Consider the following 57,231-nt stretch of genomic DNA (forward strand, 5'->3'; position numbering starts at 1 on the left):
AACTACATGTCTCAGCCTACACAAAGGCACAAGCCCCCAGGAGGGGAACAGGTGAGGTGAAAGCTGAATGCGGCGGAGTGTGTTTAATTACCACACCTGTCTTTTAACAAAATACCCACTCGCTCAAGCGAAACGCCCAGAAATGCGCACACACACACACANGACGGGGTGGAAGTGTCCAGAACACACAGGCAGTACTTGGCTGCTGATGCTAGTTTAGTTAGCGCTCACACTTCTGTTCTATTATTTCTGTAGGCAGTGACCGATGTGGACAAAATCCTGGTGTGATATCTGTACATAAAACCACAATGTGAACGCAGCGTTGTGTCAGAAACATTTCCAGAGACGATGGCATAAAGCATGCAAGAGGACAGTGAAAATGAAAAAAAATAAAGAGATGAACACTGCAGAGACACTCCCACATACGAACAAGGCCTCATGTGAGAGGTTAGAAAAAGAGAGACACACATTCTGTAGAGAGAGATGTCAGACATATGGCCAGCAAACATCACACACAATACAGCAAACACTGAAAGGTGGAGTGTGTGTGTCTGTAAATCTGGATGTGAGTGCTGTTCTGAGTAGGAATGTCTTTAAAATCCTCGCCGATCTGAACTGAATCTGACCCTCGACCTTCCTCTGTTTGTTTGTTTGCGTGTGAATGTGTATGCATATATGAAAACAACAACATCACTAAAGACTCTTATCACCATGACGACTACAACACCAGTTAGTGAGCAAAAAAAAAAAAGAAAAAAAAGCCAGAGCTGGAAAACGAAGAAGAAGAAAAAAAATGAACAGCGACAGATGGACGGACCAGAATAGATGCATCAACACTGTGAAAATTAACAAAAAATACATGTCGGAAGTCGAGCAGCCAAAACAGAATCTGAAAAAAACAGAACGAGTAACAGAGACGACGGCGAGGGCTGGGAAGGCAAGAGAGCCAGAGGAGGGACGAGAAGGGCTCGTCCTGCAGAGACAGATACATGGCGAGCAAGAGGAAGAGGAGGCATGAGGCTAGAAATGAAGACAGATTGGAAATAAAAAAATGAAAAAACAAAAAAAAAGGCCAATATAGGTGGACAGAGAGAGAAAGAGGTTGAAGACAGAGAGAGAGAGAGAGACAGAAGGAGTACTACCAGATTAGATCTCGCGGTATAGTAGAGCTCCTCAACACAGTCCAGATAGGGCTCAGAATCACACTGGTCAGCAAGACAGAGCGAGAGAGACCTTAGTTAATACATTAACCTGGACTGATGGAGGGAACAGGGAGGAATGGAGACATGGAGGCGAGAGAGAGAACGAGAGAGACAGAGGAGGACGATGGGTGAAAAATGGATTAAAGCCAAAAATAGGTTTTTAGAAGATCATGGATCAGCAAGACAGAGGCGGAGGGTACGGGGGTATTAATCTCGAGAGAAGAGGGGATGGATGGGAGCAGATGGGGGTTAAAAATCAGCAAAAAAACTCAAGAGGAGAGGCATTAACAAATTGCATTAATATATCATATAAAAATACAAAATGAATAGCTCATGTGTGATGGCAGCTGGATTCTCAGTGGTGTTTCTTTGAATTAAAACCACTTATTACCTTAATTAGTGTCATTATGGTTGATTTTTGGCCAGACTAGGAAATAAATACCTCAAAAAGGCCATCGTATGCAGCTGCTCGTCTTTTTAAAGTTGCGTTATTAATATAAAATGTGGTTTATTGATTTGAAAATGCTACAAATAGCAGCACAGTCCCGTATGGATCAACCTCTGAGAGCTAAAAGCCAAAGAGAACACATGCTGTTACGTCTTTAAGAAGAGAAATCGAAGGACGTCGGGATGATTGCTGATGGACGCTACAAAGACCTACACTGGTGATTATGTTTGATGATCTAAATGGATAAAGAGACGGAGGGCAGAAGAAGGATTTCATTTGATCTTGGGGTGAATTTCAATTTAAAGAGAGGGGGTGTGTTAAAAGGGAAAGTGCAGAGGAAGGCAAAAAAGTGAGGGAGGACTAACAACACATTGTGATGGTGCCTGAACCCTGCGCCATCCCCATCCGTCCACTAGCAACTTTCATCTGACAATAGCACAATCAGCTTTAGTGTCTAACATAAAAAGTCAGTGTACCAAGCAAGCATGGCTCAACCAAGACGCATTTTAAAAGCTAGAGTTGAGTTTTTGAAGAAAACCGAACAACAAAGCTAAAATCTGGCCAACATAATCAAACAATGTTCGCGCTAGCAAGAAGTAGGGATCCATTGTCTGCAGTTCTAAATCTATCTAATCTGTCGAAGATCGTAGCGAGTGCATCCAGGGGGATACGTGATCACTGATGCTTATATACAAGGAGACACTATGGCTATACAGCTAATGTGTCACGGCTGCCTTTTGGCTGTCAGGCAGTGACTATGGCATATACAGGTATGATGCTGTTATGTTTTCATGCAAATGCATCCATACAGCCTCCGTTTATTGTTCAAAAGGCCCAGGTCTGGGTCACGAGGCAAGAGGCAAAATCGCTCAGGTGTAACTCTACACCAGGGATCTCCAACTCCGGTCCTCGTGAGCTACTGTCCTGCAGGTTTTGGATGTTTCCATAATGCAATAGATCATTAATGGATCATTAAGAGACTTGTGTAGAACTTGACAACAAGCTGCTGGAGATCCATTAATGTGAGTCAGGTGTGTTCCAGAAGGGAAACATCTAAAACGTGCAGGACAGTAGCTCAAGAGGACCAGAGTTGGAGATCCCTGCTCTATAGAGACACACTAAAGGAAATATAGGCAAGTCTTGCCACTCAGAAGCTAACTTGGCAACACCATCAGGCAGGTATTTTTGGGCTAATGAGACAAGACATCTATCTAAATGAAGGAGTCGAGAGCCATAAGTGAAGTTTTAATGGTCACCATGACATAAAGAGTATGTACAGATACAACTCTCAAAAATCACAAAAAAACGCTTCAAAAGTTTGGCGACTTTGGCCCAAAATAAGGTTTAAAAAGCATGTTCTTCCGGAAGTTATACCTCTACTACACATGCGCACGGTTTCATGACTGTATGAGTCAATGCAAAGACACGATAAAGCAGACGACGGGGTTTCTGGGGCGACGGATGGAACATCTGTAACTGCCATCTTTGGCATTATGGAATTCTCCCATAAATTCCTATTCAGGATTCTTTAAGTCTCTCCAATATTTCGACTCTGGCCTCAGACCTTCAGCATTTACAGAAGGACAAGGAAGTACTCTAGACCATTTGGGACACATAATCTCACCAGCATGCATTTAGGTGGTACCAGAGTCTCCTCCAGTAGGATATGGCCAGAATTCCTACACTGATTTAACCTCACCTCTGATCTAAAAAACCAAGTGGAAAAGCAATCAGACGGTTTCTATAAAACCTGCATTTACAATATTCTTTCTGTCACTGGTGTTCTTCTATTATTGAACCAAGTCTGCCTAATTTTGAGCAAACTAGTCACACAAGATGCTTCCTAACGTTCGACGACTGACAGGGATGGGGATCGAAATACTCTAAAAGCTACTAAATATTCAAACACTTCAAAGTGAACTGTGTGGATGGGCTTCATGTTCGGTTCGACACAGATTGAAAAGGACTGATTGGGTAAGGATCAGCCATGCTGGTATTGGTGAAATGACAATCACACAAATCTCATTCGCACACATGTAAACAAACGCGACGTCTAATGACTCACCGGTTCATGATGGGGTTCTGTCTCCTTCCTCAGTGGAGGATCAAACTTCACCTGACCAACTGAGAGGGATAAAGAAAGAGACAGACAGACAGGAAAACAGGGAACATATGAGTTGGGGAGATATATATATATATATATAGAGTCAGACTTTCCAAACCTGAATGTATTTGTCTGTGTTGTGGGGACTCACAGTTAATCTCAGACAGTGTCTTTCCTTCTCTGGTGCTCCTGCTGGTGGAGCGGATGCGATGGGGAACAGAGACCGGAGACTATCAGGAAAGAGAAGGAGACGCACACAGTCAAAAAAAAAAGCTGTTCAAAGATTACACACAGCGTCGTGGTCGACACAGGACCCGAGAAGATTACAATAGGTTTAAAAAAAACCATAATCCCTCTGCTATTTCCTGTGGGTGGGATTTGATGACACAGCAAAACAGGCAGCCGCGCACTGCAACGACACGACCAAAACATAACAACAGAGCCGGAGGAAAACACAAAACCTTCCCTGGCAACGACGTCGACGCTTCGATCTGCGTGTCGCCTCACCGAGACCCCTGTAAGCTCCTGATACTCCTGGTGGAGTCTGTGAGTGTTTTCCAGTACCTCAGACACATGTTTTGTTTAATTATAGGTGACATTTATGGTAAAACCCACAACCTCAAAACACAATCCACTGACCTGCTCCCAAGTCAACCGCTAAACATGATGCTGGCTCTTTGTCATCCAGCTTATTTACTGTTTCATGCTACTTTGCAAATTAAACCGCGGCAGTTTGTACAGTGATGCTTTATTTCCAAAGATTTAAAACTGACTTCATGCCTCAAGCATTCGATCTTAAGATCATAGAAAAGTTTAAAAAAACACAGCAACCTCAAACCATGCTCGTAAAGCGCTGGAAAAGACAAACCAAATGCGTCCATCAAAGCCACATTCGTAGCTTAGACCTACTGATAAATCTGTCAATGCAAAAAAAAACACCTCCAATGCCATTCTTGTAACACACATCCTGAAGTTAGTAACTGCAAAGGCAAAGGTAGATGAAGATGGCTTCCGTGAGTGCAAATGTACGCAGCATTTCCAAACCACCAAACGGAGAAACAATCCCCAGAACTATATTAAACCGTCTGGACTGCTTGATGGGATTACACGTGTCATTGATTTCCAATAGCTTCCTGAACTGCAGAATCGAGGTTTTCATTTTCAAAGTCAAAACCGCCGCTTGTGTGAATAAGAAACGAGCTATAATGGCGACACTGTGGGTTCGCAAATGCATTAGACCTGGATGTGGTTTGGGATGCGATATTCTCGGGCGCGTGACATTGTGATGCCCTGGAAGCCATCTTTATAAACCCAGACGTTCATTTCTTTATCGTCCCAGCTGGCTGCCGCAGAACTGGAATGAATTGAGATGAGATTAGGTGATATTACTCACTGATCTGCTTCGGTTTGGCTATTGTGGCTGCCAAATAATCTCGCTGATGTTGTCATGGAAGCAAGCGATATCGCTTTTGTGTGTCGCTGAAGCTGTGATGTACATTTAAACTACATAGAAACCATAAAAACAATTGTCAAATCAATAAATTCAACAAGTATCTTCTTTATTATGCCCAAACTTTAAGCATCTCGTCTAGTTCGCGGGCATAAAGTCCTATAAAATTGTGGTATAAATCAAAACCTATACTGTGTTGTGAAGACGTTCAACTAGTTTAAGAGCAATATATTCGTTTCTGTCCCTCTTCTGTAAGTTTTCATCCACTTTATGACTTCTAACCTTTAAGGACACGTCACTGAAGTGGTACAAAACTGGTTGATTCTGTCATTTTTAACAGAGAAAACTGAGGATATAAAATCAGCTGAGGTGCAAAACAAAAGCACGAACGTTACACATGCTCACTGGCATGTCAAACTAATTATGCAACAGCCCTGGTAATCCGTCAACTGCCTGAATGTCACATGCCGATGCCAACTTCCATGACAACGCCAGCAGACGCTGAATTGAAAGGAAATCTATTCATTCAGTTCTGTCGTCCTCCTCCGAGCGAAAAAACAACTGGCACAACGGTTTGTGTTAGAATGACATCACTGCAGACACACTGCAGCCGACGCTGGTACCTTCCTACGGGCCGCAAAACGGGGTGCGCGTCGAGCGCCGGGGCTTATGGGTAGGAAATGACCCCTGTACTTAAACTGAGGAGGAGGAGGAGATAGAGAACGGAGGGAGGGAGACAAGAGGACAAGAGAAAACAAGGAAAGGAGACAGAAAGAGAGGAGAAAGGCGGAGAGAGAAAGGAGAAGTGCTACAAGGAGGAAAAGAAGAGGAAACCGAACCTCAAGAAAAGTGAAATGAGAAACAAATAGGAGAAGGGAGGCGACAGAGGAAACGGAGGGAGGAGAAAGAAGGAGAAGGGGAAAGACAAAGAGCAGAAAGATGAGTCACATGTGCCGAGGAAAGGAAGGACCGAGTGGAATGGTGGTTAGATAGAGAAGGGATTTAACGGAAGAGGAGACAGAGAGACGCGATTTAGGGGGGGAAGAAAAGATCCTGCGAAACACCTCCTGAGAAGGTCAGTGGTTACCTCAGGCTCGGGGTCGTCGTCGTCGAAGTCGTTGTAGGTGCTGTGGTCGGGGTTGTTGGCTTTGTCCAGCAGCTCGATGGCCAGCGTCCTGCTCAGAGGCTGCGACACAAACGGGTGCTGGAAGACAGAAAAGAGAGAAAGAGGGAGTCGATTAGAGTGTTAAAAAAACACATTAATAACCTGAACTTTTAACGGTTGTAATGGTGAAGTGGGGAAAGCATCAGAGGTATGTTGAGCCTTAAGTCAGAGTTGTTAATGTCATGCTCTCTGTAAACCTGCTAGGTCACCATGGTAACACATGCTGCACAGCTAACCTGGTCCAAAGATGGTTATGTTCAGAATTTTATAATTAATTTGGCTCTAAGAAGTGTCTCCCTTTAAACAAGACATTTCCTAAGAATTTTCTCTCAGCGGTATAGATTCTCAGCTGAGGGAATGTGTTATATCCGCAAACCTGGTGAGCAGTACATTAGTGATCGACACCGAACAAAGCCGTACAATTACAGTTTCACACACTGTATGCATAAAGGTGTTTTTACGTTTGGTCTTAATTAGCTGCCAAGTCCATTTAGCACTGCTGGTAATAGAACACAGACTGGAAAACTGATCAGTCTGTTGGTATTTATCACAGAGAATAATCAGTCAGTAACAATATTTTAATTTGATTTGGCCAATAATTAAAGTGATGTTATTCATTATGGGACTGTGTCTGACCTAAATACATTTCATGTTTACATATATAAATTTTAAGAGCTCTAAAGTGCAGCTGCCATGTTAGAAATAGACGTTTGCACTGACTGATAAGATAAATATATCAACACAAGATTGAATGCTTTCTACCAGCATTGCATGATTTGCAAGAGCAGCACTTTTAACTGCTATTTTTTATAAATTTTACAGCTTTCCATGATGACGACCTGTTCCTCTGACCAAAGCAGGCGGCTCACGATTGGTACATTTTGTGCAGCAGAGGAGTCACGTGACGTGTCATGTGAACGCACAAAGTCTGAAGCAGGAAGAAAGCAGATAACCAGCGTTGTGAAACCCATTATCTTTGACTGAGATTAATTGATGACTAATTGTTTCAGCACTAGTGCCAATAACAGGTAGTGATTAAGTATGTCTACATTTATAGCCTGTCTTCCATTGTTTCGCTGCAGCTAATGTATAATAACTTTTTCCCACCTGAAGCACACACTTATATCTGCCCCAGTCACCTGATAGCTTTACTATTTTTATGAGACGTCTCATGGAATGAAAGAAAAAAAAAAAAAGGAGTCATTCAGATAAGATGCAGCAGCTCATCAGAGTGGAATATAAAAGGGAATCCACTTATTAGACAAGAACTGTAAGATGTGCGAGACAAGGTTACAGAGCGATGTGCCACCAGATGTACGGAGGGAATCTAATCTGGCTTGTATCCATTACATAACAAAATACTTGAGATGTGTAACTTTATCCAACTTGTTTATTTCAAAGAATTGTAAATATGTTGTTTACTAGCTCACCTGCAGCAGCTTCTCAGCGGTGGGCCTCTTCTTTGGGTTCTTGGTCAGGGCTAGTTTGACAAAATGGTGGAAGTTATTTGTCCTGTTTGTCCAGCAGAGAGAGAAGAAGACACAGAGAGCAAGACAAAAAGGTTAATATTGTGGGTCTGTAACAAGAGAGCATTGATCAAAGTGGGAAATCGTGAACGAGGTGGCGTCCTACCACTTGAGTTTATCTTTCAATTTAGGAGGCTGGAAATTACTCTTGGTCATTAGGAAGAGAGCCCTGCGAGGAAAAAAAAAACACAGAAAACGAATAAACTTCAAGTCTTAACGGTTATAAATGTTTTGTTTTATACAGTTTATATTGAAATTTCCTCACACCAAAGCACTGCTGCAGTCTAATCAGCACGTATCATCTCTGAAAAAGCTGTATTTAAATGAGGAAACTGCCGTTTTTCTTACTTGCACACATAAATATTAACATTATTGATCGATCAAACGGTGGATCGATTGAACGGATACCTTTGAGACATCGACCATTAGTGCCATACGGGCGTCTCTGCTCCCATCACCATGCATGTCACTGATTCGATTTTCATTCTAACGTCGTTTCACATCGACTGCGCGTCTACTCTGCTGTCATTGCACCATCCCCAACCGTGTACTCTGGCATCTAACAACACCTGAAGCACTCCCCTACCTCATCGGGTGCAGGTCAAACATGGGCGGCTGCAGCTCAGCCAGCTCTATTGCAGTTATGCCCACAGCCCAGATATCGCACAGCTGGTTGTAGCCGCCTTTCCTCTCCACAGCTGCTACCTCTGGAGCCATCCTATGGAGAAAGAAAGCGACAGATGGTGAAAGAAAGAAAGAGAGGAGACAGAAGGAGGGCATGGAGGAAAACAAGGGAAGGATGATAGTAAAATGTGTGCCCTTTTTTTAAATACTCGGTACTAAAGTAGGTTAATTAAACAGCTACGCACAAGAACAGAATTTAAACTGTCTGCAGTATTTCCCAGCAGCAGCGCAGAGGGTTCCCACCGTGACCCTGATATGCAACTCTGACTTCTCTGTGACCCACAAATACTATTCATTCCTGGTTTTAGTTAGGTTGTGCCATGAGGTGAATCGTCTGGTTCTCCTATGTCTCAAGTGAAAACTTTCTGGAATATTTCACTTGCATGACACATCAGACATCAGCAAATTTACTGGATTCCCACATTTTCCCTCTAGAAGGATTTTATACCTTTGCTCAATCTGCATGCGTATCCATACGCAGCATCAAGAGAGCTGACGGAGAAAAACAAACAACTCACCAGTAAGGAGTTCCAATAAATGACTTCCTCTTGGCGAGGGTTGCTGTGATCTGGGCTGATACACCAAAGTCAGCTGAGGAGAGAAAACAGAAGGAGAACAGAAGAGAGAGAGAGCGAGAGCAGCAAAGAAAGAAACCAAGTCAGCAAATGAGGCCATTCAGATGCAGTCTTCTGAAGCAGAAGCTAATTGCGGAGGCTTTGCGTGTTCCTCTCACCTAGTTTGACATAGCCGTTGTCTGTCAGGAGGATGTTGGCTCCCTGCCGGAGACAAAAAAACATGCCGCGCATCAGCATCCGACACAAGAAATTACACTTCAGGTCGAGTCAAATTAACTTGAGAAGCGAATTCGGAGACGCGGGTTTATTGCAAAGCGGGTTCTCGCTGATCAATCTAAGCCGCCGTTGAGAATCGATGATCATTTTCAGCGTCATAAACACCAGCAGCTGTGTCTCCACGACAACACGGGGATCAATTTTCATTTTCGACATCACTGAACATACAGGCTTGTACTTTGGGTTGATTAAATCGCTGCTTTATCCACAGAATGCAAATGCACGATTACAATATTTCATTGATTTTCACATTTCACACTTAATAATTAGTGTGTTTTAACCTCAGACTGTTCGGCATCGATTAAGGAACTTTTTGAGGTTGTTGAGGATTAGACTAGGCTGTAAAGAGGTTCATAATATTTTGTCTACAACCAACAGCAAGCAGCATACACCACATTGAACGATGCTTTATTAATTTATAAGCTTCCCCGACATGCATGTTCTGCACACTGCTGTCTGCACTTACCTTAATGTCTCTGTGCATTTTGCCTTTGTTGTGTAGGTAGTATAAACCCTGTGAACAGAATCACACAGCAAACAGAAAACAATTGTTATCAGAAGTAAAATTCAAGTTTTTACTGTAAACGTTTCCTCATTAAACGAAAATCTAACTTCAGGGAGACAGGCTCGACTCGACTGACTCCCATGTACAGAGTCAACATTTTACAGCGCTTCCTCTTTGGAACGCAGCCCATCTTATTGAGACTGTCATCGATATGCTGCAGTTTCAAGGTGGAAACGCTCAGCCGTGGCCTCGACTGCTTATTTCACTCATTAAACGTCTTCCAGAACATAAAAACATACACCATATGGACATGCTGAAAGGGTAAAAATGTGATTACCACCAGAGGGGATCTTTAAAACCCTGAGTCAATTAACCGTTTGTGATTTTGGTATAATCAGTTCCAGTTGATCAAAGAATCAATCTCCCAAATATGCCTCTTTGTTTCATCAACAATATGCCAATACTGTCAATAAACACACTGCATACGTTACCTGCAGGGTCTCCCGTGACATGTAGGCGATCTGTGACTCCGACAAAGGCCCGGTTACTGGAGGAGTGACACGAGGAACAAAGACAGAAACACAAAGACGGAAAAGAGACGGACATCAAAGGGGGGAAAACAAAAAGAACCGATCAGTTAAGATCACAGTGCGGCCGAGCGTCTGTGTGCGTTTGGGTGCACGTCGTTCTTACCGTGATAGATGTCCTGCAGAGACCCTCCTCCACAGTACTCCATACTGATCCATAACTTATCTCTCCTGCACACACAACAACACAGTGCATCTTAATGCACGAGCTTTCATCTGTCTTTTATCGTCTCAGTGCCGCCAGATTATGCATTTTTCTCTCTCAGACACATACAGTATAAAGCAATAAACAATTCTTATTAATTGAAGTAAGCAGTCCAAAAAGTAGCTGAAATTTTACATATGAAAATCCTTTATTAACACAGGAATAATCAAAGCCAACCAATACTGACTTCCTTCCATTAGCATAGATTTTTTATTTTCTTCTCTTTTAAACGACCGATTTTATCGTTTTGGATCCACTGCAGCACTTTTCCTTCAATAAAATTACATGCTTTATTATCAACAGCTTGCACGTTAATAGCAAACATCAGCAAATATCGCACATCTGACACACACACACACACGCTCTCTCTCTTACCGGAGATAACTGCCAAAATAGGCGACGATATTGGAGTGTTTACAGTCCTTCATCATTATGATCTCCTGCTGGACCACGGCAAAGTCCTCACCTAGAGCCAACACATGCACACACCCACATTAATAAGAAGCTGATCGTTTTGTGTCCGTGCTGATGCTGTTGTTGTGCCAAACAAAGCGAGAGGAGAATTGGGTTTGTTCATCGTTTCGTGTACGTGTCAGTGTGTGCGTGTTTTGTGGGCGAAAGGCTAAGAGCGGCGTAATTGAAACAAGCAGCACAAACAGATGGAAAGCAGCAGCGGAGTGGGCCGCGCTTAAGTTTGAGTTCATCGCTTTAAGACCTAAACTGTTCGGCAATTAACAGCGTCATGACACGTTCCCACACTTGGTCTGTAACTTGTCAAGTAAGTTTCCTTTCTTAATAAAAGCAACGGCGGATGGAAACCAGCAAAAAAGGAATGAAAGGAAGAAAACGGGAAAGAGGTGAGAGTCGGTGAATGGAACAGAGTCCAATGAAGGACAAAAGCAATCATGTGTAGAAGACTTCTGGTAGGAAAAAGGGGAAGATTAGAGGATAACAGACAAAGTGGAATAAAAAAGGGAGATAAGGGAATAAAAGGAGTGATGAGCGAACTCACCCGGTTCCAGTTTGATGACTTTGATAGCAGCCAGCTCTCCTGTGTTTACGTTACGAGCCTAAAGGAGCGAAAGAAGGACAGTAAGTCATCGGAGGCTTTGAAACACACGGCGAACATTCAGCAATGTTGTTTATGTGACATCAAGACAGAGCAGAGAGAAACTACGCTTGTTCTCATCCAGATACAAAACACAAGCCTGCAAAAAGTCAGGAGAAGCCTATCATTCAGTAACACTGCCTCGCAGATGTAGAAATGGCTTTTACAAACATTTTATTGAAGCTGTAACGATTAATCAATTAATTGCAAACTATTAAATGACTCACCAACTTTTTTGACAATCAATTCATCAATATGAGCAACTTTTTCAAGAAAATAATTCCAAATTCTCTGAATCCAGCTTCTTAAACTTGACTTTTTTTGCTCCTCTATGACGAGAAAGTGAAAATATTCGGGTTGTGTACAAAATAAGACATTTGAGGTTATTATCTCGGGCTTTGACAAACACTGATGGACATTTTTTTTATCATTTTATAGACGTAAAAACTAATCGAATGAATGAGAAATTAACTAACGGATTATTACTAGCTGTAGTCCTTATTAAAACATGACACCTCACTCATTTCACTGGTGCAGAGGCCTCCATCAAAAGAAGAAGAGGAGGGAGAACAAACACGGGGAGGTCCGGCAGAAAAAGGTGAACCTGACTCAGCACTGCAATGCAACACCATAGCGGCAACACGGTGACTTCATAGGTCAGACACATGCGAGCATAAAACACATTCCTGCATTCCTTCTTAAGTATTCACAATTAAGGAAGACGTGATTGCAGAGGTAAGTTGCAAAAATCTGCGTTGCCAACTGATTATGTCGGCTTCTAATAAGCCTCAAAAATCTATTATTCGAGCTAATCTGGGTCATGTTTCGTCCTCCCACGGATACCTGAGGCAACACCCTCATCAACCCAACCCATCGCAATAAAGGTCACACCGCTATGATGGCGACACGACGGTTACACGCAGGGATGACGGCAGAGTTAAAGACATTTCAAAACGGCTGAATCCAGAAAACAATTATGCAATTCTTCATCACGTGCTGCAAGGATAATTTGCATTTTTGAGAATATCAGGCACTGATGCAACTTAAATATCCAACACACTGCTTGCACACATGACTTCACATCACCATAAAATCCAAACCGAGACGAGGAAGTGGTGGGTGACTGAGGAATGTATGGACTTCATCAGGAGATTGAGACAGTTTTTGCTTTATTCCTGAAAAGTTTCTCAGACAGCAGTTGGGGGGGATTTGTGGGATACAGAGGCTGATTTTCTATAAATAGCAAACCGTGTTTACATTTAGCTGCAGTGCTGGTGGGGCGGGGAGAGGAATTATATATGAAACATACATGAATAAAAGATGGCCTTTCAGAGGAGACATGAATTGCTTGCTTCACTCAGGCCAAGAATGTGCAAGCGTGACCGCCTGTGACATTGCAGAAGTACGAGCGAGTGCGAGGCCGAGCGAGACAGAGAAGTTCGCCGACTTTCAACATGAGAGACAAAAAGGACGTCCATACCGTGAACAGACAGAAAGTATTTCCTGATTCTACGGTTTCATTATTTCCAGTCTTGATAAAAAAGAAAGAAAGATGTAAACACCCACATCCACCCTGATTCTGGCTGCCGCCTCACAGGCGTATTTATCCAACACTGGAGGGGAAAAACCCGACATTTTACATTCCGGTTTGGTCACTTTGCTGGGAAGCGGTGGTCACAGATTGGAGGGTAAACTTTCTGTTTCATAAGCTTCCGGTGTTGGAGTCATTCCCAATTTGATATGGGCACTCCAGGAACTACATCCCTTTATAAAGAGTGTCAAAATGACAATATTTCACGTCAAATTTCATATTTTCTGTCTCTTTCATGTGCTGGAAAGACTGCCTAGTCAGCATGAGCAGTGACAGCCCCTATGGCTTTAAGAAAAAAAGTGTACATTGGAGCGCTGCCCACACAAGTGCACTGCAGACACACAACAACGATGAGGAGACAAAATAAAACTCAAGGATAACCACAGAAAAAAAACAACCTCCCTGTCGCATATGAAAAAGTGAATTTTTCATTTTGTCTAACCAGAGGACAAACGGCAGCTTCCTCAGCCGAAGTGCAAAATCAAGTGAGGAAGAAGAAGAAGAGGCAGAGGAGTCGACGGAGGCGAACCCACACCAAAACAAAGTGGTGGGAGGGCGGGAAGGACAAAGAGATGCAAAGAGAAAAGAAGGAGACAGAAGCAGAGTGGAGGCCAGAGACAGAGCGTCTTCAGTCAGCAGACAGACCAGAGATGACTCATATCGCTCAGCGCCGCCGTTAGTGGCAACAACACTCGGTCTGACGGGCTGAAGCCACCGGCTCAAGGTTTGATAATCGCTCCCAAAACGAAGGCAGAGAAAAGTCCTCGACCACAATCGTTAGGCAGATGGTCCGTGCTAATTGGAAACAAATCTACTCCAACCGGTGTGAAAACGCTTGGTCCGGTTCTTACATGACGCATGGACGATCTATTTCTCAGCGTAATAATGAAACTGCAGCAACTCAGAAGTGCAAACAATCCCTCCCTGGCATTCCAGAAAAATCCACTCAGCGATGGCTCAGACTGAATGAATTATCTGGTAAATCCCAATTAAAACAATGAAGCTGTTTCATATTTAAAGGTCGGAAAAATCCACTTATTTTTAATTTAATCCAGGTGAGCTCTCCAAACCTAACAGCTAAAATGTCAACCAAAAGCTGATGATGCCGAGTACGCGCTGACGAATAGAACTTACTTTACTCTTAAGTTTCAGTATCAACACTAAAATAATATGTTTTTGGATTGTGTTTTTTTTCCAGTTAAAAAAAAGGAAGCCACAGTTGTGCAGAAACTTAAAACTGATAAAAACAAATATGACTTAAATAAAAAGAAAACTGTTCTGATATTCCTGTTGTGACAGATAACAATCATAATGGCATTGATAATAACATTTGTATAAGAATAGTTCATCTTGACACCATAACTTCCCCGCTTCTGAAATAAAGAACACATTTAATGTATATTCAGTAGTGACTTAACAGGTTAGTTTTTAATATGTAGACTAACATCAGACTTTTTCTACTTTGCTATGAAGAGGAAATCAGCCAGAGGTGCAAACAGGAAGAAACTGTACGTCACTAATTGTTCAATTGTTAATAAAATGTGTCACCAATGCTGCTGAATTTCAAAGATTTAAAAGAACTGAACACGCAATAATCTTTATCCCTCATGTTTAGCGGCTTACATATGGAGCTGCAACGATGAAGGAACTGGTTGTCGACTATGAAATCAATTGCAAAACTATCTTTATAATAAATAAACTGACTTGAGTGTTTAAGAAAACTTCCCAGCTTCTTATGTTGAACTGTTTTCTTGACTTTTCTACCAAAGAAGGTGAATATATTTTGGGTTATGGACGAAACAAGACATTTGAGGACTTCATCTCCAACAACTAATCGATTAATTGGGAAAAACAAAACTGCCAGATGACTTGACAATGAAAACAGTCATTAGCTTATGTAACAGAGTTTTAAGCTCTGAGGTTGAATACTTTTTGCCAACTTCTTCTCCCCCAAAGCATGCATGTACACAGGTTTGTCTCTGGTTTTGTATTAAAGATCTACATATTTTGTAAGACGGTTGCTAATTATTTGGACTTTTGGTTGAACTGGGAGTTTCCGACCAATCCCAGAGCTCCAGCTGTGAGTCATAAGAAAAACTAGCTTTTAGTTCAGGAACCAAGAGGTGCCCCAAATTCATGCAAGTTGCAAATAGCACAGAGAAGTGGAATAATGTGGAGAAACCTGGCTGGCGTCCATCATTAGAGGCTCTATTAGGACGTGTACGTGTGCTTGTGTGTGTCATAAACTCAGCATATGGCCGGCTCAGTGGAGGATCAGTGGGGCATTTCATTTCACTCTCCTCTCCCTCGCAATTAATGTGCCTTCACTTTAGCTCCGACAGAACACGCTTGTACCATTCACAGTTAATCCTGTGTGATGGTAGTCTTGAGGGGTTAACTCCTGAGGAGGCGACGCCGATGGTTTAACTTACACGAGGTCAGGGGTCGTATCGGGGCAGCGGTGGTCCTCTGAGCTGCACAGAGTCACCTCGGGTCCCAGGTTCATGTTCAAGGCTTCACAAACCTGCTCTCTGCCTATTTACAAGTGAATGGAATCAGCTGGGGAATATAGTTTAGATACCAAATGAGCTGACAAATAGTCTTATATGCAATTTCAGTAAATGTGAAGTAAAAGTGGCAAACATTCCTGCCACCTCTTCTCCTCTCACGTGTCAGATGTTATTTACAAAAAGCTGCTGGCTGAAACTTCTCACACTCACTTATCATCTTATCGTCGATCTAAATCACATTTTCTAACTCTTATTCCAACACACACAAGCTCACCATTATTCCTAACACCTAGCACACCTCCATGTAGGAGCAGTCCAGCATAACCAGCTGCTGAAGCCTGGCCTGGGGCGGTAACACATGAGCCATTTACTCCCCCCAACAAGATCTCCCCAAGAGATCTGAGGTGTCTTTCCGAATCGACAACATGCTTCTCTGACCTTTACGACAATCAATGCATTAAGTCTGACTTCAGAACTTCTGCTTTCCTTCCGCTCAATACATGACATGACATAACGGCAGCAACATGCGTTTCCCAATTTACATATTATTTCTTGAAACGATCTGAACTCAAACTTTTTGTCAACTAACTTCGAAAGTCTTTGCATCCCCAAAACTTATTCCAAAAATACATTAACTCCAAGCTCAAAACAAAACCCTTTCTGTCACTTTTGAAGCATTTTGAAACAGGATTTTTCCACAAGACTTTACCAACCTGTACATTGCATAACCCAGTGAAGCCTCGTCGCTTTTCAAAGCAAATGAAGGTAACCTTTCTAATGCTGTCATCTGATAATTAGCTACAAGTTGAGGGGACAACCATTGCTAGATATGAGCATATTTAATTAGCATGAGAACTGCGCTCATAAACAGACAGTTTTGGAAGTCAAACTGGTGAAGGTGCGACTCTCCGTTTGTTTTTCCAGGCGGCTCGGTCTTAACTACATGTCTCAGCCTACACAAAGGCACAAGCCCCCAGGAGGGGAACAGGTGAGGTGAAAGCTGAATGCGGCGGAGTGTGTTTAATTACCACACCTGTCTTTTAACAAAATACCCACTCGCTCAAGCGAAACGCCCAGAAATGCGCACACACACACACACACACACACACAAACAGAAAGATCCAGAGCCTCTCAGGACTGCTTCAAATTAGAAACTTTTCCTTTCAAGCATTCAAAGCCTTCCTCCATATTAATCCACCCAGAGGAGTCATTTAATCCAGCATCTAAAATCGAATTCCCTTCCTCCTACAGTGAGTGATGGACTCGGCCAACAACAATATAACGGCGTTTGCTTCCAATGCGACTCTGAAAGGAAAACAGTGGAATTAAATAACGCTGCAAATGAGTTAACCGACTGAAATTAGCGAGGCACAACATTTAACTGAATCGCTCTGCTGGTTTTGAATTGCTTGAGAACATTCTTGAAACTGGAGTAGTGTTTTCAAATTAAAAAAATTAACACTTGATGTTTGATTGGACGTATATGGCCGATGCTCCTTTTGCAAAAGTGGCGTTAGGATTTCGTGTCGGCCCGTGAAGCCCCATACCACACACTTCACACACTGCTGCTACACCGACCCGCCCAAACTGTATGCATGAATATGAACGTATAGACAGTCCGTGCATGTAGCTGCAGCTTTAGAGGAGTCAGGAAAACTACAATCCTCTTACATTACAAGCAACATATTAATCCAGATAAACAGACAAACTTTCCTGCCACCCTTGCTTGTTCTCGCAACGATTCTTAAGACGTATTTGGCTGGAATCAAACAAATGTTGAGCCCGAGGCAGGTTCGAGCACCCCCAGCTCCATCACATGAGCACGCAATCTCAAAATAGGATTTGACACTTCTGCTACAACGGTGCCAAGATTTACTGAACCAGTTCAGCAGCAGAGTTGTGCTCCGGCAGAGGTACGATCGCCAAGGTGCTCGGAAACACTGGGGCTGCTGCAGTCAAGCAAAGAAAATCTCAACTAATCGATCGGTCACGGGGGGAGAAACAAATCTGCATGTTATCTGAAGATTAACTAAAATGTGCGCTGAGAGCACTCTACCTGCTAGCCTTGGTAGGCAAACTGACGTATATGTCAACACAAAAGCATAATAAATCATTTCAACCTAATTATTTGAAAGATTTCCAAACTAAATCAATTCCTGATCCCAGCATAACAACTGTTGAGGAATATAAGACGGACAAGTTCAGACAGGTCTACTGTTTTTTAGATGATCTGTCATGTGGGTTGTGATGTAATATACAAACTGCTGCTGGCAAAGTTGTTTTGTTTTTTTTAATGTGTTTTCACAAAGATCCAGCTTCACTCATTTAGTTTGTTCCCAAGTCGGAGTAATGTTCAATAAATGTTCTAGAAGTCAGACAACCGAGAAAACGCAGGATGTTTTCCAAACGCTTTTATACCTGTTAATGTCACATTGCTCAACCAAAGTTATGATCAGATAACAGCATATAAATCAATCAGTTGAGCAGTCAGTCTGGAGACTACAGCCCTACTCCAAACAACATTCAAGTTAAGATCATTTGCTTTGGTACCAGACGACACAGATATATCCCCAGCCAAAAAGATGTATTTGTATATGCATTATCTTCTTCTTCTTTAGTCTTTATTTCGAACGAACGAACGATTAAAATAGATGAAACAAATGGAAAAGAAAAAGAAAATATAAAAAGCCAATTTCAATATAATACACATTTGACTCGTTCGAAAAGGGATAGGAAGAAGCCTCGGCTTGTCAAGTCCTACCCCCATTCTTCACCATTAACAAATGCAAAATCCAAAACAATAAACTTAAACAGGCAATACAAAAAAACAAAAAACCCTACTCCAATCAAGCTATCTATCATAACTGTAAAGGGTGCTTCAGGATGGCTCTGAAAAAAGACTCAAAAACTTCAGTCCAGTGCATACAACAACATATAACAGCCAACCACAATGAATTAATAACTATGTAATTAAAGTGTAATAACACGGTGCTTTGTGTTACTGACTACTAACACATGAAGAAGTCCTCATTAACAAGTGACTGTACCTGTCTGTAAACATGCTTTTAATACTAACTTAATTGCTGCTGGATTAAAACAACAATGACTCCAGATTTCACTGGTGACTGACAGCAGCAGCTCCTCCACTTCAAAACCTGCTGAGTGGAGGTTTTCGGGTTTGTTTGTGGGTGGGGGGGACGGCCCGCAGACGTCCTCACCTGTCACACCACTGTTTTCCTTTGTGTTGAACCGCCCCGCAGAGAGGCGTCACACCGGCCACCGTCTTGCACCGTAGACCGCGCAAAACAATGGCTTATCCTCGGCAGACGTTTTATTAGTCATTAAGCGTTTAATACAAGGAGCAGAAGAAGCTGCTGGGTTTTGTGTTGACCTTTATCAACGCGGTTTAGCCACACTATTAATAACTGGGCACACCCTGACTCAAGATACTGCCAACCTCACTGGCCCGGGCATTTGTTTACATAGTTAAAAGGCTTCGCGCAGGAGATTGATATGCCAATTCTGATAATGCACGACTTCATATTAGACTCTTATAGCTTCTATAAGACTGAAGATATCACTTCTGCACTTCCTTATTAAAGTGTAATGACTCAACTTATGCATTAAAATTAAAACCAAAAGTACATCTACACTCAACATCTCCAATCACAAACTCATTTCCTTATTTATAGCCCTTAAAACGTAGTATTCTTTAGCAGCATTAACACAGAAACCCAGCCTAACACGATGCTGCCTGAATGCACAGTCACTGTGCTATTTTTACTGGTACATCTGGTTTTGTCCCCTGCCACCACACTGTGTCATTAACTACTGTGTAACTATGCGAGTTATCAATACGCCACTGCACCAGTGGCACACAGACAAATTCCTGCACAGCACACGGATCGCACTTGGAGAGCAGAAACCCCAAGTGCCAAGATGGGGACTAAATATCCGATCTGCCGCCAGAGAGGATTTCTGGAGCCTTTGCTTTGCTTTGGAGCTTTTTGTGTACACGCAGACTAAGGTTTTGTATATCCACCTCAGTGAGCAAACAACTGGAGGAACAGTGACAAAAACAGGATGGTTGTGGGCCAGCAGCTTTAATTGTGACTCTACGGCCATCTGCGTGTGTGTGTGTGTGTGTCTATGCATGCGATGATACAATCACCTTATTTTGTGTGTGTGTGTTGCACTGCAGCTCTTTGCTCCACCGTCTTCCTTGTGAAACAATAGGACAAACACACAACCGCATACACGGAGGAAGTGAGGATTCCTGCATTCCTGGACCACGGCTGCCCAGCTGTGCCACACACACACCGAGGTCTGGCCAAAAGGAAATCATTACCGTCCCCACGTTTGTGACTGCTAAGGACATTAGCCGTTATGTACATTAGGAGGGAGTGAATAGACATCCACTTAGCGTTGCTTCGACTGTGGACGCCACGCTTACTTTTATGGCGGGACATGCGGCATCAAAGTCAAACCCAGGATAATCCACGCTTGTTCAATCTGGAATAGGTTACGCATTTAAAGAAAGCTTGAAAAGGCACATTGTTTTACCATGTTAGTTCGATTAATGTTGCACAAAACTGGGATATTCAGCTCCTAAACTGACCAAAAAAACAGTTTAAAATATGGATGGTGAACAGGCACAGGAGCATTGCTTTGCCCCTGACTTGAAGTCCAAAAATACCCAGACGGCTGGCATGTTTCTAAAGCACACGCTGCTCCTGAAATTGATTAACTGATCTCTATCCCCAACGAAGGCCGACGCCTCCCTCTGCTTCGTCAATCTGAAGCCACAAGCTCCGTCACCGCAAGAAAACAAGCGAATCTACAGCAACGCAAGTCATCTTGTTTACTGGAAAATACTCGTACAGTGAAGGCATCTGGAGCATGTTTCTGTGGGTTTAGGGCAACATATTTATCTGGTGCTTGCATTTATTGAATCTGTTTCGAAGCAGTCGCAAATGACAAAGTGGGGCCGTGAAAGAAAAGCGTTGTCGCTTCTCCACTCTGCCCGCATGAGGTGGCAAATCAATACAAATGGTATCTTTAACATCAGAGGGAGAAAACCAGGCTCATCGATGTCAAATATGGGTTCTGTTTAGCTCGTCTTTGGTTTTAAAGCACCACAGAGCGGTCCGACTGGTAAACACAAGCATGCCGTGTGCAGCCTATTGGCATCATGTTACTGGGATTCTGTAGGTGGAAACTGAATTAAACTGTTGCTTTCCAGACGCATTTCAAGGCACAGAAGGTGAGAAAACAGGATGATGTTGGGTTTAAAAAAAATCACTAACGCTGTCCCCTCTAATACAGAGGAAGCAGGGTGGCTTTCCTCCAGTATCGACACGTGGATAATGATTTGTGTTCGGGACAGTAAATCACGTGTCAAGTTGCCGTTATTTACACCGCGCTGTGCAAAGGAGGAGTCAACGTGCTCCGCTGGTATAGACAAGTATTTCAGGAATCTTATCTTGTCTTAATACTCGTGGTAAATATGTAGATGACATTAATAATCAATGACATTAATAATCAAAAGGAATAACTTCATTATTCACACTGATAAGCTGCCCAGCCCTCAGTGTTGCATTGTCCTTCTTAACTAAACAGCCTCGGGGTTATCTGTAATAATGCAACCTGCCTCACCTTGCCTTTAGGGGCGACTCAAGAATTTCATTAGTCTGAGTTGAAATGGAGAGTTGTTTTACTCCCAGGACTGTTATCGGGGTCCTGAGGGAAATATCGGAATCCTCGGCATGAATTTTGGCATGAAACGACCCAGTTTATTGACATTACCTATCAGCATGTAGCACTGGCAGCTTAAAAAGTACCAGTTCCTCCCAGAGATACCCCTACAAGAACACTCTTTTCAGGATCAAACTTGTGATCTTGCGGTCAGACGGCCGGTTTCACCGTCAGCCAATCCCACCCCCTCTCCTCCTCCTCCTTGGGTTTCTAATAGACACAGACAGGGAGGCATGGCTACAAACAGAGGAGAAAACAAGCTAGCAGAGTTCATGCTTTGTTTCCTGCTCAAACATTCCTATCCAAGCCACACTTTTTCACACAGTGGTAGAACCAAATATAGGCATCGATGAGGTTTACCAAGAGCCACGGTGCTTAGAAGCACATCCTTTAATCCAGAGGTTTCAGGTCTGAGCGCTGTCCTGCAGCAAACCCCTGCTGTTAATGTGAACTGGAGCATCAGCCACGCTGTAATTTCACAGATTTTACACTAAATCAGCCTTATCCATGGATAAATACGATATCAGCAACTAATTACAAATGTGTTTTATCTCTCTTTTCATGTTTATGTTGAAATGCAGAATGTTTTTCTCAATTACAAACGTTTTTAAACGGTACACTCGTGCACGTTAATCAGCTGTTCACTGTTTGTGACAGGTTTGGCAATCGAGTCGGCTCCGAGCGCCCGGCCTGCCGAACACATTCTGTCAGACCTATCTGTCTGCAACAAGGCAAGATACTGAACTTAAATTAGAAACAAGATAAGCTGCAGCCGGGAGGGATGCAATATGGAAAACACACAACCAAAAAAAGAAAGAAATAACGACATATACCGGGTTACTTTTGACATGAACGGCAGCTACGAGTCCAAAAAGACTGAAAATGCTTCACATCTCTGCTCTTTAGGATTCCTGTAATTGCCACAAAGAGCCTGGAGGTTAACCAAACATCATCTAGCCTTATTAAAGTGTTTAATGAATCTCCAGTGGGCCAGAAGCCTCTCCCTTACACAGCAGCTAAATTAAATTCCACAACAGAGCAGCTGCTACACAAACAGCTACAGAACTACCAGCGTGGATGCTTAACTAAATACTGTAGGGGGCTGTTGGGCAATTCAACCAGGTATGTCTCTGAAGTCATCAAGAATGAAAAATACTCTAATTTTACTGTGCATTTGTATTTTTTTGTTTGTCTGTGGTGCTCAGCTGTAGATTTACAGCCACCTCATCCTGCATGGTGCCATTTGTTTTTATGTTCTGCAGCAATACTTCACACTTTTCTGCCATACTATAAATTTTGCATGGCTGCGTTCCTGCATTGCATTTTACGAAATCGTGCCATATGATTATAATTGCAGTTGTTCAGCGTTGCATATAATCAACATTATGACACCCGATGCGTCTGTAATGGGCTGCCATTCAGGAACTGCCTCCCAGTCCGGATCCCAGGCTGTCTGCTCCCAGCGCTGGGCCTTGGCAAAGTGTGGGATCAAAGAGAGCGGCTCTAACGCGACCTATATCACATACAGGCATAGAAATGTGCACCCCGGTTCTTTAATAGCTGTGGCTAGTCATCAGAGGTGTTAAAAGGTGAAGACTAGCAGCACAATGCGCTGATATTCACGTTGTTGTTGTAGCTCGCTTTAGCCCGAGTGCTTCTCCAGGCAGGCAGCTGTCAGTCTCTGTCTGGGCTAAACGGAGGCACTTTTTATTCAAATCCGACTAATAATTCCGCCATAATACGATTAATTGCGATACTAGTGGGCTGTCTGTGTTTCCCGTACAGGTAGCAAAGCCCTGCTTGTTGACATTTTGTCGCTGTGTTTCCCCCACGAAGCAGCTAAACGCCTGGTTAGCTTGGCGATGCTATCCGGTTGAACCGCGTTCGTTGTCGGACAGCTAGCCGCCAGGCGTCTATTATCGGACACGTCTCAGGCAACCTCAAACGGTAAACCGCAGCTTTTTTAGCATAATGTTCAGACGAGGAACGCGGCTCACTGCGTGTAAACAATCACGTCCCCCTGGGATTCGCATGTTATTTGTAAGACAACAAAGTAAATGGGATTTCTACTCGACAAAATCAAATTTAACGTAAGCGCCCCGACAAAACGGTTTACAGTCACTGTTGACGATTATGATTATTTACGGTTTCTCATCAAACGGGCACTGAAGCAATTAAAAGCCATTTCCATAAGGCAAACCCGGATGTCCACAGTGTCGGTAAATAGTCGAGGAGAAAGGCCAAAACAATAACAGTCACAAGCCATCAGTGTAGTGCAGTCGCGGCGGTGTGTCCGATAATGGAACCACACACATGAGCAGCAGATTAAATACTGCACCAGTAAACATCAAAACGGAGCCCTGCAGCAAACTGTATATCAGAAATGTTTTGATGACCACTACATGTTATGTAATACTGTTACGACACCACTGAAAGAACGAAAAAACTCAATAAATTAGTTTGTGGCGTCTAACGACTCCGTGTCCGAAAATGGAACCATGTCGCTGCTTCCCTCACTGCAGTTTTACCTTGTACACATCCCCATATGTGCCGCTTCCTATCCTCTGGATCAGCTCGAAATCCTCCTGCGGATTCCGCCGGGACAGGTCGACACTGGAGTTCATCATTTCCACGGCCGATTACGGCGCCGGTAGCGCACGTTTGACGAACCCCGACGACGTTAGAAAACAGATATTTTAAGAAAAACATACGGCGTCAGAAAATCCCAGCCCGAATCCACTGTAGCTCCAACATGGCTTCCACTGCGCAATGAGCATGCGCAATGGACATCATGGCGTACCCTCTCCATGGTGTCTGACGAGGGAGATGGAGCTGTTGGATTTAGGAGCTGTATTTAAGAATGGATTCAACAGATACGTGTTCTAATTTAAGCTGAAAAATAAAAACAGTTGTCATTTTGTTTATGCGTGCAATTAAAAGTAAAAACACAAGAGAAAATCACAGCTAATTATAACCCAAACATAAATGTCACTATTGGATCTATACAGTGAAAATGAAGCCATGTTTTCTAATCTGCACGGGCAGTGAAAAGCAGAAAGTTTGCAGCTATGGAATACTAAGCTCTGCGTGGCCTTGTCTAGCCCCTCACTGTAAAACTGGGCTAAGTAGGGCTGAACAGTAGCAGATGGCATCATTGTGAGTCAATGGGGTCCCTGTTGCGGGCAGAACAAAGGTCCCACCACTGAAAACTTTTTATTTGCGTCAACAAAAGATCAAATCCAATAATTTATCAATCCCAATCACGAGTGTTTTCTGTGCAGTCGAAGCTTTTCTTCCCACAGACTATCGTTCAGATTAAAATGACATCAGGAGGTTTTTGTTTTTTATTTTAATCTCTAACCCTAAACCAACGTATATATTGTATATTAATGTTCATATTTCATTCCAGAAACACTGATTTCTGCCTCATTGCACTGTCATCCACCTTTCTCATGTATATAAAGCATCACCCCCTTGTATGTATTAGTAATAACTGTATTCCTGCACAATTTGTACACAATTTTTGGTTTACTTTAAACAAGCATCAACAACTAAACTTTATTTCCTTTTTATTTTAAACTTGAAGCCATTGTTTGACTGCATGTGTGTTTTTTCTGTGCAAGTACGCTGCGAGCAAAGACGAAAACAGAGCTGTATGTGTACACATACTTGGCCAATAAAGCCGATTCTGATATTGTTTCCTACTCTGTGCCATAAACCTCTAGTGGTCCAAAGTCTGCTGCAAACATATTAGTGAGCGACGCAGCTGCACTGGGTCACATGTTCCTTCATTAGCACGAGCATCATCATCTCAATGTTATTATCAGATCAGCAAATGTGTATTAAATTAGAAGATGAAAAAGTCTCCAAGAAAAGCACGATTTACCCCAGTTTGAGTAATATTTGCGAAAAACTGGAACTGCTTTACAAAACTACTGAGAGGTTTTACTAAATGAAAGCCTACATTTGTGAGCTGTTTTTTAAGATTTGCTTCTTCATGGAAACCGGACAGTTTGGGAATTGAATGTCACACACAGAGCAAGAAGGTTGAAAAGTCCCTGCAAGCATATTTTCTCATCGTTTTTGTTGTTAATAAAGTGTGTATGATCAAACTCATCCTGTCTGAAACACATCTGTCCCAAAAATCACACCTAAAGTGAAAGAAACAAGAGATTTAAAGTCCCTATTCAGGAGTTGATCTTTAACCAACAAACTGGAGCACTGTTTGAAGAGCAGAGGACTCTGGAATGCTAAAAATTCAATCCACACTTCCAAAGCATTCGGCAGTTATTTAGAAATATATATTTATTTACATACTCTTCGATTTAAGAAATGTCTGCAAACCTAAACATGTTACAGACTCGTCACATTTTCCACAATAAGCAACACAAACAAACTAATTACTCTGAACTGTAGCTTCTAGTATCACTGATCAGGAGCCTGTTTTGACATATTTATGGATGAGTCCATCTATTGCTCCTAAACTGACTCTGAAAGTTGCTTCATGCTTCAGGGAGGACAACGAGGGCAGCAGACTGTGGTGAGGTGAGGATTTGACCTCCGGGTGGATTTGGAAAGTCTGCTGCTTTGTGGGAGATACAGAAGGAGACGGGCTGCGTTCCATCCCAGCTGGAGGCTTTGCTTCCTGGTTAGACGTCGGTCCAGTCAGAAGTTTTTTCAGGAGACAGGACAACTGAGGACTCAGGAGGAGAACCAGGATACCACCGATACAGAGGACTCTAAACACACAGTCATTCATTAGATTAATGGGCGTTATAACTCTTTCTTTCTGTGATTTCCATGAAGATTAATGCATTAAGATGTTAGTTATATTAAGGACAAAAAATAATGTCTACATTTGTACAGCTGAGAATCTTTCCTGACACATAAATCCTGCACAGGACATGAACACACACAAAAACCACATGTTCTGATTCACCGAACAGTCCTAAAAGAAACAAGTGAAACAGAGGAACAGACCTCTCCATCTCACTGAGGATGAGTGGCAGACTGGCAGCCATGTTTGTTTTGGTGCCAAACTTCCTGCCAAATGGCAGGTCACAGATCACAGCGTCTACACTGGCGTCGGGCAGAGGCAGCGCTGCACACACAGAGGAGGACAAACAAGCCAACAGGTAATTTAATACATGACAGCAGGATTCACACTCACCGCCCACTCAGCGGTTCCCATCCAAAACACACAGCCCTGGATCCACAGTTAAAGTCAGGAGTTCAGGTTTTAAAAGCTACACCGTACGCAGTATGGATTAAGTGAAAGGCACCACAGCATGAGAGTTATTCATCTATTTCTCTAGAATATCAGTGACTTAATATGTAACAGTGTCACAAATTAAAGTTTCAAATAAAGCTTTAAAAGCTTTTGTCTTTTAATCTGACCTACATTTGTCAGTTTTCCAAAAAGCAGACAGTTTTCCTCTTCAAAAGAAGAAACAACAATCTATTTTCTAAGCTGCTGCATTTCATAAAGGCTCACATGATGCTGGAACTTCTCCAGTATCCAATATGCTGTTATTTTCCAGCTCATCTTGGCTGAATGCCGACGCAGATAGAGATATATGTACATATTTTTCCACCTAATTGCTGAAAACATAGAATCTCTCCTCTGATGGGATCAACATATTATTATGCCAGCTCGTATTGTCAGGTGCAGACATAACATACACAGCATTTCAAATATGAAAACTACTTCAATTACATGTAAAACATACTATATTTATTCATGTATAGTTTTTAAACAAAACTGTGAACTTTCATGCTGCCTGTCCATGTGTTCCATCTGGGCTGATTTTTCATTTTAAAACCTTTAAATGTTGATATCAGTGATGAGGCCAATACCATTGTGCATCACTAATGTCATGTCAAAAGTCTAAATCGTGCCATTTTTTAAGTACATGTGTGTACAAACTGCTATACGCTTGACACTTAGAGCAGGTTTACATCATACTTTACATGTATTTGACTAACTGATCATGAATGCAGGGACATCTTTGGGTTCTACTATAAAAATGCTTGTACTGTTTGTAAAGCGGCACCACTGTGTGTCTCTTTGGGTATGAAAATCAGCTCAGAGCCAACCATGTGAGATGTTTCATGGCAACCTGAAAATGTACTGTTCCAAAGGTCATTTTGAGCAGGTTTCCTACCCATAGATGAAGCTTTCAGCAGGTGTATCCTGTTTCCCATTTCTGCAAACGCTATGTTCTCATTGGCCCTCTGCAGCTGTCCATCATCGACGTCCGTCCCCAGGAAGCAGGCAGCCTGAACATCCCATTGACAGCGTTTGATCGCATTCTAACAGCAGCAGCTTCACACTATTTATGACTGAAAACTCCAAACTTGTGTATTAATCTTTATGATGTGTGCATTTCTATAAGTAAAAAAATTACATATTCAAAAATTATTTATCAAATGTAAAGTAATCAGTAAAAAAAACAAATGAAATCATCTAAAACTAGCATTAATTAGAACCCATGACTGCATATCTCAACTATGTTCGTTGCATAACATAAAAAACACAGACAGCAGTCATGTGTACCAGGACTGAACCGTTTATCAGATGCTTTACATGCTTTGTCCAGTTCCAAACGTATTAATACTTAAAAAGATGACTTTCCAGACATTTCTCCGCATGACAGATTTACACGAGCGCCGCATTGATTTCTGTCCTGACCTCGTGTTCTCGTGCCGCTTCTATTAAGACGGTTCCCACCCCACACATGGGGTCGATCACACGGAAGCCTGGCTGGGAAACAGAGGATAACATACAGGACATGATCAGCCGTGACTGAAGGGCGACATTACATCACAGTTTGACCGGTTGGCATGCAAACGCTTTCCATACAGGCTGCATGGTAACAGACAACAAATACGCTTTAGTGTAGCTGCTGAATGGTCACATTTAAATCTAACTCTGCCTCTTTAAGGGGATAAAACAAACAAAACTAATATCTTTGTGCGACAAAGACAAAGAAGAGGGAGGGCTGCATTATTTGATGATGCCGTCTGATTTGCATAAATAAACAAAAGCATGCACACAACAGTGTCGTTTCCTCGCAGGTCTGAGAAGTCATAACTGTAGAAACCATACATGAAGAGTGAAGCGACAGCCATCCAGCAGCTGTGTGTGCTCGTACCTGAATGTGAGCCAGTGAGGTCATAGCCCAGGCTATGGTAGACCTCAGTCCTGTGGTTTTAATGTAGCTCCTCTTAGCCAGAGGTAACCTGAAGGGAACAGAGAGAAGCCACAACTCACGTGGGCCTTACAAATTATTTAAAGCTGCAATATGAAGTAGCTCTGTAACCCACCACCGTATATAGATCCAGTGGTTATGAGAACTGGATATTCAACAGTTTTAGCATTATTTGGGGTGCATAAATTTGCTAAAGCATGATGAAAGGCATCAAGCACATCAGCGTTGCAAGTTGTATCACTAAAGTGACAAAACTGTTCTGACAACTGAATCCGAGCAGTTCTTGTAAATATAAAAAGTCAAAAATGTTTTATTCCCTCTTCCTAAATCAAAATATTTTCTGGTTTCTTTATTCCTTCATGACGACAAACTGAACATCATTGGGATGTTAACAAGACAATTAAGGATGTCATCTTGGGATTTGGGAAACACTGATCAATATTTTTACATTTTCCTGTCATCTTATAGAAAAAACAACTAATTAATCAATCAAGAAAATAATCACCAGAATCATCAGCAGTGAAATTAATCATTAGTGGCAGCCCAGTGTGTTACAGAATTAATAATAGGTATTAAATGTAAAGAAAACGACCACTAACCTGGTCAGTGGAATCCCCAGCAGGCAGTGGTCATCACTCAAATAGACATTAACCTGCAGAAAAGAGCAACATCATGAATGAAATGACAGGAAAGAAAGCAGTCAGTCAACAACATTATCCAGAGAAGGAGCATTTACTTCCCCCTCGTACCTGTAGAGACACACAGTTAATTACCTGATAATAAATAAAGCTTTACCTCCAGCTGGGGATTCTTCAGGTCAACCTTCCAGCCCAGGAGTCTGCTCAGACCTGCTCCAATCACGGTGCTCACCTCCTGTATCAGACACAAAATGCAAACAAACAATAATCCTGTGAACATTACACACATATGCCTACTTCTGTAAATGACATCTCAGCTTAATACAGATCTCTGTTTCTGTCTGTTTGGGTGTGCAGTTCAGGAAGAATAAAAAATACGTCCATCTGACAGTGAAACTTAAAGATGAACCACTAATGGATCGGCAGTAAGTGATGTGTGAACTTTTAAACCCTAAAATAAACTGAGAAAATGTTGTATAGTATAAGAGCCCGTTTGAGATGGACAGAGATGGGAAGCCTCACAATTTGCAGCTTTAACAAGATTTTCTATCTTTACACAAACTGTACGTCTTTGTAACACATACAGTGCAGACAACAGCCAGAAACAATACACAAACTTTACTCTGCTTTGTCATGTGTAATGTTCTCTACCTGTGCGCTGAAGCACCGGGACAGAGATCCGGTACATTTGCAGCTAATCCTAAAAGAAACCGGGACACAAGAAGGCAGCTCTGGTTTGTTCCTGCTGGCGCTCAGTGGCTTCTCATCTCTGTCTTCTGTGGTCTTCACTTCAAATGAAGACAAACATGAGAACACAGAAGAACAGCATCAATTAAAATATACTTCTCTTAGAACTTGACATTACACAAGTTGTACTGAAAAACTTTAAAAATGATCCATCTTCATACCATTCTGCACACTTTCTGTTGGTTTGTCATCCACCATCCTGCTGCTACTTTCCTCATCCTGCTCCAGTCCTGCTGTTTGCTGATCACAAACCGATTCTCTGCCACTGACGTCTGTTTCATGTTTACCGTTTTTTCTACAGCTGCTAAACTCCGTATCCATCCCTGTCTCTGCTTCCTCCTCTCTCCTCCTCTGTCTCTCAGATGACTTCCCTTTCTCTACTTTATTCTCAACACTAGCTGCAACCTTCCTCTCCTTCACCTCCTCCTCTTCTTCTTCTTCATGGTCCCTCTTTCTCTTCTTTTCCAGTGTCTGTGTTCCATTTTGTTCACCACTTCTCGGCCTCCCATTTACATTCTCCTCTTCCCTCTGCTCCTCTGGACTTTTTCTACACTCTACGAGGCAGTTCTGCCCTTTCTCTCCCTGTTCCTCACTCCCTCTCCCCTCCTCAGGTTTTGGTGTTTTTACAGTAGTCCTGCTGCCCGCCAGCTCCCCCTGCAGGCGGCTCCATGTCATTACAGCACTGCTCCACTGATGTCTGTCACCCAGCAGTCTGGACTGCAGCACAGAGGCTGCCTTTGCTGTGAAAACACAATCAATGCAAAAGTTGCAGTTAAACACCACAGGGCGTGGGTACTACACTTCAGGTGAAAGACAGGCATACATACCTGGGCTGGTGTGTGCAGATATCTTCAAGGGTGAGTCGTCTTTCAACAGAAGGAAGAGTCTCTCTGCAGCCTTCAGGTCACTGACTTTGTCGATCCTTGCAGAGGAGCTGAACAACACTTTACCAGGCATCTGACACACCTGGGAACAAAAATTATGTCTCATTTTTAAGGACTCTTTAGCAGCTGTATTATCCACAAGTTACATAAAACAAACTCAAACCCTCAGTTGACCAATACTGGATTGTTAAAGTAGAAGCTGATCAGCCTTTAGACTAATATATAAATTAGGTGCTATCATATTGGCACAGACTTGATGGTTTACTACAATGTTTTATGTGGATGTGACTCACTTTGACTAAGACGAAGACCGCTTCCATTAACAGACAAAACTCTTTGCAATATCAGTTTTTCTACATCTAGTCTGTGCAGTAGCAACATTTATCCTCTTATGTAAGAATCTGCACCATATAATTGTTTTTCATTATATAGACACGTGCAATAGTGTTTTTTTTCCACATCCAGAGGAATCTGTGCAATATCTGAATATCCACATAATCAGTACTTATGTATGTTTGTTTGTTGCTGATACGTTTGCACTACGCCCGTTGCTGCTGTAACACTGCAAATGTCTCCATAGTGGGATTAATAAAGGCTTATCTTACCGTATCAATTATAAACATCAGTGAGGTTCTGACTATTGTGAAGGCCATCATCAACTAACTACAGGCGAGATACAAACCATCACATCTAACATTAACACACACACGGGCAGCATAAATAACCTTTGGCAATAATCCTTCATAATGAAACAGCCGTCTGAGGACTTGAGTGCCGTAGAAAATGTTAATCATTTAAAAAGAAAACTCAAGGTTTTATTCTTGTCTCATTGTTTTTCCTTTTCTGAATTATTGCCTCAAGCTGCCTCTGGTGTCTCCTCATTTCATATATTTATGGTTATTAGAACGAAGTCTGAGGAAGGGTGAGTGGTGTATTTTTATTTATTTTTTAATATGTAAAGCACTTTGTGTTGCATTTTATTTGAATGAAAATTGCTCCACAATTAAAGTCTTACTTAAGAATTGATTGTTTATTGGCAAAGACTGAACTAAGGTGTGCACAGAGGCAATATATTTATATTTCACTAATGAACAGCAATCCTTAATGTGAGAGGAGAGGAACAACAGCGGAATAAAATAAAGTTTAACTATACATTTTTTTTAAAATAGCAAAACTTTTCTGTATTTCTTTGGCTGCACTACTTAGCTATAAACAGTATTATTTACTGTGACAAGCTAGTAAGGCTAATTCTTGATTTGTACACACATACAACACAGTCAATATAAAACATTTCTGTTCCTCAGAGTCTTTGTAAAACCAACATAAAGTCGGTGTAGTTCTAAACAGCAGCTGTGGGTTGGTCTCCTGCTAACATGCAGCTAAACAGCATCCAGGCGGCTAACGGCTAACGGCTAACACTCACATGTTCAGCCGCCAGCTTCTTCTTCACCTCGTCCATTAAAAACGGCTCCATCCCGTTACCGGCGGTGCAGAAGTAACGAACCGAACTCCCCTCGCTTTTCGGTTCAGCCATTATGTTGTAAAAATGTCTACAATAGCTCATCCGTGCTAGCAGAAGTTTGCCACATCTTCAGTCGACCATGGGCGCCGCCATATTGGCCGGTTTGTTTACACCGGAGACGGATCTGCCGTCCAGCAGGGGTCTCTGTGACACCGGAGAGAAAAAGGAAAGAAGAAAACACCCAAAACACAACAATCTGCATATTAATCCAAACACTCATCACCGTGTGGATGTCAACTGTACTCGTTCATATGGATGTTTTCATTGTAATAATTACATAATTACACTCAGATTAATTTCCATACAGGGACTGAAGGGAGATCATTTAACTGTCAAATGCCTCAATGCACACTTTAGGTGATTACAAACTCTTTCAACTGCAAAATTGCGAGTGGGTCTGGGTGTCAACATATAATTTATGTTTAATATATGTACATGAAATAATGACATATATTTATAATAATATAAACATAATAAAAATTTAAATAAAAGCATTAAAATAAAATGAAAATTATATGAGGACAATATATGAGGATAAATTATTTATTTATGTTTTGAAAATACTCCCCCATAATCAGACCATTACCCTCCTCGTTATCTACGACAATTTTTTCCTTCTATTTTTAATCAATATTTTATCATTTTAAATCTATCTATCTATCTATCTATCTATCTATCTATCTATCTATCTATCTATCTATCTAATGCAGTATAGATTCTGGGTAATTCTTGCAGATTATGTAATTACTTTTCTTTTTGAATAATACATTTTTAAGGATTATCTAGTGGTGCACAGACCCAAGTGTACGCACTGTTTTTCCTCCACTGCGGATTTGACAGACACAACACACACACACACACCTCTGCTGCAGTACTTTACCTGGAGGCAGCTCTGAGCAGGTGTTCCTCCAAAGCTGAGAGAAAAACTCTCTGCAGAGGTAAGTGCTTTCTTGCAATTCTCTCCTTTCCCTCCATTATCTCCTGCAGACAGGGAGATGCTCCTTCAAAATATGTTTTGACACTTACTCTAAGTCCCTTTCTTATCTGCGTCTCTCCTGCTGCCCGGTCACACTCTGTCTTTTTAATCTCCCTCTTTTCTCTCTGACATTTTAATGACCCCCAAACATATTTAATCTCTTCACTTTATTCGATGAACAGTGTTCTGCTTGTTGCCTTGTGCTATAAACGCCTCAGATGTTGACAGGCTGCCGTGACCTGCCACCGTGTGCTGCATACGCTTAACAATGTGGAGACTTACGATAAGCAAATATGCTTATATAAGAGCTGTAGATTGATGTAATATTGCTTCTGGAGGTTGGCCAGCTGGATTTATCATCAATTATCCACTTTTTTCCCCCACTTTCTGCATATCAAATCACACATTTTATACAAAGATTTGGTGACTAAGTGTTTAACTTCCAGAGGCAGTCGTGTATATGTCACTCATACTCATTAAAATCCACACTTTGACAGTGAACACATGATTTTTCCTGCAAGTTTTCTTTATTTCTACATAAACTTTAGCTGACAAATGCATCCCATTGTTCATTTAGAACATAACGTCCTCTAGAAAAACAACCTTTTTCGTCTTTTTCTTGTTAAGAAAGCTTCACAACATCCAGCGTCTCACATCCAGAGACCCTGTTACATCAAAGTGCTTCAGATGTAAACTTTATAGGGCGCCAAGATGGATGATGATTAGAGTACCTTTAGCCAGTGACAGCTTTAATTAAAGTTAAAGTTGGATTTATGGGGCTTTTACCTAACAAGACACATTTCAGGCTCTCTTTTTCTGTGTCGCTCTCATTTTCTTTTTTTGAAGTTTGGCCTGTGACTACTTTAATCAGCCACATACAACTGGACGTATCCATGTAGAAAGGAGACATTAATACTCTTTTCAACAGCTGTCATTTGCAATAATTAGCCGCACTGCTGCTAAGTGAACACAACAGCCTCACAAAATGGATGCTGCCTGGCAAAGCAGTCATGGTATGATGTATTACTGTACATTAAACTTGTTTTTATTCTCCTCCACACTCCATAAATGATCGGAGGGAGGCAGGCAGGGAGGGAGGGAGGGAGGTGGATGCAGGCAGAAAGAGAGGCAGATAAAGAAGACAAGCCATAAAATGGAGGGTGAAAGAGAAGAAATGATGAAGAGGTGTGGAGAAATGGAGGGAAAGGATGCAGAGATGAATATAGCGGGCAAAGAAAGCAGCAGCTTTGTGTCACAACTTTGTCATGCTGAACTAATTAGCGCAGCCTTGGATGCAAAGAGTGTATGTACAGAAAGCTCTGTGGGCTAATGAGTTCTGACAATAATGAAAGCGGTGTTGCAGGACAAGAGTACAGAAGTCGACTCTCAAACGCAAACATGACCTTAACTTGACAAAAATTTGTTGAATGTGGTTGTTAAGTGGTGTTATTACACACATTTTTGTGAGTCAGGGCGACTATGTAGCCACAAATGATGCAATTTGCTGCGGCCTAGACTGTTCCCGTCTTATCTTTAATTTAATAAATGTCCCTTGCAATTTTTCCCTGTTGTTTTTACTTTTTTTTTTAAAAAACACGAGGGTGGATTAAATGGAGACCAAGAGCCAGGATTTTTTTTTTTCCCTCTGCAGTTTTCTGTTATCCAAAATGTGTAACTTAGGCCACCTCAAATCAATTTTAAAAAATCTCCATGACAACTGGGCAACTCCATCTGCCGGAGAAGGCCAAGAGACGGAGCTGATTCTTTGGAGAGACAAAGAAAGTGGATTACTGTTTTTGCCAAACAAGTTGGACTGTTTTTGCCAGCAAATTTGTAAATGCTACTGAAAAGAATGAAAGTTGGTCACACAGTTACAAAATATACTCCATAGACTTTACGAGATGCACACAGCGCATCACGTACAAACGCCTGCACCGTGTGTGAGCAGTAACTTTTACGAGCCAGGAGACTGCCTGATGCTTCTATATGCTCCTCAAATCGAAGCAGAGAGGAAAACATCACATTCTGGAAAGGCCAAACCTCATATCAGGATCTGGTGATGATAGGTGGTTCTGCAGCGACCACCAAGAGGAGAAACAAGAGTTTTTCACATTGGAAAAGCCCACAGTTTCTGAACTGGATGAAGTTCATCAGGTCACGGGCACCGGGAGCTCGCTGGTTGTTTTCTACAACATTCAAGTGATGGTGCCGTGGGAATTTGTTCATTCATGTTGAATTGTCAAGGTAGAGTCCTACTGTAATGCCTTACGGTGTCTAGGTGAGAGCATTTAATGGAAAGATGAGTCTTCCTGCTCACAGTATGGTGATTACATCAGGTTTCTTTGGTCACAACAACACAATCATCACTCCCCACTTGCCCTACTTGCTAGATGTTGCTCCCTGTGACTTATTCTTCATCTCCAAAATGAAATTCAGGTGGAAGGGTCGCTGTTTTCACACAGTTTAGCACTAATCACAGATGGTGTTTGACACGTCAACATATTGGGGCTTCCAGGGAGTGTTACTGTGTCGCTGTACAAGTAGACTACTTTGAAGGTGTTTGATTTCGATTGGCACAGTCTTGGAACTTTTTGATCACCCCCTTGTTAAAGATGGAGGTAACCGCAGTGATGTCACTTGAAATTCCAACTAAATTTTCAGTTAGACAGTTGATAAGTGAAGCAGTGGACCTGTGGCATTAGCATCTGTTTGAGCATTGGTCTGAGTGAACACTATGTGTGCGTGTAGATAAGGAACTGCTGTTTTCAAGCCTTGAGTTTAGCAGTTGGCCCTCCCATCGTGGTCTTTTGAAACCAGACGTTATGAGTAACGGGTTGATCTGACTGAGAACACGGGGATAGCAGTGATCTGTCAATCACAAGGTAGTTATTCCCTAAAATATACCCTGTTTTATCGGCTATTTTCCTCTAAATGGGACAATAATTTACAAAATGAACATCCTGCTGTACTGAAGGAGACTTGAAACTAGCAGCTGAGACCATAAACTGATTAGGAAAATGTTCACTGAGGTAGAAAATCAAGTGAGAATTAGAGTCATTTTCTGATAGACTTCTGTGCAATTGGACTTCTTTTTGAAGAGTCGCCCCCTGCTGGCTGTTAGAAAGAACACAGGTTTAAGATTCTTCCATTTTAGCTTTGCTTTTTACATATTCTACATCTTTTACATACAGTCTAGACATAGACCACATGTTCAATATGCATTGATATTCAATACAGTTCCCCAATTATCACTGAACACATCACAGCAGGTCTTAATCTCAACAACAGAACAATAACTTCTGACATCCACATAAAAAAACACACACACAAGCTTTTTCCATCTTCCTCGTCTACATGTACAGACACTTGCTCACACAGATGTAAATGTCGCAGGTCCACTCCTCGAATTATCTACAGTCTAATTGAAAATTAAATTGGACTTTCAAGTGCCATTATCTCATAAAATAACACATTCAGCGCGTTATGATTAATATTCAGCGAGGTTTCAAGAGGGCTGTCATTTAAAAGGCCACACAATTTGAGAGTGTTTGTGTGTGAGTCCATCTGTCATCTTCCTCCAACTCCCCTCTGCCATAAACATCACCTTTACTTTATCGCTTATTCATTTTATTTTGCCTTTCTTTCCTCTTCTTCTCCCCCCTACCTCCTCTTTCGTTTATCTCCCTTCTTCTATTTCCTGACCTCGCCTGGACCTTCTTTCATCTTTACTTCACTCACAGATGGAAATGAGACCTTTACAAAGAGACACTGGGAAAAAAAACAAAGCTAAAGAGAGCGAGAGAGCACTACATTTTCACCACTTAGTCATGTACGCATGTGTGCATTGTTGCCTGTTTCTCGTAAGTGCTGTTGTGTTTGTGACGTGAGCACATTTGGATAATTTTTTTCCCCCTGCTCTCGGAGGAGTGTGAATTGTGTCAACAGGGCCGAGAATACAGAGAGAGAAATGTTCACACACACAGACTCTCCCAGCAACCGGTAAACACTGCAACAAACTGACAGAAGATATCAGAATCAACAATAGCAGCAGGAACAGGGGAGAGCAGCAGGATGGAAAGCAGACTGGAGGGAGGAAACAAAATGTGGAGGAGGAGGAAGAAGAGAAGGAAAAGGAGAAAATGTTTCTGGTTTGTTTCGTGCCTGTTGTTTTAAATGTCATATCAGACTCACTGTGGCACCTTGGAGCACATTAAAGAGCCTTTATGTCCCAGAGGCAGGGTTGTTTTTCAATAGATATGCTCCAAAAATGGATTCCAAATTCTTAAAGTGTAATGTTTATCATTAACTACAGATCTGCTCTGTCCCAGTAAACTCTGACATCGTGACAGTGATCCAGCATTCACAACATCAGGAGCCAAAGCAGCTAAATGGGATTCAGATATCAATAATTGTATTATTCATGTCTGTTCTTTTCATACTTATAAGTGCAAAGTCTTGCAGTTCTCAAGAAGTACTTATCAGATTGGCGACACCGTTACAAAGGTTTTCTGGTCTCCAGGTAAGTGACAAGTCACTTTCCGACAACAAAAGATGAAATTATGGAAAGTGATGGGTTGCATTTAGCCAGCTGCTTGCTCGCCTTGATTTTCTGGCTACACCATTCACCTGTAGCGTCATTAGTTCTCGTCTGAATTTTGCACATTTTTCTCTTTTTTTGGCTTGACCTTTAAGCCCTTCCACCATCTGCTGCTTTGCGACGCTAAATGATAAAGCCTAATCGTGTCCGACAGGTGCCACATGTGGCATATGGAGCTTGTGCAGAAATGGCACCACACGACCGAACACACAAAACCCTGAATGATTGAGACGTCCGCGTTAACGTGATGTACGGCCCGGGACAGCGTGTCGGGGCGTTTCATTTAGCTGTCATATACACAAAACTCTGATGTGACAATGTGCACAAGCCCTTGTCCCAGTTAACAAAGAACATCGCTCACGCTACATAAAATCCCAAATCCCCTTGCCCCATATTTGATCAAGTAAAAAAAGTCAACATCACACCACCACCGCCAAGGCCACTGTTCCATTTAGCTAAATAAAAGAGCTGAAAGCCCTTGGCCTATTTTTTCAATGTTTAACACAGCCATTAAGAGTTTGTAGCTATTACTTTCATTCCCAAGGACCTCTGGCTTGTTCCACGGAGTCCCCCAGCACGAGGACGATTAGTTTAATTTCACTATAACGCATTCACTTTAAGATAACGCCATAAGAAAGATTGCACAACAGCTAATCTCAGAGGCCTTCGTTTTTCATGCACCGGCAGCTGACGGGCAACAAAAACAGATTGAGATCGCTCAGTCGAACCGGCCGGGGTTCTTGGAGTGGAGTCGCTGCATTCCCAGCCTACTGCAGCTAGAGGGAGGTGTAGGTTTACTGCTGGGTTCTGCTGCGCTGCAGTGTTGTCTTGGTGAACGGGTTTACTGCAGCAGGCGGAGACAGAGCAGGAAGACGGGAAGTAGGGGTAGAAAAGAGGCCGGTTGTCCCAAACACCAAGTCATTGCATTGATGGGAACGTTAGGGGGCAGTTTTTGAGGTATTTTGCAAATGCTGATGAATTAAATCGATATATTGCATGTGTGTTGAGTGGTGTAGACGCTACAGACATTCACAGCTTGTCTTAAATGTCATGATAATTATGTAAGAAAACAAACAAACCATTGAATGTTCTCTTGTGTGTCTCTTCTCCACTCAGATGCTGCCATAAATTTGGAAAATAATCTCGTTGGTCGCTGCACAAACACAGAACTCATCATGGGTCAGCTGTTCTCATCAGAGGAGGAACTTTCTCAAGCGAAGGATGCGATTGGTTCCCTCCTCTACGACGCCATGTTGGAAGGTGGCGCCGTACCTGACCTCGGGGTCGTCCATCCCGTCCTTCTGACCAATCAGACGGAGAGCGCCGCCTCCCAGGCCTCCCTCCAGGAACAACTGCAGCAGGTTAATACATTCAAAGAAAACGTGACACCAAGATCTAAATGATATCCAAATTTATATTTAACCTGTAGGTTTCTTTGGGGTGCAAATGGTATAAACAAGTGACAAAAGATTTAATCTTCGAGGAGTTAATGATGCATTTTAACCATTTCTACCTTGTTATTACAAATGCCATCTCCAAAATCGGTCACATCCCTTGAATTTTTTGCTAGTTTTTGAGAAAATGCAGCTTCTACATCAAGTGGTTCTAATTTCTGTTCTACTACGTTCTAAAACACTGTAAACTAAAAACAGCTGAGGAAGTGGTTCTCTTGTCACGTAGTATTGAAAGTCATGAGCTTGCTGTTAGGCTCCATGCATAGTGTGGCTGTCTACAAGATGAGGAAAGGCTGTAAAGTCACATCCACGGGTTTTCAAGTGACTGTGGCCACAGTGCAAAGCAGAATCAGAATCTTAAAGGTAAGGATAGGAAGTCAAAAGTGACTCCTGAGAATGAAAGTGCAAGAGACCAAGAAGATTCCAAGGATCACCAACAAGGCTGTCCTGTTTAATCTGAGCAAATCTGGTATCAATATCTCAAAGCAGACCCTGAAAAAGGCTCCAGGGATGTTTACCAAAGAGGAGCCGTCCATTGCTTCAAGACAGGGACACAAAAGCTCAAAAATTGTTTGGACACAGGGACGTGGCTTTTGTTTGGGAAAAGGACGGACAAGCTTTCAACACCAAGAACCCCATCCCCACAGTCATGTATGGTGGTGGGAATGTAATAGTTTGGGGATATTTTTCAGCTGACAAACCAGGCAAACTTGTTCAAGTAATTACCATTGTGAGAAAAGAGAACAACATTAGGATTGTGGAGGAAAACATCAGGCGGTCTGCTGAAAATCTTGGACACCATTTGACCCCTAAACGAGGCAAAGATTTGAAACATAGAGCCAAAGTGGACAATAAATAGTTAACAGAAAACAATATCAGCATTGTGGAGGAGAGTCCAGATCTGAATTCAGTGGAGGAAACCGTGATGTGAGTGATGGAGAAAAAAAAGCCTTTAACCTCAAAGACCTGGAGGAGTGGACCAGAATCCCAGTGGAGACCTGCAGAAAGCTCGTTAGCAAACACAAGAGCTGTGTGACTGTTGTGGTGGCAAATAAAGGCTATGCTGTTAATTACTGAGAAAGGATAGGAACACAACATTTAGTTAAAATCAATATAGAAACAGTTAAAGCACAATGTTTGTGGCACTTGCTTAAAAAAAATAAGAATTCAATATACATCAGAGCTTTGCATGTTTGGGAATAATTTAGCTGAATGAGTGCAGCAGCATAAGAGCCAAACACAGAGGAGACAGAGTGACTACAAAGAAGTACATGTTGTGTTTCCTCTGATCAGGTGAACTGCTCATTGATCACCTTTAAATCCATTCAGCCATGAAGTGCAGACTGGAGATTAACAGCAGAAGGAGGAAGATGGTTTTCGCCTTGAAACACTTAAGAAAGCAAACAGTGCAAAACTGAGCGCCGCCGCTCCGTATTAAAGATGGAGTCCTGTTGGGGTTTGGAAAGAGGTTGCAAATCAATATGGTGGCCATCAAGGACCAGTAGGATGATGATGATGATGACAGAATGTTGTTCACAGCTGTTCTTTAAGAGGAGGGGAGAGCAATCTGCTCTGCTAACATTGTGATGTTATTGAGACAGATAATAGGAAACAGCAGGCCGGAGCTCTGTCATCGTTTCACAACGCAGTGAAACTTCCTCCTCATTTCTCTTCTCCCCAGTTGCAGGGCAACATCGGGAACAGGGCGCCCACCTACCTGAGGGACCTGATTGGCCGACTGTCGAGCTTCTCGGACGAGCCTCGGCTGGCCGGCCTGGTGGGGCTCGTGGTTACCATGGTGATGGACATGGCCTACACATCATCGAAACAGTCATCGGGTGTGAAGGGGAAGTCAGCGGGGTCATCGTCGAGCCAGGTGAGGCCCGGTGGCAAATAACGGAACGGATACGCGCCTGCTGAAATATTTATGGGTGCGGTTTCAATCGAAATTATTTTAAAACAATTCTACAGCATTTAATGAAAACATATTAAAAGCCTTGGTAAGCAGGCAAAAAACCTTTAGTAATGCACATTTGAGCTATTTAAGAGTATTATGTGGAGCTTACCAGTTGGATTAAAGATAAATAAGGCCCATAAGCAAAATTATTCAACCGTTTTTTTATTCATTCAACCTTTTATTTATCAAATGGAGTGCAGCGAGGTTTCCAGGCATGAAGGCGTTACGTTGAGCTCAGACGCATTTAGAACGCACAGGCAGACAGACGGGCAGGTTTAAGGAACAAAAGACAGCTTAATAAAAACTTACCGATGGATGAGGGAGAACAAAAGCCGACGGGGAACATCTCCAACAAAGGGCGGCTGAAGGGCTTCAGGAACAACAGGCTGCGTACAAGCCAAGAAAAACTGAAGCCCAACGAGCACAAACCAACAACACAGTGATCGACAGAGGACAGGCAGGTAAACAGATAGACAGAGAAGGCTATGTGCTCACGTAAGGGCTGATCGGGTGACGAAACGCAGGTGAAACTGACCAGAGTGGAAGCGAAACAAAGAAGGGGATACTTTTGAAACACAACATGAAAAAAAATGTAAAGAATGACTCGATGAATCCCCAACAAAAACCCAACACCATCACAAAGTCCTCGCTTGTTTATGCTCAATATAAATGTTGTTTATAAAGATTCTAAATCAACGTTAATCACATAAAAGATGGGCCGCTGCTATAGCTCAAGTGGTTGATTACAGGGGCTATAGTCTCCGATGGGTTTGCCTTGGGTTTGTGTCCCTTTGCTGGGCGTTTTTTGCCCGTTCTTCTCTCCTTCTTTTCTGTCTTTTTCTTGTCTGTCTTTTCACTGTACTGTCAAATGATGGCAAAATGGCTTAAAAATAACCCCAAACATATAAAGCATTACATACCAAGTACGTTAAATATAATAGTCTTGTGTGCAACTACATGTTTTATCCAATTGTGCTCATAATCCTGCAAAATAAAACGTTACATTAGGAGGCGCAGAATGCATAAAATACTCGTGAATCCCCAAAGATTGCTGCAACACATGACACATGCTTGGATTTCTCACTGCAGCAGAGAGTCTGGGAGCTTCAGGAGGTGATGGAGGAATACCTGAAGCGCTGCAGGATCAGCCTGAGTGACAAAGACAAGCTGATTCAGGACTCGGTCAGACTGGAGACCCAGCTCAGCCTCCTCCTCACCCAGCTGAAGACCTGTCTGCTGGGAGGAGACTGCGACTCCAGGTGAGGGAATACAGGATGATGTAGTACAGTGAAGTCAGTGTAAAATGCAGTGGTGTTATTTTGCTGTCTGCTCCTTTAGATCTCTGAGACACTGGGCCAGTGGAGCAGCATTTCACACCCAGATGTTGGTTCATCTGGCTGTTCTTGAGGGCAAAGCCGAGCCTTTATCTGCAAGAGCGGCTCTGGAGCAATACAAAGAAGACCTGACTCAGATTATACCTGCTTACAGGTAAATGCATCAATCAAGGGTATTTTTTTTTTATTGCCTTGACAGCAGCAGCAGCAGCAGCTTCCCCAGCCAACATGTACATATGGTGTTTGTGGGTCACTGGCTCCTACATGTATAGATGCCCTCTGCAAAGTGGGCTGCAAGTTAGCAATAATATCTGTTTCATGACTGCGTGGGCTGGATGTGATTTCTCCCATTTGAGGCGAGAGAATAAGTTCATCTCTGACCCCTCTGGGATTTTTTTTTTTTTATGTGCTTGACCAGCAACATGAATTTACATGAAGCTTTTAAACTGTTGCTGGAGCTGGTGGACAACCGACAAGCATGTAAAATGCATAAGCTTCTTTTTTTTTGTTTTGAGATCATGTCAGACAGAAAACACACAGAAGCAGAGGCCTAATAAAGCACACTGACAGTGGAAACTACAGCCACACAGGACCTGCCTGTCTGCTCTGCAGCTTGCTCCAAATATGACAGCAGAGACACAAAAAAAAGCTCATCAGACTGTCAGAAAAGTGGAGCCCTAAACTTTGGGCTTAGTAAAAATATCCCGGCCGTGCAGTCCTTACATAATCAGCAACATGTGAGTGAAATGGGAAGAAACATGAAAATGTAACGCCGCAGTTTTCCATCAATGAGTGTGAGAGCTGACAGCGTCCCTGCAACGCTGTGGCTTTGTCTAAAGTCATGAATATGCATTTATGAAACAAGTTTGGTGCACAAGTGTTTCATAAAGTGACACAAATGAGTCAGTTTCTGCGAGAAAAAAGTGATACTTGATTGAAAAGTTCTGTTCTTTCTTCCAACCCAATTGTCTCTAAACACTCCAATGTTCTCATTCTAGGCGCTACAAGTCGAATACAATCGGTGTTGTTAAATGTCGAGGGGGTCTTAAGGCAGCCTGTGACCCCTACGGAGAGGTTACAGAGGAGGGCGGCATGACGGGACTCACCGTGACGGACAGAGAGGCAGGAAAGAGTGTCACCATCCCTCTATCCAGCATGGAGGCAGAGGCAGCTAGACGGAGAGTCTCTGAGAGTGAATCTACAGCCGTGTCCTCCTCAATTAACCTGGACCTGATCACCTCAGACCAGTACGCTCAGGCCTACCTGGACCGCCTGTTCTCTGATAAAGGAGCCGTGGCGGAGCTGGAGAACTACTTCGCCACGGCTAGCGAGAATCTGAAAACACTAAGATGCTCAAACAAGAAGATGTCGAGAAATGGGATCGAACAAGATGAAGGACAGCCTCTGAAAGACCAGGCAGGAGGAACAAACGCAGAACAAAGAGCGGACGAGATGGAAGGGAGAGCAAGACGAGGAGAGACGGAGGAAAACAATCAGAGAGGGGAAAGTTTGAAATTGAGTATTGTGGAGACGCAGCCTGAAGAAAGCCTCAATCACAGTCATGACGGTGCAACAAGCCAATAAAAGCACAGCGGCCATATCAGTCCTCTGCTGAGGAGAAACTGAAGCTTCACTCGGAAACATGAAGTAATTCTGAACCGGACGATCGATTTCATTAAACATGCTGTTGTCTCTTCAGCTTATTGTATTGATTCTCTTGACAAGTGAACATTAAAAGCAAAAAAAAAAAGATGGGTGACAAATGGATAGGAAGTTTTTTAGTGTTTGGTCCCTGTGTGTCGCCAGAACAGATTCCTTGGTATTGATTCTGCAAGTCACTGAAGCTACTGGAGGGATGGAGGACCATTCTTCCAGAAGATATTCCCTCATTTGATGTTTTGATGTTGGCGGTTGGTTAAAGCAACAGTTTCATTACAATGCATTTTAAGCTGCAGGCGCCTGCGCTTTTGATTCTGAAGAGGCAGATTTCTGTGACCCCGGCAACACATGATGGCTGAAATATGATTGGATAAAAAAAACAAACAAAAAAAGCGAAGCCCCACAGCCCAGAGACACGCTATGATATAAAGAGAACAGACTGTCGGGAATAAAGTTAAAAGACTAATGGGAAAATTCTTGAAATATGCATATATATTTATACACACAAAGCTTAGTGATAAAATAACAGCTATAATATAATCATCGTTGTATCATTGTATTATTATTTTTCATTCCATCCTTAGTTAACTGCTTTACAATATTGTGTATTAATGCCTTTTAGGTCTTAGGTAAAGCATTTTGCACTGTTTTGCTAACTAAGTATATAAACCACTATTTTTTCCCCCTACTTTACTTCATCAGTTCTTTACTTTAACTAAAGATTTTTGTAGGTTAACTACCCGATGGATGAGAACACTGTCAGCCTGAAAGAAACCGCTCCCATTAGCAGAGAAACGTCTCTTCATGGGAAGTACATGATCACTCAGAACAACCTTGCATTGATTTTTCAGCAAGTCTTCCCTCAAAGGGGACAACTGCCCACAAACTGCCCCCACAGCATAGCAGAACCACCGGATCCGCTCACTTCAGGGGTCAAGAGTTCAGATTTTTCCTCTAACTCGTCAACCATCAGTAGCTAAAGACAATAATCAGGCAGTCAGCTGTGCAAACTCAAGATTTCTCTGCTGCTAAAGAATGAAATACTAAAAAAAAGGAAGCTACCAGTTATCATCAGTTAAATGTGGCATCAGGGTTGAATCTTCAGTTGAAACTGAGCATTACCTTCAGTGCTAATTAAAAAAAGCCAATACATAAGTGCCTGCAGTTCCTCAAATGGCCACTTGAGGCTGCCTCTAAAAATGAGTCAATCCCCATCGACCTCTGTGTTAAAATGTTCAACTTTATATCAGAAATAAACATGTTTAGAGTCTGGTACCAAAAACTTTTTTGGCTTCTTTATGTAACTTCTATTCAGAACAACTGTGAAGGGGGTTAATTTTTTTTTAAATAACTCACCTGTTGAAATTGTATTAACGATTAAAGCTATACATAAGTAGGGGCAGTCTGCCTCAGCTCCACCACTGCTTCATCTCGTTGCTCACTTTTGAAGTTAGGCACTGCCAAAATGGCAATACAGACCTTCAGAAACCTACGGATGACATTACAAAAAGTTTACTTAACTTTATATACAGTCTGTGATTACAAAGCATAGATTTTTTTATTGTTATGTTAATAAATCTGGCGAAAAAAAAGTGACATTTCACACCTTCCACTGGCAGCATGTGGTGCAAATGTTGCCCTGTTAGCATGTTAGCAGCACCTCCACCTTTACTTAAACATGGATGGAGGAAGCGCCACCTCTGCACCCAACGCAGCCTACAGCAGAGATAAACATCCGATTCTTTTCAACCAGAGAGAGCCTCTTTGAGATCTTTAGCCCATATTTAGACACGGCATATTTGATGATGTGAATTACGAGGTTTGCACTCACAGTTTTGGAGCAGCGTAACCATGGCAAAACATGTTTCTATGGTTACTGATTGCTGCGGATTTCTTGTGTTGTGCAGCTTGTAAGTGTAAACTCCACGCTGTAGTAAAACAAACATATTTATGTGAATATTATGTGTCAGTAGCCTTCAGTAAGGAACTCTTTAGTTGGTGAAAAAAAATCACCCAAATCAATTTGCTATTTTCTTCAAAGGTCACACAAACACCAACCTGTCCGCCACTTGCACGACACAACTCTGTGTCCGTCAGAGGAAGTGCACGCTCGAAAAAGGGGGTTGGATACTTGAGTGATGCTCACAGGAGAGATGGCACTTTTCCTTAAGTGTTTCTCACTTAGAAAGGTTGAAAAGATGCTTTCCGTCTCCGTATTACGGCGTGTGATGCAGCAGGTGGGCGAGCGGCGCAGGAAGCAGCTCGTCGCTGCAACGCCGCGTGAATGTCAAGCCGGGAGGGAGAAAGTGTGTGGATTTGTGCCTGTGTGGGTGTGTTGGCTTGAGTGTGTGAGAATGCATGTATGTCTAGATTGTGGAGAGGGAAAAAAAAAAAAGGTGAAGAATCCAGGCGAAATGGCGTGTGAATTAAAAATGTGAGACTGATTGTATTTGTGCAGAAAAGGGAAGGTGTGCGAGCTACTTAGAGAATAAAGGGGTGAGTGATGACAGACAAAGAGGGAGAGCGGTACAAGTGGTTGACGGCTCTTCAGCGCGCGTGTGTGTGTGTGTGTGTGTGTCGGGTCTTGCTAACTGCCGATGACTCACACTTCACAGCTCCAGTTACTGGTCTCTGCTCTGCTAATGCTGTCTGATTGGTGTTATTACTCTCGCGCTTTTATTCTCTTCCTCCCGCTCTCTCTCTTTTTTTCCCTCCTTCTTCTTTTACCAGCTATCTGATTAGCGTGAATTTTTTGTTATTCAGTGTAATGAAAACCAGCTTTATAAGCACAAAGCAGCACATACAGTAGAGTTCATCTACACCCAGCACTGCTTTTATGTAAATTTCTTTCTCTTGTACTGTGTAATTTTTTAAATCACTCTCTACGTTGCAGCTCTTATTTTTAGAAACAGCGCTTCCTATGCATTCGGCTCCTAATCAGTGTCCCTGTAATCTCTGCCTGCATAATGTCTTTGTTTAACAATTCATCTCCATTCAGAATGAGTTACTGGAGAATTGAGATGCTGCTATTATAGCCTCGGATTCATAAAGACATTAAAGGCCCCATATGGTGAAAATCCATTTTTACTGTATTATGTGGTTTGTTACAAACTTGGAGGCATAAATTCAAATCTCTTGTGCCATTCATCAAACCTCCCCATGACTAGCTAGCTTCCTAGCGAACTTGAGCAAGGTTCTATGTAACACCTAACTAACCAATCGCTGCCCAGTTTAGACAGTTTGTTCTTCCTGGAGGAGGAAGGAACAGCAGCTGGTTTTGGTTTTCAGAGCAAAACAGCCGGTTTAGCTCATCCCTGAAACCAGAGGTTATACAGACAGACGTGGTGAAATGAACCATCTTTGGAGTAGTTTGAGCTGAAAGACACATTGTGGGCGAATGAGAGACTTGTTAAGTTTGTTCATTACTATTATACTTTGCACATCTACTTCAAGTTCAACTTTATTATTTGTCCCTTGCAGGGCGGTTTGTTATGCAGCAGCTTCACAATAAACAATAAAAACAATTGTTTAAACCTAAATCTAAAGTTGTTTACACCATGTACTATGTACATTTGCACAATCCTGCACTCTGTAAAACTTTCTATTACTTTTTATCAATTAAAAATTCCTTGGAATTACTTCAGACTGACTATCTGTTTGCTGCAAGGTGGCTCGGTGGTTAGCATAGTTGCCTCGCAGCTAGAAGGTCACCAGTTCGCGTCCTAGTGAGGACACCCGGGATCTTTCTGCGTGGAGTCTCCATGTTCTCCCTGTACAGCGTGGATTCTCTCCGGGTTCTCCGGCTTCCTCAGTTTTTTTTAAAATCTATACACCGCTTAATCCTCACTAGGGTCATGGGGGGCTGGAGTCTATCCCAGCTGACTCAGGGTGAAGGCAGGTTCACCTGGACAGGTAACCAGTCTATCACAGGGCTACACTTAGAGACAGACAACCAAGCACACTCACATTCACACCTACAGACAATTTAGAATCACCAATTAACCTCAGCATGTTTCTGGACTGTGTGGGAGGAAGCCGGAGAACCCGGAGAGAACCCACGCTGCACGGGGAGAACATGGAGACTCTATGCAGAGAGATCCCGGGTGTCCTCACTGGGATGCAAACCGGTGGCCTTCTAGCTGTGAGGCTACAATAATAACCACCGAGCCACCTTGCAGCCCTTTAAACTATTTTGACACCTGGATTTGTCAGTTTTTTAAGAAAAGAAAATAATAGTAAAATCTCTTATTCCAGCTTCTTGAATCTGATTATTTTCTGGTTTCTTTATTCCTCTGTGACAGTAAATTAAACATCCTTGGGTTGTGAACACAACAAAAGAAACCCGAGGGCCGTATCTCAAGCTTTGGGGACACTGATGGACATCTTTCACTATTTTTGGACATTTTATTGACTAAACAATCAATTATTTGAGAACATAATTAACACTGCTTAGTTGTAGCCCTCATTCATGCCAACATATTAATATACATGCATCAGGCACCTTGTTTTGGGGATTCAGATTGCTATATATGTTGTTTTCTTTGTCTTCCACCTCTCTCAGAGGGTCCTTGTCAAAGCAGGGAAGCTCTACCTGACGTCTCATGTTTACGTGGGCGTATATGCAGGTCTAGTCGAGAGCCTCTGTGTCTGGATCTATGCATCTTTTCGCCCGTCTCACTGAGAGCACGTTGACATGTTTGCTCATCCTGAGTAGGGCTGTACGCGTTCGTCGTTGTGTGTTTCTGTGCTTGCATTCTGCATTTGGTTGTCGCAAACGCGTCTCCGCGGCAACAGAGAATCGCCACAGTAACTCGACATCATCACATCGCCCACAGCCTCTCAGCAGAGAACAGTCGCTGACACAGAGTAACCTGCTGTCGAGTGTGTGTGTGTGTGTGTGTGTGTGTTCATGTGTGGGTGTCTGCAAGTCAAAGAGAGGAGGACTCAGTGATCAACTTCTGCCAAGCGAAAGGGTGGAAGACAAGCAAGACAAGTGGGACAAGAAGCAGAGCGAGAGAGGCTGAAAGAGCATCGGAGGTAGAGAGGCGTCGAGGGAGAGAGACACCAGGATGAAAGGCTAAAGAGATAAGTGAAGGAGAGGAACAAAAAACAGAAAGGACAGATGTTCTATTAGGCGAGAAGGAACAGGATGGAAAGTCTGACAGCCTGAAAGGATGAAGCTGGTAAGTTTCTGTGTGTTCATTATTGTCAACAAATCCCATTAAAAGACCAAAACAAGGAGGATCGTGTGTGCATTCACAAGCAGACTTAAACTTTTTTAGGCATCGGATGTGGAACATTACCGGCTCTATCAATCTGTTGAAGTCACAGCATCCTGTCATATGGATATAGGTCACTGTTCCATTAATGTTCCTCACATTACAGAGAACCATGGTATGAATGCAATATCGGTAATTCATGAGAGATTAGACAATACACAAAGTGATGCATAATAACACAATAAACAATAACAAAGATGAAGAACTAGCTGATTGGTAAGTACACAGCATGACCTGCCATTAGATTCTTTTTATCCTGTCTCCATGTCAGGGATGATTTATAATTAGAACTAATAAATTAAGTTGCTGCTGTTCCATGCATTAAAGGCATGCAGCTCTCTCTCTCTCTCATATGGATCCTGCTGTTGTCTGATGCTGCAGGTATTTTATAAAATCAGAAGAAATAGTCCTAAACAAATGGAAGCAACACACTGAACTGATTTTGTGTTGACAGCACACCCGTCTGATGTGAAGACATGTAGGTCTACACAGTGTGACCTCCAGATCCTGGCCTGAACCAATCCGTTCTAAATGCTCTTATGGGAGTAACTGATGACTGAAGAATTTACCAACAACAAAGTTGCTCCTGCTGCTGTCTGATGCTGCAGGTATTCAATAAACTGTGAGGAAATAGTCTTGCAAGAAACAAACTTCAGTTCCTGTTAACTTTTTGTGGACAAAACAATTCGCTTTCATTTGCTGTCACATTAACAGAAAGAAGCGTGTTTGAAAGGGGTTTTAACTTATTTGTCTATAACAAAAAGCTCCATTGTTGTACAAAACGCAAAATCAATCTTCTCTTTTTGGGTTGTTCATACATTTCAGGTATTTTTCTATTTTAGTTTGGACTAAACTGAGCAGAACAGAACAGAACTGATCGGATAAGAAGTGAGACATCTTCAAAAACTAAGCAAGAGAAATCCAGTTGCCTTTACCAGAAACTCTTAAGAACATAACTCATTCTGCCACCTTCTGATAACTCTACCAAGTGTCTGTGGTCCAAAAAAGAAAATGGAAACAAGTGCATTTTAGTTTCAAGCTCACTTCAGATTCATTTGTCAGACGTAGCCTGTGAGTCTGAAGAGCAGTTCCTATGACACGAGTGGCACGAGGCTCGCTTGTCCAATGTTTGTATTGTGAACAACTTTTCTCAACCTTTTCAACTTGTACAAATTAGTCAGAATCAAGTACTCTGCTTTAATTATCCACTTTTTTTATCGTCTTATTCTACTGCTGCTGCACAAATGTCCTGCGCTTCAGTCTTAATGTCTGAATGCTTCTCCGTCACTCAGACTCCGAGGCTCTCGCATAACTTCTGGTCTCGGGTCTTGAAATGTGAAATGTCCCCCTTGCAGGCGCACTCACTTTACTTTGTGCAGCGTCTCTTGACAGGCTTATTTCACAAAGATGTCAGAGCGAGAGCACAAATCTGAAGCAGGAGCAGAGCAGGTTTGTACCAGAACAGAGGCTACTGGAAAGAGGGGGCATGGCTTAGAGGGAAAACATGAAATTAAGAAACAGTGCTTTCAAATTGAGAGACCATGCTCTTGATTGAAGTCTGGAAAGTACATTCATGCTTCCCCCCCTTTTATATCCTGCGTTATGCTGTCAGTTTGTTTCATCCAGCCTGGAGAAAATTTAGAACACTGTGGGCCTCAGGTGTGCTTTAAAGTCAGGGAGGTTTGTGTCACATGAAAGTTCAGGTTAGCGCCGCTGAGCGCTGACCGCAGCTGCACCACCAGTTCAATCCGGTTTTATTTATATCACGCCAGTTCACAGCATAAGCCATCCTACAGCGCTTCACGTAGGAAGGTCGAGACCTCGCAATGCATCACAGCAGGAAACCCAACAAATGTAATGATTCCCTTTGAGTGAACATTACCGCTGTGGTGTCTGTTCAGGGCGCTCAGTGCCTCAGTGGGGTAACAGTCGTGTGTATATTCAAACTTTATCACTTTGTACCAGACATCTGCGAGCAAATCAGTAGCCTCTGCCTGAGGCTGGTGTTTCTGCATCTGCAAGGTTTCACACAGCATACATTTTGTCATCTCACAAAGTCAGAGAGACACATGCAGCCCAACATTAAAGCTATGCTACATGGGGAATGTTGGATGTTTGCAAGTGGATGTGTACATCCACACCAGAGTATTATCAGAGCGTTACAGGACCTAAAAATTACACTCATTAACCGATGTGTACTTCACTTGAAAAAATGCAAAACGTATGTTGTGGAGTGTTTGGGACATTAAGCCCATTGAAAGCAGAGGAGCTGTACTTGCACACCATTTACTGCAAAGACTGCTGGGAAATGATGTGAAATGTTGAAGCTGAGAAACCTTTTGAAAGTTACCGAGTGTGTAGAATGAGCAGATTTTTTTTGAGATAGGAAATTGTGTGTTATTAGTCTGCAGAGCTATTTCTAAATAAACTCTGATTTGCTTTTTTTATTTTAAAGTCAAGAAACATTCTCCCCAGGATGACACTGTGGCAAAATGATGCTGTTCTGATGGTTTACTGACAACAATGGAGCTTTATGGCACGGATGAATGATCTAGGCCAGATTTTGGACATGCAAAAAATAATTATTTAGTAACATAAATTCTGTTTTGCTGGAAATGCTTGATGTTTAGGAAAATGAGCATTTTAAATGTGTTTAGAATAATTAGATGAGAAGATCGGTGTAACTCTTCTATCTGTGAATATGAAGCTGCTAGCAAAGACTGGAAACAGGTGAAAACAACTCACCTTGCCCTGTCCAGAGGCAACAAGATCTGAATACAAGCATCCTCATTTAAAGTTAGCATCTTAATTTTAATCCGTCCATCTATCTAGCGCTACCCAGCAGTTCTAAAAAGGCCTGATGGGAGCAGAATTTACAGGCAGGAAACCAAAACAGTGGTTTTAAAACACTGCAGAAAGCTGCAAAGAGCTTCAGATCACGGTGCACCGTCATTTTATCCATCATCATTATAGAAAAATATTGATTAGTGCAGCTCCAAGAGTTGAATGAGACTTAAGTGTTAAAGCACCACACCGGCGGTTGGGCATGTTTTAGCCCATTAATTCCAAATTGCATACACTTTACATTATTGCCGAGCCATACAGGCCCTCAGATTGATTTTTATACCTTCAAGGCAGCCACTGGATTCAATTCATTTCACTAAAGGAAAATTAACTTTCACTGACTTGGAACTTGCTTAAGATAGACAATCAATCACAGTGAAATTCATACGTTAAAGGTTCATAATTGTCAGCTGTGACCAGGAACTTTTAGTGTGATCATGAATGCTTCAGAGCTCCAAGTGCTCCAAGTTTTGCTGACCAGCGGCTAAAGCTGCCAAAATCCTATCTTCCTCCTGAGAACATTCCTATTTTTAGTCATTTAACCTTTTTTTTCTCCAATAAAAACAGTAGTTTAATAATGCAGTACGTCTTGGACGCTGACTGTAACATGAAGTGTAGCATCAAGGAGCCTAAATCCTCTCCCATTGTAAAAGCTTTTGTAAAGTTTTTAACTGTATTTATCTTTATTTAGCAATTTAAAGTTGTTCTTCCACATTTCCCTGTTTTGTTAAGTTACAGATAAATAGTAAAATCATTGAGGAAAGTAACTTGATTTACTCTTGCCTAGTTAACCGTAAGAAAACAGGTCAAAACTGTACATAATGTCCATATCGAAGAAATCTGTGTTTATACTAACAGCAATTTGTTGTTTTAGTATGTTTAACTGTAAAATTACACAATTTTTATACTATTTGTATTTAAATAAGCAGGAAATAGTTGTTATTTTTCTTTTTTTTTTTTTTTGCATATATGTGCTGCTATTTGAAAGAAGAATTATGTGTATAAAAGATTAAAAAGTGCGAAGTCATTTTTAAAGACTGTTTATAGAATTTCTTTGGTTAAATTGCAAATAGCATCAAGTATAAATTAAAACGTTGACTGTAAAAAGAAACAAACAAACAAATAAATAACTTGCCAAAACAGACTTTAAAATGATGTCGTTTTACTGGATCAGCTCAACCACTAAAAAATATAATTATTTTACAGATATTTGTCATTATTTTCACTGTTTTTACTTTTTAAAACGTTAGAATATTCAACTGTTTGACATATTTTTTTCTAGCTCCCTTGCTGCCTTTTTCTTAACAGGTTTTTATTTTATTTACTGTGCAGTTAATGTAATTATGTCTTCTTCATCCCCATATTGACAGTATTACTTATCAATTATCCCTTTAGTAGGATTTGTATGTGGTGTATTATGAACGTGGATATCTTTAGTAATGGGAACAACAACAACTACTATATGAAGAAACTACTTAATATGCACCTGTTGAAAGCAAAAATAAAATCTATACAAGTGCATATTGTTGTTTAGGTATATTTTTAAAAAAAAATCTAAATTGCTATCGTCTTGTGCCCGTCACACACACGTCTACAACCTAAACACTCCTTCATGTTTTTAACCTAAACATCTGCCGCATGACCTGTCATCATCTGAGGCAAGAGGCACACTGATACATAGAAACACACAGTACAGAAAATTTACATGTGCATTTACACATGCTGCTCACACACACCACACACACACACACACACACACACACACACCCACACACACACGCACACACACACACACACACACGCACACACAGCGGATCTGGAGGGGAGAGTTCATGCTCTGGTATTTGGCTGACATTTAATTTCAATCCAGCCCATGTGTGTGAAACACCTGCTCTAACATGGTTACAAACACACACACACACTGAGCTACACTAATATATGCTGCGCTAACACCGACCACCTAACCCTAAACCTTATGCTAATATTAGCATCATATCCTCATATTCTAATGTTAATTTACGCCCATACTCTCACACTAACCTTAAGCCAAGTCTTCACCTTGAATTTGAATGTGTCACGCTATCGGGAACTGATGTTGGTCCCCAGAAGGCAGGCCGGTCCCCACAATGTGACTGTGTAAACAGATTTATGTTCTCCCAAGAAACACAAGCAAACACACAAACACATCCCTGCACTTTACACCTGACCTTGAAGCCAGTCAGGCAGGTAGTAATGTGCAGAGGTAAAGGCAGACAGAAATATGCAGCATTAGTCCCAAACGATGTGGCTTTTACTGCATGTTTTATGTGTGTGAGTGTGGATGTTTGTGGTTGTTGGTTCTACCTGGACCTTTTTGTGATGGTCCCATTATTAAAAACGAACCCCGTGGCCTGTCCAGACATTCAGACATCCCCCCTCCTGCTCTCCTTTAGCTACTGGCCTGACATTTCCTCTGCACAAATGTCAGCTGATCTGCTGCATGTGGGACAACGGGGTTGGTAAGAGAGCAGCCTGGACTCCAAATATTTGATAAAGAAGATCTTCAACGCGATATGTAAAGAGTCTCAGTTTCTGTCCGTTCAGACTGAAACATAATCCTGGAGTTTTTAAACTACATTTCCTGAACTGAGTAGAGTTGATGCTAGAGGTAAAAACAGCAAAAGGTATATATTTGCATGAATGGAGGCTCAAAAATGAAAATAAACAGCATTTTAGAACTGACATCAAGACAGGGGAGATTTGTTTTGAACACACATAGATTATAAAATACTTTTAAATTCCAAAATAAAACGTTGCAACCAAATCCTAAATATGATGACAAGTAAGTTTAAATAGGGAGTGAATCTGGATAAATAAACACAATGTCTGTTTTGTTTAAATCTTCCATTACTTTATTACCTAAAGCCAGCTTTGGATTGCTTTAATGCTGTCATTTGAATTTAACTCTACATAAAGATATCATAACAACAATGATAGATTTCAACAAACTATACAACAAAAGGGGATCAAAAGCGGAGCCTTGCGGGACTCCAAGACTGATGAGGATGCATTGATAGACTAACAGAATCTTACCTGGTAAATAAACATATAAATCGTGTGTTCAAAGTTTCAGATTCTTGGTGTTAATACTTTCTCTAAGCCTCTTCAGAAGAATATCATGGCCTCTGTAGTGCCTGGATTCCTTAGACATAACTTTGTACAAATACATATTTCAGCCTTTCTTTACTTGTGTTTACTGCTTCCTCTTATCTGACGAGCACGATTAAGGACGGCGAGACTGTTTCCAAACATGCCTTCAATATGCCAGTAAGGTTAAGGCTGATGAGTAATGCTCATCAAATCTATTTACTGAATCACTTGAATGTGTAGAGGCAGTTAGAAGTTTGCCAAAGAGTTAAACACATTATACTTGTTAATATGTGCCAAAACCGCATATCAAAATTACATCTAAACCAGGCCTCCCTCTCCGGGCTGTTTGATGGCGCATTGCTATTAGGAAATCTGTGCACAAGTCTGCCAGTTATTGTTATTCCAGTGCTGAGCAGGCTGTCATCCTCGACCTCGGAGACGGGACGGAACAACGTCTGACTCACAGACAGAAATAAGGCCGGAGAGAAGAAAGAAATGTATGAAGGTGGCGTGTGCACCAAATGGATGTCTAGACGGTGAAACTATGTTAAATTGACATTTTCAGGCATAAACAGTCGGCGTGTACCGTGGGTGTACACGGGGGCACTCTCCCCACTTAGAGCTCTCCGGAGAAAACATTTGCTTAAAGTGCTGCACTTGTACAAGAAGTGGCATTAACCCTGTGCAGCGAGCAGACAAATATGTAAACTCATCAACCCACACGAAGACGCTCGTTCTATTGTCGTGTTCCTGGAAAGACTCGACACAACCGGGGTCACGTCTTAGTGGAACACAAAGATAGAAACTTATCCAATTCATCATCTTGTATAACTGCAGGTAACACAGATTATATCCCAGTGCTCTTTTAGCTTAGACAGTTGTTCTGCTCTGCATACTGAAGCTGAGCAGGGCTGCTTTAAAGAGCCCATGTTGTGCTTTTTGGGCTTGTGAAAGGGTTTGCAAATTTACACAAAATCAAACCAAAGAGAGCTTTTCTGTCTAACAGGAAACTCCATACCTGCCTGAAATGCCTCGTTTCAGGTTCAGGCTCTTTTGCATATCACCTGTCGTACAACACAAACAAGAATGAGCAGCTTCCTTGTATTGGTTTCCCCCCAGAACAACTTCCTGTTCCTATATAATAAAACTGCATCCTTTATTATGTTACAAAGGGAAGGTGATTAAATTTCAAAATAAAGGTCATTTGTCACCTAGTTTGAAAGAACCACAAACAGAGACCACACTGTCATCCAGACGACCATCAGTCTCACATTTAAGCTTTGTTATCAGTTTTTATTTAATTTTGGTTT

At 42.0% G+C, this 57,231-nt stretch overlaps 3 protein-coding genes across 3 annotated transcripts; 1 reads left to right on the plus strand and 2 right to left on the minus strand.

Annotated features, from left to right (window-relative positions):
• Positions 1-227: 227 nt before the first annotated feature.
• LOC103364907 (mitogen-activated protein kinase kinase kinase kinase 3-like) lies at positions 228-24,447 on the minus strand. The gene is made up of 16 exons (XM_008292198.1): positions 24,219-24,447; positions 11,740-11,797; positions 11,103-11,193; positions 10,629-10,693; positions 10,427-10,482; positions 9,897-9,944; positions 9,313-9,355; positions 9,098-9,170; positions 8,482-8,613; positions 8,002-8,064; positions 7,800-7,881; positions 6,292-6,408; positions 3,906-3,984; positions 3,716-3,774; positions 1,099-1,205; positions 228-291 (listed from the first exon to the last, which is right to left on the minus strand). The coding sequence occupies exons 1-16, from the start codon at positions 24,315-24,317 to the stop codon at positions 228-230; spliced, it is 1,236 nt and encodes a 411-aa protein (XP_008290420.1). The 5' UTR covers positions 24,318-24,447.
• A 1,525-nt stretch (positions 24,448-25,972) lies between these two features.
• On the minus strand, positions 25,973-32,724 carry thumpd2 (THUMP domain containing 2). The gene is made up of 11 exons (XM_008292193.1): positions 32,594-32,724; positions 31,114-31,252; positions 30,448-31,026; positions 30,191-30,327; positions 29,697-29,774; positions 29,501-29,553; positions 28,845-28,932; positions 28,382-28,453; positions 27,855-27,969; positions 26,671-26,791; positions 25,973-26,429 (listed from the first exon to the last, which is right to left on the minus strand). The coding sequence occupies exons 1-11, from the start codon at positions 32,702-32,704 to the stop codon at positions 26,123-26,125; spliced, it is 1,800 nt and encodes a 599-aa protein (XP_008290415.1). The 5' UTR covers positions 32,705-32,724; the 3' UTR covers positions 25,973-26,122.
• Positions 32,725-39,151: 6,427 nt separating this feature from the next.
• LOC103364904 (uncharacterized) lies at positions 39,152-44,773 on the plus strand. The gene is made up of 6 exons (XM_008292194.1): positions 39,152-39,222; positions 39,382-39,626; positions 41,401-41,595; positions 42,766-42,935; positions 43,015-43,164; positions 44,009-44,773. Exons 2-6 carry the CDS (start codon positions 39,441-39,443, stop codon positions 44,592-44,594), a joined length of 1,287 nt encoding a protein of 428 aa, XP_008290416.1. The 5' UTR covers positions 39,152-39,222; positions 39,382-39,440; the 3' UTR covers positions 44,595-44,773.
• The last annotated feature ends 12,458 nt before the right edge of the window (positions 44,774-57,231 follow it).

The sequence above is a fragment of the Stegastes partitus genome, unplaced genomic scaffold (assembly GCF_000690725.1).
Source record: "Stegastes partitus isolate 25-593 unplaced genomic scaffold, Stegastes_partitus-1.0.2 Scaffold792, whole genome shotgun sequence".
NCBI classification, from domain to species: domain Eukaryota; kingdom Metazoa; phylum Chordata; class Actinopteri; family Pomacentridae; genus Stegastes; species Stegastes partitus.

Bases quoted from the DNA above. Each gene is read 5' to 3' on its own strand.
- LOC103364907 (XM_008292198.1), bottom strand. From the start codon at position 24,317: ATGATGAACTCCAGTGTCGACCTGTCCCGGCGGAATCCGCAGGAGGAT. The intron at 10,483-10,628 runs GTAAGAACGACG...TCACTCCTCCAG, and splicing joins TCTGCAGGACATCTATCACG to TAACCGGGCCTTTGTCGGAG. The intron at 1,206-3,715 runs GTGAGTCATTAG...CTTGCTGACCAG, and splicing joins CAGAACCCCATCATGAACCG to TGTGATTCTGAGCCCTATCT.
- thumpd2 (XM_008292193.1), bottom strand. From the start codon at position 32,704: ATGGCTGAACCGAAAAGCGAGGGGAGTTCGGTTCGTTACTTCTGCACC. The intron at 28,454-28,844 runs GTACGAGCACAC...TCTGTTTCCCAG, and splicing joins CCTCACTGGCTCACATTCAG to CCAGGCTTCCGTGTGATCGA. The intron at 26,430-26,670 runs GTCTGTTCCTCT...CTGTGTGTTTAG, and splicing joins ATCCTCAGTGAGATGGAGAG to AGTCCTCTGTATCGGTGGTA.
- LOC103364904 (XM_008292194.1), top strand. From the start codon at position 39,441: ATGGGTCAGCTGTTCTCATCAGAGGAGGAACTTTCTCAAGCGAAGGAT. The intron at 41,596-42,765 runs GTGAGGCCCGGT...TTCTCACTGCAG, and splicing joins CGGGGTCATCGTCGAGCCAG to CAGAGAGTCTGGGAGCTTCA. The intron at 42,936-43,014 runs GTGAGGGAATAC...CTGCTCCTTTAG, and splicing joins GGAGGAGACTGCGACTCCAG to ATCTCTGAGACACTGGGCCA.